At 41.4% G+C, this 69,900-nt stretch overlaps 4 protein-coding genes and 1 pseudogene across 6 annotated transcripts; all 5 read left to right on the forward strand.

Moving 5' to 3' along the window:
• The first annotated feature begins 672 nt into the window (after positions 1-672).
• LOC115113708 (brain-derived neurotrophic factor) lies at positions 673-16,174 on the forward strand. 2 transcript variants are annotated; one of them, XM_029641650.2, is made up of 2 exons: positions 673-1,015; positions 14,620-16,174. In XM_029641650.2, the coding sequence occupies exon 2, from the start codon at positions 14,641-14,643 to the stop codon at positions 15,448-15,450; it is 810 nt and encodes a 269-aa protein (XP_029497510.1). In that variant the 5' UTR covers positions 673-1,015; positions 14,620-14,640; the 3' UTR covers positions 15,451-16,174. The 2 variants fall into 2 exon arrangements, with proteins under 2 accessions (XP_029497510.1, XP_029497509.1); XM_029641649.2 differs by lacking the exon at positions 673-1,015 and adding an exon at positions 8,299-8,669.
• A 1,462-nt stretch (positions 16,175-17,636) lies between these two features.
• Positions 17,637-27,433, forward strand: LOC115113709 (protein lin-7 homolog C-like). Its single transcript, XM_029641651.2, has 5 exons — positions 17,637-17,770; positions 18,992-19,110; positions 19,605-19,676; positions 19,754-19,963; positions 24,612-27,433. Exons 1-5 carry the CDS (start codon positions 17,734-17,736, stop codon positions 24,777-24,779), a joined length of 606 nt encoding a protein of 201 aa, XP_029497511.1. The 5' UTR covers positions 17,637-17,733; the 3' UTR covers positions 24,780-27,433.
• A 6,931-nt stretch (positions 27,434-34,364) lies between these two features.
• LOC115113710 (large ribosomal subunit protein P2-like) lies at positions 34,365-36,549 on the forward strand. Of its 2 annotated transcripts, none has more exons than XM_029641652.2 (5): positions 34,365-34,473; positions 35,254-35,377; positions 35,528-35,576; positions 35,790-35,885; positions 36,434-36,549. In XM_029641652.2, the coding sequence occupies exons 2-5, from the start codon at positions 35,255-35,257 to the stop codon at positions 36,508-36,510; spliced, it is 345 nt and encodes a 114-aa protein (XP_029497512.1). In that variant the 5' UTR covers positions 34,365-34,473; position 35,254; the 3' UTR covers positions 36,511-36,549. The 2 variants fall into 2 exon arrangements, with proteins under 2 accessions (XP_029497512.1, XP_029497513.1); XM_029641653.2 differs by having other exon boundaries at positions 34,443-34,543.
• A 17,338-nt stretch (positions 36,550-53,887) lies between these two features.
• On the forward strand, positions 53,888-58,216 carry LOC115113712 (ferritin, heavy subunit). Its single transcript, XM_029641654.2, has 5 exons — positions 53,888-54,071; positions 55,555-55,657; positions 56,769-56,915; positions 57,313-57,438; positions 57,833-58,216. The coding sequence occupies exons 2-5, from the start codon at positions 55,559-55,561 to the stop codon at positions 57,989-57,991; spliced, it is 531 nt and encodes a 176-aa protein (XP_029497514.1). The 5' UTR covers positions 53,888-54,071; positions 55,555-55,558; the 3' UTR covers positions 57,992-58,216.
• Positions 58,217-62,920: 4,704 nt separating this feature from the next.
• Positions 62,921-64,174, forward strand: LOC135565607 (serum amyloid A-5 protein-like; annotated as a pseudogene).
• Positions 64,175-69,900: the final 5,726 nt, after the last annotated feature.

Here is a 69,900-nt window from a genome sequence, read left to right on the forward strand (position 1 = left end):
TAGCAATGCTTGCGATTTAATCCGGGAATTAATATAGGCTAGCTGGATGATGGGATGGACTCTGTGGGCTACTTAAGAAACTCTCAACAGAGACCCATGTGTATGTTAAGAATGATGATGTTGGCAAAGCTTGCGTACAAATATTGGAAGACATTTCTAAGCTCAAGAAATGCAGGTAAACTATGTATTGGGATATATTGTATCATCTGTGCGCGCAATGAGCGAGTGTGCTGTATTGTCTTTGAGGACTTTAAGGTTGTGTATATTGCCAACCAGGGTTTTACGGTATGTATTGAATATTTTTTTTCCAGTGTGGTGCCAATGAAAAGCAACATGTGTGTACCTGTCGTCCTGCCCTGTACATGGCTTGAAGAGTGCGACAAAAACCCAGCAGGATCAGCATTGTTAGGTGTACAGCTATTTGGAGATGCTATTTGATTGAGCCTTTGTGGTGACTAGAGGCTTTTGGTATAGATGCTGCTTTTCTTAAGGTCCGGCCAACATGTGATCAAATATTAACAGGACGGGCTTGGGGAGAAAAACGTTCACGTGACGAGGCGTTGAGAAGCAGTAGAGTAAAGCAGTATCAAATGGCACTTAACAAAACTATAGATTTTTTTTGCCCCCTTAGTTACCCTCGCTGTGTTATGCTTTCAGCACGTTGGACAGAGGCACCGGAGTCGTTGCATGGACTAAAACACCAAGTGGACATCAACTCTCTTTTGCTGTTCCCTTACCAAAGCTGGGGAATTTTTTTCAACTTTTGGTAAGAGTATGCTGAGGGAGCCCTGTGATCTAAAACGGAAAATAGGAGAAATGCGCGTATCAATGAAGGGCTTGCGCTTTGAGATTGGTCTCGCCACTTAGAGCATGTGAAAGTTGAAATCTTAGAGCCGCTGTATAGGGCGTGCGTTCTTTTCAAGCTCCAGTCGTGGTATACAGCTTTAACTTTGGGAAATGCAAGTCTTGGTCTTGGAGATCTAACCACTGATAGTGGTTGTCAGCCCTTAAAAAGGTAAGAGTTCACACCATTGTGATTCATTGTTATTCATTCGCAATCCTTGTCATTATCGTCTATATTGTTTTATGGTTTCAAATTGAACTTGGATCCTATCAAATGCATGATATTGTGCATTGATTTGCGTGAAATTATATCCAGCTAATTATTTTCCAATTTGAATTACTATTTTGATTTGATTTGATTGATAACAGTCAGCGTTTATGGATTTATGCAGAGTGCTATTTAACCTCATCAAAGTTTCGTTTGAAGGATGTATATTTGTATACAGATTACAATATTTATCATTACTATGAGTACATGATGGAGCCTTAAATTAAACACGCAAAGCACTCGTTTAGGTTTATGTTGTAGTCATTTAGCAAACGCTCTTGTTCAGAGTGACTTACCAAGGCTATGCATGAAGGGAAGCTTAATAAAACTCGTAAACAAAACCTTTAGAATCACTCAAATATATTTTTTAAACATTTACTGCAACACAATCTAGGCTACGGGATCCTGTCTCCCAATCGAAATGGAACTTTGGAATGCGCAATTCATGAATCATTCTACCCGACACTAAGCAGAATAATGGTGCATGTCCTAAATAAAATATTAGCCTCAGCCCAGGCTACCTTCTCACTGACTCGCTTCATATTAGGGCATATCTATATCTATCTATCTATCTATCTATCTATCCAGGCATATATGTATTTTTCATATCAAACTATTTTATTCCTCTCTCGACCCTAAGCGGCAAAAAATAGCCTACTCTTATCTGCTTAACATCTTACCATCCTCCGTCATCCCGATCAAATCACTTGTGTCTTTACTACAGCCGCTCCTCGGTTTCATTCATACTGCGCTTTCACTCTAGCACTAGCATCACCTGCTACCCCTCTTTGTCCGCGCGCAAGTCTGTGTAGCCCACATTCGACCTGTCGAAGACAACTTCCACCTTTACAATAAATAGCAAAACCACAAATTACACAATGATTTAATGAAATATGAATAACACAAACATTACCGAGAAATCCTCGCATAGAAATCAGATGAATTTCAAAGATGCAATCAGAGATCTGAAATTACAAGAAAGATAGGCGTGGTCAAACTGTCTATTGACAGATGTTAGGCTATGGCTGGCTAAAGGTGGTGCGAGATAAGATGATAAGAAATAGTCTGAAAGCAGTGTGTTTTTAAGACGGTAGAAAATCAGACATGCAAGATTGCGACGATCTTCAAATTGATTTGAACAATGTTTTTGCTGATTTAACACCCAACGGACTTTAGAAATTCGTCTTGCGTGCCAGCGAAGAAACTGCAGGATATTGTCTGTATTCAATCTATCTCTTTGTACGGCTTCAGTTCAAATATTCTGATTTCAGGACGATGCTATTGAATGGCAAACAGCTGCGCGAGAAACCCTGAGATATCAACGCCCACAAGCGCTCGCAGCCCTGTTTTAATCAAGAGGCTTCCAGTGGGGTTACATTTCAATGCATTATTGATGCATTATCCTCATTTATAGGCTACGGCTGAATTATTACAGCTTCATTGTGTTTTTAAATGACATGTTTAAGTTCAATTCTAGCCTGCTTTAGATAACCAAATAAGGCTCTTTAAAACATAGTCCATGCGTGACTCATTATTTAATTAAATAATGTACTTAATAATTTAACGAAATTAGTATACTTATTAGGCTATTGCCTATAGGAAAGCAGGAGACCCGTTAGTTAGGATGACGCTGTGTGTTGTAACATATATCACAGCTGTAATAATAAGAACAAGAGGAATCATGTTAATATTATTAATCAAATGTTTTATATAATAAGATGATAATTACTAGGGCTATGCTCAACGAATCGATCGCCTAAAACGTTTTCGTTTTATTTGTTGCGGTGGGTTTATGAATGAGTAGACCAGCGGCAACATGACAAATTGGCTGCATACAAAGCAGCGTGTATATTGTTATTTATTAGATTTTCAGATTATCTGTTATATTTCTTACTTTGGTCAGCTTTTTCTTTTAATAATTTTCTCAGGAATAACGTATTTTCTTCAGGAAAGTCGTAGCGAGAGGAGAAGTGGGTTTATGTGTAGGCGTGCGGAGGGAGGGAAGAGCGGAGGCGGGGTAGGGGGGGTCTGTGGGGTGGCACGACACACTTTGTATGTATGAAGTTTTTTTTTAGAACTTTCTGCAATGTACGTCATCGGATCAGTCCATAAATGGGGATGTGTTATCTTACTGAGAATCTCCCTCAACCCGCCCCCATCTCCGCACTCTTAGCGCTGCAGAGTTGGGGTGGGCGTCAATAACAAATCTGAGGATGGTAGGTTTCATTCCAAATAACATTAAATGCTATTGTGGCATCATATTTGACAGAATATGCGTGTTTCATTCTTTATAGATGACTCACAGGGGCGATGAGAGATATTTCTGTTTGCGTTCCTATAAAGGTGTTTAGTTTTCCGAGTCAACCTTTCATGAACTTTAAATGGCGAGGGCTATGAATATGTATAGCTGTAGCTATAGCCTATAGCTCTCGGAAGTATTTTATTATTTTACATGGTAGGATCTGAAGTAGGCTAACAGTTGATAACACTCCAGTTGGAACTCCGACTCTCAACACAATGTTTTTACAAAACAAAAATCAGTTTCCATCCTTATCGTGCGTAATTGGATAGGGGATAGTTTAACATTTCCACAACAGTAAAAAACAAAACCAACAAAAGGCTAATGATTATCATAATATTAATTGGCTAATGATAATAATATTGTAATAATCGGATTATAATCGGCGGCGGTGTGGTCATCATTTTCATCATCAGCACCTCCATCCATCTAGTTATCATGTCATCATAATGAGTTATGGCGGGTTGAAACGTTTGAATCCAGCTATTTATCTATTCAACGATGCCGAGACACATCTTGGTTATTTTAAATCATGGGAATACACGATTACAATAGCTGATCCAACACAATATGTCGAGGTTGTTGTTTCCAAAACCAATACCTTGCTGTGCTGCTTGTCCAGTAATTGTAACCAACGAGACAAGAGTCTGACTGGCTGCTGGCATGACGCCACTGCAGGACAATTCGGTGTGTGTATGTGGGTGTCTTTGTGTGTGTGGAACAATGAGGTCCGATGAATTGCGTCTGTTCAGAAAATTATATTTACAATCAACTCAATTCCGTTCTTACATGTAATTGATTAAAGAGAATGCATTGTACTGAATGTGCTCAGAAAAATATATGTAATTGTAAAAGCATTTGTTGTGCATGCATATTATGCATATGTGTCTGTACAGTAGCCTAATTAATATTTGTATTCAGCATAACTTTGAGATGTCTTATGTGGTAGAGTTGGACTCCTGCCATGAGTGTTTGAATATGGAATGGGGTACTCAGCTCTACCACTGGTTGGCTTTTCACACTCTTTTGATATTGACATCAAGTTGGATGCCTCTGTTATGGACAGGGAGGGGCGAGCGACTCATTTACCTTACCTATTGAAATACTTGGGTGTCGTGCTCAAATAAGAGCTCAGCTTAGATCCTCCAGACATTCTGGCAAACATTTATGTGTCTGTACATTTCATTTGTGTGAGTTGGTGCTGCAGTCAATTTGATGAAACAAAGTGTGTGTTTTTGTTGTTTTGTGGTTTGTGTGTGTGAGTGAGTGAGTGAGTGAGTGAGTGAGTGAGTGAGTGAGTGAGAGAAAGATATATGAGACTTCTTGCATATTCCCCCGAACTGAGCTTGTTATGCCTTATGCATTTTCTCATCCAGGTGTTCCCACAGGGTTTGGGCAGTATATACATAGACAGACTAGAGTTCAAACTTACCATTGGTTCTTAATAACACTATAGCCGGATATTCATTATGTTTCATGGGAAGCAGAGAAAGGGTTAATTGTACCCTGAAGTGTGAATTTTGATATAGAGTAGCTCATTCTCAGCAGATATGCTTATGATGCCCAATTTGATGCTGCCACAGGGCCGTGTTATTCTATTGTCTGATTACTTCCAAGAGGTATCTTCTGAAGGTGTCTTAATTGAATGTTCATGTCACAGTGTGGGTCTTGGCATCGCTGACTTGTCAGAATTATGTCACATTTGGCAAGAGAAGATGTGAAAAGATGTATGCCTGTGTGTAGTGTCATCAGTGTTGTTTTGGGCATCTGGTCAGTGAAGAGCAGGTATAGGGTGCCACAGTGTGTGCTTCTTGTGTTCGCTAAGTGAAGACTATCATGTTGTCTTTAACTTCAAAACGTTATTCAATATTTCTAAATGATTTGTTTATGGACTTCAGAACCATCTGTTTAAAATTGTATGTCTGTTTTAGTTTTTACAAGTTTAGTTCACCCAAAATACAAAATTAAGTTCAATATTCGCTCACATTGAAAATGGTGTAAAAGCTGGAGAGAGTGTATATTCCATGCTTCAGATTTCTGGTTACTGCCACTAAGATAACCTATGGGAGTGAACAGGGCTCCATCACCATGCTCTAAATTGCATGATCAAACCACCTCATAGTACCCTTCAAGTAGCCTAACTTTACGTGTTTATATTTTAAAAAATCTAATTCATCATGCTGCCCATTTCTGAGTAGAAAATAGTTCAGTGGGTAATAGAAAGCATGAGTATGCCACTTCTGTCCAAGGATTGTAATGTTATGAAAGACGTGAAACAAGGAAATGTTGGCTTGCCACACCATTCATGGTAAAGTACCCATCACTCTTGAGAACTCCTTTTGCATAGCAATGACACTTTTTGACAAAGATAACCCTAGTGGGAGATGTCCCACACTTAACCTCAAGAATTATGTCTATTTTCTGAAAAATGATTGGTGATTGTCTGAAATCTTTTATTCTGAAAGTGGCATGCTGAAAGCCAGTTTGGTTCACTGCTCAACATAACATAAGGGTCTTATGTTAGCATGAGTGAGTGTGTCTGAGTTTTAGTTTAGGGGCAGCAAGTTCTGATCAGGCACCCAATGTAACCTTCATCAGACACATAGTGTACTGTAGGTGCAAGGGCTGATCATTAGCACTGACACGTATAGTATAGCATAGCATAGCATTGTATAGCATAGCACAGCATGGTACTCGGTATTGGCTAGCTCTTTCTGACTTTGCTTAAGCGTGCATTTTAAATTCTGTTGCGATGCACTTTATTTCAGACACGCTAAACTTCATTTTGAAGTTCTACACAAAATGCAAAATAATCTCCTCAAACCAACTCTCTTAGGTAACAAGTCTCCTGAATTTACCACTACTTAGAACGCCACCTTGCATTGTGCTGTATTTGCAGATATGAGAGAGACCATGTTGTTGTTCTTCTAATGAGATGCCAAGTGATTTATATATGAATTACCTTGTTGGAACAGCCCCCGTGCAAGCTTCTTTTTTTTGGAGTCATGTCGCTCAGCGATTGCTGATGCAACTCTTTGTCATCCAGAGTTTGCCCTCGCCTACTGTGATCCTTCGGGGAGGGCTATATTCATCTTGGCATGTCCCCAGGTGTGTTGGAGGTGGAGTGAATCACAAAACAGGTGTGAGCATTCAATCCCATACTGCTATATGCCAAGTAAGAACCATCCACCTCATTAACTTGTACAGAGAAGAATCACGATGGCCATATAGCAAACACATCACAATAAATCTTTCATTGGAGGAGGTCCAAGCCACAAGGACAATGAGCTGTTTCCTTCATTTGACTGAGGTTGAGCCCACAACCTTTTCTCTTCATCACTTGACTTCTCTAAACACCCACTGGATGCTAAAGTTTAAAGCTTTATTAATTTAAGTGAGACATTTTTTTTCCTTTTCCAAGTTTATTGATTCAAGCCTTATTGAACACTGCTGGGATCTTCAGAATAACGTGTACATTTTATTGAGTATATATCTTTAATATTGAGAAGCCTTGTATTTAATGATAAGACTTTTGCTTTCATATGATTAAGTTATGTGTTATGAGAAGTTTACAATTTTATGTTAGGGGAAAAGGGAATGGAGACAATTGGTATCATGGCAAAAAGTGTCTACCAGTAGGCTTTCCGCCTGCATAGATCCCAACAACTAGGGCATGGAATATTCTCATTATATAGGTTGCCTGGAAGCGGCGCTGTTCAGTAACTCTAGTTTGCAATCAGCGATCAGTCATTCACTTCGCGCAAATCGTGGTGCTGTCTGCGGTTCTGAATGTTTAGTATGCGGCGCGTTGATAGAGGCGCTGTCCGTGGTGCTGAATGTTTAGTTCGTGGGCGCGCTGACCACAACACTGACAATGGTGTTGTTGTTTTCTCGAGCTGATCGCGGCGCTGTCCATGTTGCTGAATATTTGTGCACTGGTATAATGGCACAACGAGGTATTCCCACAGATAAGTTAAATGTGCACGCATGATTATATGTCAAGTTGGATAAAGGCGTCTGGTAAAATGGCTATTTTGTATTGAATCTGCGGATTCTTCAATTTAAGTTACAACAATTTCGAGAGCTAGCCTATTCAAATGCTTCTTTGTCTTAACTTTGGACATTCCCTGAGATGGTTATATCTACTTGTAACCCATAGTTTTGTTGGTATAACATACATGGCATAGCCTACCTATGGGATCTGACGATAAACCATTTCAAAGGCTTCGGAAAACGAGGTCTAGCTAGGCAGGCTTACCTTGTGCATTTATAACACTTCTTCTGGTCTATACAGGAGCATTTCAATGTATCCACTGCTAGTCGTAAGTGTTCTGTAGACTTAATCAATCCCGTACAGAATATACACTTAGTTATAACACGTTAATGAATTCTGTGATTCTGTCCAATTTCACAACTAAAGTAACAGTGCTCTCTAAATAAATGCCATATTTCTGGTAAAATGCATGGAATAAGAATCTCTATTTTTGGGTAGGGTATTGGTTTTCTTATTTTCATTATTTATTTGGGATTTTTTTTTAAGACCAACACACACACACACACACACACACACACACACACACACACACACACACACATATATATATACAGGCTATACGCCTCGGACATCTTATCAGATCTATTCACCACTTATCATGACACGCAATGTAGCCACATGGCACAGAATCAAATGCGTTATTATTTTTTTTATGAACAGTACAGCTACAAAAATATCACATCTGATGTCAGTGAAACACGGAAGAAAGATCCATGGCCAATCCCTTCTTTATCCCACTCCCATCTGTCGACCAAAGGCGTATAAAAAGCATGATGAGAGCTAGGCCTGCTTTAGGACTCTGGTAACCGTGTTTGGTGGCAAGCAACCAGTCAGCCAGCGGAGAGTCACATGCTGCAACGTCATTATGTAGTAAGTTACTGTAATTGCAAGGGATACAGGCGTCATTTCAAGCTCAAGAGGTCTCTCATCGCGTAGTGCCGTCGCGGTGCGGCGTATAGCATGCAACCCCTTCGGTTTTAAGCGATCTCCAAAGGAGTCGCGCAGCCATGGGAGTCCATTACCTCAACCATGCAATTTCCACCATCAATAATTTAATCTATTTGCTCCAAAGCTGAAGAGATATCCTGAAGCTGTCGGACAGTACAGGGAAAATATAGCTTAAGTAATTACACAGGGGGTTGTCCAAAACATCCCAGATGACACTGTCCTGTTGAATGGTCTCCTTTACGACTGGGCGGTAAAAGGTATGTTTTTCTAAACTTTTTTGATCATATTCGATCTGCTGTGTCGATGCTCGCTCGTTTTGTAAGTGGGGAGATGTTTTAAAAGTATTGTAATCAAGTTGGGGATCATGCAGGCGCACCGACTCGGTCGCAGTTTGAGAGAGGATACGTGTAACTCTATCCTCTTGTTCATTAATAACAAAACGGCGTTATTATGCTGATTGAATTTCTAATAGGGACCACGAAAGAGGTCAGTGGAGGTAATCATTTAGTTTTCTGATGTATTTAGCTGGTTAATTAATGCGAAGGGTTGTACATTTAGCCATGTTGGCGATTGCCACTGTAAGAAATAGGCGAGTAGGCTACATTGCCTACCAACATGGGCTGTAGGCCTATTGTAGATTATTCCTTTAAACCCATAATCCATAAATGCAATGCATTTAAATGTTATGTTAAATAATATAGCATCGTAATTCAGATAACATATATTTTTAACAATCTGTAAATTGACTATATTTTCTAAAAATAAAAAAAGACAGGTTTGTAAGCAAATTATGAAAACAAAAGTTTGATGTAGTCATTAAGACTTTATAGGAAACTTGAGACCTATGCTCAGCTATACCCTGCAGTGTTGGTCTAGCACTCTCTTAATCCGGATAACCTCACAAGGAAAGGCGAGGATGAATATACGGATTTTAAAACGAATCCCTACATGGAGCAGTCGCGCAATTATCAAGGAGTACGCGGAAAATCCACAATTATTACATTTTATACGCTCTAGGTCGAGAACAACCCAACAGCGCCGCGATACTGCTGTTTACCAAGTAAACCTGGTTAATGTTTGGTGTAGAGATTTTTGTTTGCTTTCTGTCTGAGATTGTTGCTGTTTTGTCGTGTAGGCTAGTTTGTCTCGGGACATTGCATCAAATAGCTCTGAAAGTAGGCTCCAAATTTGGCACAGACTTGGAAAACTAACTAAATATGAATTAATGCCATTCGGTTAACACGATTTTCTTCTTGTTTAGTAACCTTTTACTTTTTCAGTCTACAAGTGTTCATGTTTTCCTTTTTGACTTTGTTATCGCCTTAAAGTAAGTAAGTGTGTGTGTGTGTGTGTGTGTGTGTGTGTGTGTGTGTGTGTGTGTGTGTGTGTGTGCGTGTGTGTGAGAGAGAGAGAGAGAGAGAGAGAGAGAGAGAGAGAGGATGTGTCTTAAGAACATTTCGTGGTCTAATACGCCACCTAGCGCAAATATATGGAAACATCTTGACACCCGTTTTAAAGTAGGACTAGGTCTAGGTCTAATGTGCTGCTGTTGCCCCTTTATCTTATTATTGTTCGTATACACCACTTGCAATCAAATTCCAATCAACATCGTTTTAAGATACTCATGATTTATTTAAATATGAATATGTGCAGTAGGCTAATAAGCTAAATTGAGCACTGTTGATGAAAGTCATTATCTTCAAGACATGTCTTTCATCACGTTGCTAAATGTAATTATCCTAAGGGTCTATAAGGGCTATTTAATGGTTGTAAAAATCCCAAAGAGAGCACAGAGTACTGGGCTTGTTGACCTATGTGGGGACACTGTCTGACAGTGTCAATAAATTAATTCACATGTAATGTAGACCTTATGTTTGTTAATGAATTAAGATGGCCTACACTGGTATTACAGGCTAGCAATTGGCAACTTGTAATTTTGACAGCCAATGTACACATAATAAAATATTGTTAGGCTGTGGTTTTGAAGCAGTTATCATTTTACCTGTGTGACCTGGTTGGCAGTCACTTTGACAAGCTAGCATGTTGCACCACTAATTAGTAAGTGCAACTTATGGATAGACATGCCTGGAAATGTTGCACTTATTGGAGTACTAAGTTTATCAGGAGGTGGCTTAAGTATGAAGTGGGTAACCTTTGAATATTATGATATTGTTATATATAGGCTATTGGACCTGTCTTTTATAAACTGCCACATTAATGACACTCACTGGTTCTTTCCAGATGAAGTGGTGGAGGACAACGCCCACATTGTCTGTCAATGGAAAAGATGCCACTTGGGCCTTCATGATCTACTGGAACATATTCCAACAGTCTTAACATGTCTTGTTTTAAGTGGTCATTACATTTATTTTATGATTCTTATCCATTTCAAGATGCTATTTGCAAGTGTCAGATAGGGAGCAGATCTCTCAAAACAGGCTTCCACGTTGTTTCTTGGTTGCATCTGTTACTGCATCTGCAGCTATTACTGGGGGGAAAAAGGATAATGGCGTTACATTTGTATATTGTGACTGAGTCCTCTAGTATGTTTCCAAAATATATAGTTCATATAAATGAAGCATTATCTTTTTGGTAGGTTTATTTGGAGCACATCCAAAGGTCATATCTTAATGGACTGGATAGGAAAACATGTTGATTGGTGTAGCTACAGCACAAGCTGATGTACAGGGATCTTGGATCATCTGGAGACTGGGTATTGTCCCCCTCGTAGTGACTTACTTGACAATGTGTTTTCAAAGTGAAAACATAAAAAAAGAGAGTTGTGTTAAGACAAGAATCGTGAGAAAATTACTCATTGAAAAAGAAAGTTAATATGTATTGCCACAGAAATTTTGCCCACATTCATGACTGTGTAAGTTAAGTGTAAGTGAAACATGAAGTCATATGTTGTCATGTGCTGAGTTTTGTACATGGTTGAAACACCATTGTGTTTGTGAATCCACTCCAGCATCTGTCAAAGGGAGATTTTTCATTATAATCCCCACCTGACACGAAGAGCAAACACTGCAAGGCACCATGCTTTCTCTAAACCCAACCGTATAGCTGTGCCTGCCTCTCTCACAACAATTGAACAGGTGCTCTGAATGTGTCATCGCAAAGCCCTGCCACTATGTGGAAATCCGTCAACTTTTATCTATGAACGTTCTGAATGCATCAAATGCAACTGTAAAGGATTGATTTTATTTATGGAATATTGATATTACGGAATACATGTTATGGCTGGATAGAGTGTGGAAGTTTGCTTGTTCTCTTCCACACCCATACTGTACGTATTCAGTACATGATCATTAAATAACACTGCACTGATTACCTGGAGATAAAAACATCTTGACTGTAAAATCCAATTCAGAGCTGAAGATATTCTCAAATCTAATATATTAAATGAAAACATACCAGCCATGGTGAGAATCACTTTTACTTTGGTTTGAATTAGATTGGTTTGTCTCAGAGAGTACTGTTATTCTGAGCCAGTCCCACAGCAATGAAGTGATTCATCGCCTAGATTGCATTTTAACAGGATGTTGATTGAGAGCATAAGCCATATTGATTTTCCTGATGGAAACAGGAAATAGCCGAGTTAGAAATAAAATTATTTGTTGTTCCCGGTGTGAGGAGGCCCAGAGGACTGGCAGGAAATTGCACACTGATGAGTGGCACTGCCCCCAAAACACCTCCCCTCCATCCTGTCCCCTATGGAGACCTGGGAGAGACGTCATCTGTGGTTGTTATGCTGCAAAATGACGCCTGCACTGACTCCCCACCCCCTGTTACTGCAATTTAGCCCCAGTGATCCATCAGGGAAGAAGGACTACTGCATCTGCTGCAGCATCTTCTACATAAAGATGGACCCCCAATCAGTTCATGTATCAGTAAGCAGTGTGATGGGATTTCAGTCCATGTATTTGTTTTCCTAGATCATTGGGGCAGCCTAATGATTGGATTTGACAGGTCACAGGAACACTTTATAGGATGATAAAGGATTACCTCATATGAATGATTATTTTCAAATGACAATATTGAGAAAATGTTGGAATGATTTCCTGCTCATCTATGTTTGGCTGCGTTTTGTCTCCAAGGTTGTTTTGTCGGTAAGAGGAAAGATGCCCCCATCCCCCTGCAAACACGTACAAACCAAGTCCTCCCATCCTCTCCTCCTCCATCCCATCCCTTCCCTCTAACACACACTCACACTCTGGAGAAACACGTCACTGAGCTTGGGGACTCAGCGGCTCATTAAGGAGAAGGATGTGATATTCTCAATCGAGACTGTGAGACTCCCAGCACGCCTATTTATAGATGCAATATCTCTATGGCAGTCACCGTGGCGTTGGCTAATCGCAGCCGTGGCCCCAGGCACCAATTAAGAATGAAACAAATGCTTTTTAGGTGGGGTCTGCCCCTCCCTTCTGCTAAGGTCCTTCCGTCCGCCACACTGCCTGGTGGGGGAGCGGATCTGCTTGGAGCATATTCCTGCATCAGGTCGGGACACAAGGAGGGCGGCATGCAGAGTGCAGTCAAAGCCCTGCCATGGCTATTTTTAAATGCACCCCTCTGGAGAGCAAGAGCTAGGTTTCTTATATTGTGGTTGTTTCCATATGTTTGACTCTGGGTCTGGGATGTCCGTGGATATGTTGAATTGCTTTGACTCATAGGGCATAAAGGTAAGAGATGCTATTGTGAGCTAGGGGTAAAGGATGAGGATGAGGGTGTGTTTGTATATTCATATATTTTGGCTCTGTTGGGCCCTTTTGGAATTCTTTCCCTTGTAATGTCTGTGTACCAAATTTATGTGAGCAGCTGTACAGAGTATTCATCTGATAGAAGGGGTACGTGAGTGTGTCAGGATGCAAGCACATCCTCTCTTCACTTTTCTAACCAGTACTTTACTGACTCTCTCTCAGTCTCTGCTAGCGCTACTGCTCACTCTCAGCATTCCTTTATTTAAACATCTCTATGTCCCTTAATAAATCCTGCCCCCAATTTGACCCTATCAAGTTTAGTATATTAATGGTAATATTACAACAAATATTGGTTGCCTTTTACAAAATTACACAAAATAAACAGTCACTTATCTGAACCTAGTCAGAAACATTAATCTATTTAACCAATCAATCGATCAATAACTCCAAATGTGGTGTGAAGTCAGGCTAACACATGAAACGTGTTAGGCTACAATACATGACATTGGATTGGAAACATGATATAACGTGCCTGTTCAATAGCTAAACTGAAAAAAAGTATTCAGGCCACATAGCGTTTATGATACAGTACATGCCATCCAGGGATTACAACATCAAAATATGAGAAAAATAATTATGATGATTATGGTGATGATGATGATTATGATGAAGACATACTGTAGTTTCCTTATCCGTTTAATGTAATTGTTTTAAAAAATTGTTGTTATTTGTTGTTGTTGAAGAAGAGAAAATAATGATATATTGGGTTGCACTTCCTAGTAGGATGGCCCATTAGGAGATAATTAGCTAATGCTCTGGCATTTAAATCATGATGCCTAGCCACTCCACTCCCAGTCTGAAAGAACTTGGCCTGAGTTGAAAACGTTGGTGTCAGCAGCCCTTAATGTTGCTTCTGGGGCCTTTGTGGGAAATATTGTATGGGAAATATTGTATGGGAAATATTGTATGGGTAATGAGGAAACAGAAAAAATCACAAGAACAGCACAATCGCTTACATGCGCAATTAATTCAACTAGGTCTAGGTTGTTATTTTTAAAGAGGTCCAATCCAGAAAAAAATATCCAATCATGTATGGTAATTACTTATACCTTTATTTTCAAGTTGGCCAAATAGTAGTGGGCACTCACGGTGGTGTCAGACTGCTGGCTTTCTTTGCAGCTGGAGGAGAGATGTGATACTCTGGTAGTAATGGGGGAGATGGTAGGCGTGCATCACCTAATGGTGCTTAGTAATAGCTGAAAGGAACACAATTAGATTGTGATCCAACCTTGAGATATTATGGAATACTGTAATAATGAGTGTATTATGTACAGTATTTTGTATAAGCACACAACTCTGATAACTCAATGGAAGAAAAGTGTTGATATATTATATAATACATAATATAGCTACATATGATTATATACATATAAGTTGCACTAACATTTCATCCTCTCTCCCCTCTCACCCCTCTCTCTCCACTCTCTCTTTCTCTCTCTCTCTCTAGTTCCACCAGGTTAGAAGAGTGATGACCATCCTGTTCCTTACTATGGTTATTTCATACTTCAGTTGCATGAGAGCTGCTCCCATGAGAGACGCCCCGGGTATGCGGGGCCACCGAACGGAAGGCTACTTGGGTGCTGCAGTGACAGCCGGCCGGGGCCACGGGACTCCACAGAGCGGGGGTGGGCCGGGCCAGCATGGGGGACTGCCCTCGCTCACAGACACGTTTGAGCAGGTGATTGAGGAGCTCTTGGAGGTGGATGGAGAAGCAGCTCAGCTGGGGCCTGGGGCTGACAAGGGCCAGGGAGGAGGGGGTCCTTCCTCTGTGGTCACCACGGAGACCAAGGATGTCGACCTGTATGCATCGCGGGTGATGATCAGCAACCAAGTGCCTTTAGAGCCACCGCTGCTTTTTCTCCTGGAGGAATACAAAAACTACCTGGACGCCGCTAACATGTCCATGAGGGTACGGCGGCATTCTGACCCGTCGCGGCGTGGCGAGCTGAGTGTGTGTGATAGTATTAGCCAGTGGGTGACAGCTGTGGACAAAAAGACAGCCATAGACATGTCTGGGCAGACCGTTACCGTCCTGGAAAAGGTCCCTGTCCCCAATGGCCAACTGAAGCAATACTTTTATGAGACCAAATGTAACCCTATGGGGTACACAAAGGAGGGCTGCCGTGGAATAGACAAGAGGCATTATAACTCCCAATGCAGGACAACCCAGTCCTACGTGCGAGCGCTCACCATGGATAGCAAAAAGAAGATTGGCTGGCGGTTTATAAGGATAGACACATCATGTGTATGCACATTGACCATTAAAAGAGGAAGATAGTGTATATAATGTATAGATTTTATTGAGAGTTTAAAAAAGAGAGTAAAGAGAAAATATCTATTTGTATATATACATAACAGGGTAAATTATTCCGTCAAATGAAAATTTTATGGACTGCATGTAAAAAAAGATGAAGTTTATACAGTAAAAGTGATACTACAGTCTATTTATTGAACATATTCATGACCTTGTAAACAATTAAAAAAAGATCTGATCAGTCATTTGCGCCCAGTTTAAATTACTATATCACATTCCTCAAGACATTGTGGTTTGTTTACGTTGCCAAGAATGTGAGAAAGAAGGAAAAGAGCGATGAGGACGAGGGACAGGGTGAGGACGAGTTCCATTAAAAAAAACTTGCATGCTGCTTCAATTGTGAATTGAGAATTTGTCCACCTAAGAAAAAAGGATATGATACCGACCAAAACATTCCGTTTACATACTCAACAGTAAGGGTTTTCCTCCTCAGTACTTTATCTGTTTACTGTTCTAAACTTCTCAAGGTAATGTTGGAATTACATACTATGTCAAGGTGCTGTTGTCAAAGCTTTGCTGTTTATTTTTTTATCCCCACCAGAGGACAAAATATAAGAATATATATATATATATATATATATATAAAATTTATTCATTGACATATGTTTCTGGATTAATATAATTCATTTTGTATGTTGTGAAGTTGTTTGCAATATTAAATTGAAATATTTGAAGAAATAAAAATGACTATAGGCAACTGAAAAACAAAACCAATGTCAATAAAGTTTGAACCCTACATTTCTAGTTACACTGCATAAAGATTATGAACATCCATGAAAACATGGACAGATGGACGGCCAGACAGATACATAAATACCTACCTTCCTACATGCATACCTACCTACGTACCTGCCTGTCTGCCTGCATGCATGCAGACCAGAGGAGGCTGGTGGGAAGAGCTAGAGGAGGACAGGTTCATTGTAATGGCTGGAATGGAATAAATGGAATGATATCAAAACATATGGAAACCGCATGTTTGACTATGTTCCATTTATACCATTATGGGTCCAAAATGGGTCAATAGTCTATGTCCTCAGTTTTGCCGTTATGATAAGGTAACACAGTTTAATACATTGTAATGAGTACTAGGCCTATTACAATGAGCCCATCCTCCTATAGCAGACAGACAGACAAACAAACAGACAAACAAATAGACCAAACAGATTTTAATTTCACCAGCTTTAGCTTGGTTATAAAAGCCTCAATATATACTCAACCAACAACACAAAGAATCAGAACATATAACATAGAACATTAGGGCCATAAGTCCACGTTGTATATCCTAGGCTACAAGCTGATCCTTGATGACCTCTGAGAGCTTGATGAGGAGTACATTCAAAAGTTTTCAACCCTGAAGACAGGATCCTTGACTGGTGAATTCCTTGGATGGGCCATCTCAACCCTGTCCCATCGACACAGGTAGGTGTCCCATGCCTAGAAATGGATGGACAACATTCTCTCACAAAGGATACCAAAACATGCCTAATTGTGATAATAAGAGATAACAATAAAAGTGCATTCAAGGTATATTCCGCAGGATTTGCACACACAAATAGCACTTAAATTATTGCATATATATCTATAGTACTCAGAAAATGGCAAAAATCACTTTTCTAAACATCATTTGAGGTATCCTTCCAAAGTACAGGCCTACATAATGTGTTTACAAGTCTCCTATCACAACAAAAACATTTAAAAAATGGGTCAATAGTCTATGTCCTCAGTTTCGCCGTTATGATAAGGTAACACAGTTTAATACATAGTAATGAGCCTATGTAGTGTTTCAGCTCTCAGAAGGCAAATTCCTTATTGCTGTGAGAAGTGGAAATTAATCAATAGAAATGCATACATTATGCAAGCACTGACAGAGATCAAAATTATGGCTTAAACATATTGAATCGACATTGTAGGTTTACAAAGACATTTACAAACAATTCATTTTGGGTTATGAATAATGATCAGATAAGACATTTGAATAACTATACGTTAAAATCTATCATTTAGATAACCATTGAAAAACTGTAAATATTGCAGGTTATACATTTAGGATACCACATTTTCAAAAATAGATATGACTTCTCAGTTTCTCCCCCATCGTGGATTGGGCACATTAACCGTATATTGCGCCGATTGCGTGTCCTTGACGCAACAACAATCCCCGTCAATACAGCTCAAATCTGTTTATCGCCGAGTGGATATTTTGCTAGCCTGATAATTTCTCCCAAACAGTGCCGGATTTGGGCTATTATGGCGTCTTTGGGGGAACCTGTTCGACTGGAAAGAGGTAAAACGTCAAACAACACAGATCGCTTGATCAATAATAATGGTTAAAATTATGAAAATACACACGAGCCAAACAGATGGCTAGCTAGATAACTGTAGCTAATCTGGAATTTAATTTAGTTAGCCATTTCATTTTGAAATAACTAGCCCAAAGTACAATCAACTCTCAAAAGTCGAAAGAAAAATAGATTATTCCAATATAATCGCTTTAGTTTGAAGAAAGACAGATGGGCTGAGTTGTTAATGTTGTAGCCAGCTAACGTTAGCTGATTTTAGATAGCTATCCTCTAAGGCTGGTAGTTGGCAGTGGTGTAAAGTACTTATGAACAAATACTTTAAGGTACTACTTAAATCGTTTTGGGGGGTATCTGTACTTTACTATTTATATTTTTGCCAACTTTTTGCCAAATAATGTACTTTTTACTCCATACATTTTCCCTGACACCCAAAAGTACTGGTTACATTTTGACAGGAAAATGGTTCAATTCACACACTTATCAAGAGAACATACCCTGGTCATCCCTACTGCCTCTAATCTGGCACACTCACTAAACACAAATGCTTTGTTTGTAAATTAATGTCTGAGTGTTGTATTGTGCTCCTGGCTATCCATACATTTAAAAAATGGTGCTGTATGGTTTGCATAATGTAAGGAATTTGAAATTATTAATACGTTTACTTTTGATACTTAAGTATATTTAAAACCAAATACCAAAACCAATAGACTTTTACTCAAGTAGTATTTTACTGGGTGACTTTTACTTGAGTTGTTTTCTATTAAGGTATCTTTACTTTTACTCAAGTGTGACAAATGGGTACTTTGTAGCTTCCTAGTAATGTTAGCAGTTGCACCCAAACAAAAGTTCAGAGTCCAGTATGTAGCTAGCTAAGTTAGTTTGAAAATGTTGCACCCGAAAGCCCGGACTATGTTACTTGCAGTCCTGATGATAAGTCCCTGTCCATTGAATTCTACCATGTGTTTACAAGCATTGTGATGAAGATTTGGTAATGATCAGCTATGCCTGCATCATAATACCCTGTGCATGGACAGATTTACTTCATCAATCTACAAAATCAAAAACCAACAGACTCCATTACTCTTGTGCTGAAGTGTTAGATTATCTGCCTCAAGCAATTATTTCCCAAACCAAAGTCTTTAAATCGATGTCAATTATTGGTAAGATCTCTGACGGTGGGTGGTCTCCATGTTTTCTCCCCACAGACATTTCTCGGGCCATTGAATTGCTTGACAAGCTCCAGAGGACGGGGGAAGTGCCACCCCAGAAACTGCAGGCACTGCAAAGGGTCTTGCAGAGTGAGTTCTGTAATGCTGTGCGAGAGGTGAGCTGTGACAATGCCATTAAATGCCCATCACACCCTTCAAAGTTCAACTCAAATTATGTAGACAAATCTGGACCTCAAGGCCAGAAGTACTGCTGATTTTCATTCTCCCCCTCCAATAAGTGTGACTGATTCAGATCTGGGGCACCAGGTGAGTGGAAAAAAAATAATCAGCAGTGCTCTAGACCTCCAGACTCGGATTTGTGTACTTATGTGAGATGGGGCTGATTATAGACAGGCCTATAAAACATGAATTGTTTGATTGCTGCCTATAGACTAGTTATTTGATTTCATTCCTTCAATGTCAGTGTATAGTGTTGTGATTACGAAATAAGCTATCCAGTTTGAGGATTAATTAATAGCTTGGAACCCTGGACAGCAAGAACTACCAGGATCTCCATTTTTAACATGTCAGACCTTTTGACGGAAGTAATTCAGCTTTGCAGTTTGCATTTGACTAACCTTCTTTCTGCCTTTTCTAAACAACTCTGTAGGTGTATGAACATGTGTATGAGACAGTGGACATTAACAGTAGCCCAGAAGTCAGGGCAAATGCCACAGCCAAGGTATGTCAAAACAACAACAACCAATATTAAACAACTCTGTAGGCAACTCTGGGTTAACAACCTCTCTTGTCTTGTAGGCCACTGTTGCAGCGTTTGCGGCCAGTGAGGGGCACTCACACCCTCGCGTGGTGGAGCTGCCTAAGACTGAGGAAGGACTTGGCTTCAATATAATGGGAGGGAAGGAACAGAACTCTCCTATTTACATCTCACGCATCATTCCTGGGGGAATCGCCGACCGCCACGGGGGCCTCAAGAGAGGCGACCAGCTTCTTTCTGTCAAGGGGGTGGTACGTGTTGTTTATGCAGTCTCTGGTTGTGTCCGAATACCCATACTTGCGTTCTAAATAGTAGGCATTTTGGGAAGGCCAAAAAGAAAGTTTTGTAGAATGTGCAATTTCGAAAATTGAGTATGCTTTAAAAATTCCAGGATGTCATACTCATTTTGGCTTTTTGTTTAGTAGTATTTGCTGCACTTGAGGAAGTGAATTGTATTTCGAGGCCCACGTGTGTCTAACAACAGCTGAGGGGACAAGCTGTACCAAAATAAATTAATGTAGGGAATCGACACAATTGCCCATTGTAGGATGAGCCTAGTATGCTGTTATATTTTGCTTACTGCATTCGTTTTTACTAAACACAACGTTCTAAATAGTACAGTTGAAGTCGGAACTTTACATACACTTAGGTTGGAGGAATTCACTTGTTTTTCAACCACTCCACAAATTTCTTGTTAACAAACTATAATTTTGGCAAGTCAGTTAGGACATTATTTGTACACCCCCTCAATTCTCATAGCATATGCTCTCATTATGATAAAACACTGGTTTAGTGCAGCTATTCCCTCCGCAAGGCTATCAAACAAGCTAAGCGTCAGTACAGAGACAAAGTAGAATCTCAATTCAACGGCTCAGACACAAGAGGCATGTGGCAGGGTCTACAGTCAATCACGGACAACAAGAAGAAACCCAGCCCAGTCACGGACCAGGATGTCTTGCTCCCAGGCAGACTAAATAACTTTTTTGCCCGCTTTGAGGACAATACAGTGCCACTGACACGGCCTGCAACGAAAACATGCGGTCTCTCCTTCACTGCAGCCGAGGTGAGTAAGACATTTAAACGTGTTAACCCTCGCAAGGCTGCAGGCCCAGACGGCATCCCCAGCCGCGCCCTCAGAGCATGTGCAGACCAGCTGGCCGGTGTGTTTACGGACATATTCAATCAATCCCTATACCAGTCTGCTGTTCCCACATGCTTCAAGAGGGCCACCATTGTTCCTGTTCCCAAGAAAGCTAAGGTAACTGAGCTAAACGACTACCGCCCGTAGCACTCACTTCCGTCATCATGAAGTGCTTTGAGAGACTAGTCAAGGACCATATCACCTCCACCCTACCTGACACCCTAGACCCACTCCAATTTGCTTACCGCCCAAATAGGTCCACAGACGATGCAATCTCAACCACACTGCACACTGCCCTAACCCATCTGGACAAGAGGAATACCTATGTGAGAATGCTGTTCATCGACTACAGCTCGGCATTCAACACCATAGTACCCTCCAAGCTCGTCATCAAGCTCGAGACCCTGGGTCTCGACCCCGCCCTGTGCAACTGGGTACTGGACTTCCTGACGGGCCGCCCCAGGTGGTGAGGGTAGGCAACAACATCTCCTCCCCGCTGATCCTCAACACGGGGCCCCACAAGGGTGCGTTCTGAGCCCTCTCCTGTACTCCCTGTTCACCCACGACTGCGTGGCCACGCACGCCTCCAACTCAATCATCAAGTTTGCGGACGACACAACAGTGGTAGGCTTGATTACCAACAACGACGAGACGGCCTACAGGGAGGAGGTGAGGGCCCTCGGAGTGTGGTGTCAGGAAAATAACCTCACACTCAACGTCAACAAAACTAAGGAGATGATTGTGGACTTCAGGAAACAGCAGAGGGAACACCCCCCTATCCACATTGATGGAACAGTAGTGGAGAGGGTAGCAAGTTTTAAGTTCCTCGGCATACACATCACAGACAAACTGAATTGGTCCACTCACACAGACAGCGTCGTGAAGAAGGCGCAGCAGCGCCTCTTCAACCTCAGGAGGCTGAAGAAATTCGGCTTGTCACCAAAAGCACTCACAAACTTCTACAGATGCACAATCGAGAGCATCCTGGCGGGCTGTATCACCGCCTGGTACGGCAACTGCTCCGCCCACAACCGTAAGGCTCTCCAGAGGGTAGTGAGGTCTGCACAACGCATCACCGGGGGCAAACTACCTGCCCTCCAGGACACCTACACCACCCGATGTTACAGGAAGGCCATAAAGATCATCAAGGACATCAACCACCCGAGCCACTGCCTGTTCACCCCGCTATCATCCAGAAGGCGAGGTCAGTACAGGTGCATCAAAGCTGGGACCGAGAGACTGAAAAACAGCTTCTATCTCAAGGCCATCAGACTGTTAAACAGCCACCACTAACATTGAGTGGCTGCTGCCAACACACTGACATTGTCACTGACCCAACTCCAGCCACTTTAATAATGGGAATTGATGGGAAATGATGTAAATATATCACTAGCCACTTTAAACAATGCTACCTTATATAATGTTACTTACCCTACATTATTCATCTCATATGTATACGTATATACTGTACTCTATATCATCGACTGCATCCTTATGTAATACATGTATCACTAGCCACTTTAACTATGCCACTTTGTTTACTTTGTCTACATACTCATCTCATATGTATATACTGTACTCGATACCATCTACTGTATGCTGCCCTGTACCATCACTCATTCATATATCCTTATGTACATATTCTTTATTCCCTTACACTGTGTATAAGACAGTAGTTTTGGAATTGTTAGTTAGATTACTTGTTGGTTATTACTGCATTGTCGGAACTAGAAGCACAAGCATTTCGCTACACTCGCATTAACATCTGCTAACCATGTGTATGTGACAAATAAGATTTGATTTGATTTGATTAGTTAAACAGACAACAACAAAAAAGTGTCCCTTGTTTAGTGGTTTTACGCATCATCATGATGATGTGGCAACAACTTGCTTTTTGAAAAGTTCTATATCTTGAAAACTTGATTGCTGACATGCAACACATTTTGGGACTCAATCAACCAGTGGACTAATGAAAAAAATATATAATTTTGAGTGGATTATTCCTTTAAGCAATGGTTCCAGGACCAGGATACAGTTGAAGTCAGAAGTTTACATACACTTAGGTTGGAGTCATTAAAACTCGTTTTTTCAACCACTCCACAATTTTTTTGTTAACAAACTATAGTTTTGAGTCTGTTAGGACATCTACTTTGTGCATGACACAAGTAATTTTTCCAACAATTGTTTACAGACAGATTATTTAACTTATAATTCACTGTATCACAATTCCAGTGGGTCAGAAGTTTACATACAGTAAGGTGACTGTGCCTTTAAACAGCTTGGACAGTTCCAGAAAATTATGTCATGGCTTTAGAAGCTTCTGATAGGCTAATTGACATCATTTGAGTCAATTGGAGGTTTACATGTGGATGTATTTCAAGGCCTACCTTCATACTCATTGCCTCTTTGCTTAACCTCATGGGAAAATCAAATCAGCCAAGACCTCAGAAAAAAATGGTAGACCTCCACAAGTCTGGTTCATCCTTGGGAGCAATTTCCAAATGCCTGAACGCACCACGTTCATCTGTACAAACAATAGTACGCAAGTATAAACACCATGGGAACACGCAGCCATCATACCGCTCAGGAAGGAGACGCGTTCTGCCTCCTAGAGATGAACGTACTTTGGTGCGAAAAGTGCAAATCAATCCCAGAACAACAGCAAAGGACCTTGTGGAGATGCTGTACAAAATTATCTATATCCACAGTAAAACGAGTCCTAAAACCTGAAAGGCCGCTCAGCAAGGAAGAAGCCACTGCTCCTAAACTGCCATAAAAAAGCCAGACTACGGTTTGCAACTGCACATGGGGACAAATATCATACTTTTTGGAGAAATGTCCTCTGGTCTGATGAAACAAAAATAGAACTGTTTGGCCATAATGACAATCGTTATGTTTGGAGGAAAAAGGGGGAGGCTTGCAAGCCGAAGAGCCCCATCCCAACCATGAAGCACAGTGGTGGCTGCAGGAGTGACTGGTGTGCTTCACAAAATAGATGGCATTATGAGGAGGGAAAATGATGTGGATATATTGAAGCAACATCTCAAGACATCAGTCAGAAAGTTAAAGCAAATGGGTCTTCCAAATGGACAATGTACCCAAGCATCCTTCCAAAGTTGTGGCAAAATGGCTTAAGGACAACAAAGTCAAGGTATTGTCCATCACAAAGCCCTGACCTCAATCCTACAGAAAATGTGTGGGCAGAACTGAAAAAGTGTGTGTGAGCAAGGAGGCCTACAAACCTGACTCAGTTACCAGCTCTGTTAAGATGGAATGGGGCAAAATTCACCCAATTTATTGTGGGAAGCTTGTAGAAGGCTACCCAAAACATTTGACCCAAGTTAAACAATTGAAAGGCAACACTACCAAATACTAATTGAGTTTATGTTAACTTCTGAGCCCTGGGGATGTGATGAAAGAAATAAAAGCTGAAATAAATCCTTCTATCTGCTATTATTCTGACATTTCACGTTCTTAAAATAAAGTGGTGATCCTAAGTGACCTAAGACAGGGAATTGTTTCTAGGATTAAATGTCAGGAATTGTGAAAAACCTGAGTTTAAATGTATTTGGCTAAGGTGTATGTAAACTTTGGACTTCAACTGTATATATTATGATTAGTACACTGTATGCAGTTTAATTCAATAGCAGGCAAGCCAGATTTCGGACACGGCTACTATCAATATACATTTATCATATTCAGTCACCTAATTTTGTTTGTTATTTAAATTAATCCTCCTTTTATCTCTTTCTTTCCAGAGTGTGGAGGGGGAGCACCATGAGAAAGCTGTGGAGCTTCTCAAAGCTGCCCAGGGCACTGTGAAGCTGGTGGTCAGGTACACTCCTAAAGTCCTTGAGGAAATGGAGTCCCGCTTTGAGAAGATGAGGTCTGCAAAGCGCCGGCAACAGAACAGCTATCCCCAATAGTGTTTTTTCATCACTGGCACGCAATTCCCTCATCTTTCACCCTCTTCCAGCCATCTGTCCCAGTCACAATTTTAACCTTCTTCTAAAACTTAGCACACTAAGTTTTTAGTTTGGATCCACATACAGTGGGGCAAAAAAGTATTTAGTCAGCCACCAATTGTGCAAGTTCTCCCACTTAAAAAGATGAGAGAGGCCTGTAATTTTCATCATAGGTACACTTCAACTAAAAATCCTGAAAATCACATTGTAGGATTTTTAATGAATTTATTTGCAAATTATGGTGGAAAATAAGTATTTGGTCAATAACAAAAGTTTATCTCAATACTTTGTTATATAGCCTTTGTTGGCAATGACAGAGGTCAAACGTTTTCTGTAAGTCTTCACAAGGTTTTCACACACTGTTGCTGGTATTTTGGCCCATTCCTCCACGCAGATCTCCTCTAGTGCAGTGATGTTTTGGGGCTATTGCTGGGCAACACAGACTTTGAACTCCCTCCAAAGATTTTCTATGGGGTTGAAATCTGGAGACTGGCTAGGCCACTCCAGGACCTTGAAATGCTTCTTACGAAGCCACTCCTTCGTTGCCCGGGCGGTGTGTTTGGGATCATTGTCATGCTGAAAGACCCAGCCACGTTTCATCTTCAATGCCCTTGCTGATGGAAGGAGGTTTTCACTCAAAATCTCACGATACATGGCCCCATTCATTCTTTCCTTTACACGCATCAGTCGTCCTGGTCCCTTTGCAGAAAAACAGCCCCAAAGCATGATGTTTCCACCCCCATGCTTCACAGTAGGTATGGTGTTCTTTGGATGAAACTCAGCATTCTTTGTCCTCCAAACACGACGAGTTGAGTTTTTACCAAAAAGTTATATTTTGGTTTCATCTGACCATATGACATTGTTCCAATCTTCTTCTGGATCATCCAAATGCTCTCTAGCAAACTTCAGACGGGCCTGGACATGTACTGGCTTAAGCAGGGGGACACGTCTGGCACTGCAGGATTTGAGTCCCTGGCGGCGTATTGTGTTGCTGATGGTAGGCTTTGTTAATTTGGTCCCAGCTCTCTGCAGGTCATTCACCGTGTGGTTCTGGGATTTTTGCTCACCGTTCTTGTGATCATTTTGACCTCACGGGGTGAGATCTTGCATGGAGCCCCAGATCGAAGGAGATTATCAGTGGTCTTGTATGTCTTCCATTCCCTAATAATTGCTCCCACAGTTGATTTCTTCAAACCAAGCTGCTTACCTATTGCAGATTCAGTCTTCCCAGCCTGGTGCAGGTCTACAATTTTGTTTCTGGTGTCCTTTGACAGCTCTTTGGTCCTGGCCATAGTGGAGTTTGGAGTGTGACTGTTTGAGGTTGTGGACAGGTGTATTTTATACTGATAACAAGTTCAAACAGGTGCCATTAATACAGGTAACGAGTGGAGGACAGAGGAGCCTCTTAAAGAAGAAGTTACAGGTCTGTGAGAGCCAGAAATCTTGCTTGTTTGTAGGTGACCAAATACTTATTTTCCACCATAATTTGCAAATAAATTCATTAAAAATCCTACAATGTGATTTTCTGGATATTTTTTTTTCTCATTTTTTCTGTCATAGTTGAAGTGTACTTATGATGAAAATTACAGGCCTCTCATCTTTTTAAGTGGGAGGACTTGCACAATTGGTGGCTGACTAAATACTTTTTTGCCCCACTATATATTATATTTCTACCTTTTCTACACCCTACCCCTGCGACTTCTGACACCACGACTCAAGGCAAACACTAGATTTATCATATTTCTACAAGTAAAAATCAAAATCAAAAAATCGAATTTATTTATATAGCCCTTCGTACATCAGCTGATATCTCAAAGTGCTGTACAGAAACCCAGCCTAAAACCCCAAACAGCAAGCAATGCAGGTGTAGAAGCATGGTGGCTAGGAAAAACTCCCTAGAAAGGCCAAAACCTAGGAAGAAACCTAGAGAGGAACCAGGCTATGTGGGGTGGCCAGTCCTCTTCTGGCTGTGCCGGGTGGAGATTATAACAGAACATGGCCAAGATGTTCAAATGTTCATAAATGACCAGCATGGTCGAATAATAATAAGGCAGAACAGTTGAAACTGGAGCAGCAGCACAGTCAGGTGGACTGGGGACAGCAAGGAGTCATCATGTCAGGTAGTCCTGGGGCACGGTCCTAGGGCTCAGGTCCTCCGAGAGAGAGAAAGAAAGAGAGAATTAGAGAGAGCATATGTGGGGTGGCCAGTCCTCTTCTGGCTGTGCCGGGTGGAGATTATAACAGAACATGGCCAAGATGTTCAAATGTTCATAAATGACCAGCATGGTCGAATAATAGTAAGGCAGAACAGTTGAAACTGGAGCAGCAGCATGGCCAGGTGGACTGGGGACAGCAAGGAGTCATCATGTCAGGTAGTCCTGGGGCATGGTCCTAGGGCTCAGGTCAGTTGAAACTGGAGCAGCAGCATGGCCAGGTGGACTGGGGACAGCAAGGAGTCATCATGTCAGGTAGTCCTGGGGCATGGTCCTAGGGCTCAGGTCCTCCGAGAGAGAGAAAGAAAGAGAGATGGAGAGAATTAGAGAACGCACACTTAGATTCACACAGGACACCGAATAGGACAGGAGAAGTACTCCAGATATAACAAACTGACCCTAGCCCCCGACACATAAACTACTGCAGCATAAATACTGGAGGCTGAGACAGGAGGGGTCAGGAGACACTGTGGCCCCATCCGAGGACACCCCGGACAGGGCCAAACAGGAAGGATATAACCCCACCCACTTTGCCAAAGCACAGCCCCCACACCACTAGAGGGATATCTTCAACCACCAACTTACCATCCTGAGACAAGGCTGAGTATAGCCCACAAAGATCTCCGCCACGGCACAACCCAAGGGGGGCGCCAACCCAGACAGGATGACCACAACAGTGAATCAACCCACTCAGGTGACGCACCCCCTCCAGGGACGGCATGAGAGAGCCCCAGTAAGCCAGTGACTCAGCCCCTGTAATAGGGTTAGAGGCAGAGAGTCCCAGTGGAAAGAGGGGAACCGGCCAGGCAGAGACAGCAAGGGCGGTTCGTTGCTCCAGAGCCTTTCCGTTCACCTTCCCACTCCTGGGCCAGACTACACTCAATCATATGACCCACTGAAGAGATGAGTCTTCAGTAAAGACTTAAAGGTTGAGACCGAGTTTGCGTCTCTGACATGGGTAGGCAGACCGTTCCATAAAAATGGAGCTCTATAGGAGAAAGCCCTGCCTCCAGCTGTTTGCTTAGAAATTCTAGGGACAATTAGGAGGCCTGCGTCTTGTGACCGTAGCGTACGTGTAGGTATGTACGGCAGGACCAATTCAGAGAGATAGGTAGGAGCAAGCCCATGTAATGCTTTGTAGGTTAGCAGTAAAACCTTGAAATCAGCCCTTGCTTTGACAGGAAGCCAGTGTAGAGAGGCTAGCACTGGAGTAATATGATGACATTTTTTGGTTCTAGTCAGGATTCTAGCAGCCGTATTTAGCACTAACTGAAGTTTATTTAGTGCTTTATCCGGGTAGCCGGAAAGTAGAGCATTGCAGTAGTCTAACCTAGAAGTGACAAAAGCATGGATTAATTTTTCTGCATCATTTCTGGACAGAAAGTTTCTGATTTTTGCAATGTTACGTAGATGGAAAAAAGCTGTCCTCGAAATGGTCTTGATATGTTCTTCAAAAGAGAGATTAGGGTCCAGAGTAACGCCGAGGTCCTTCACAGTTTTATTTGAGACGACTGTACAACCATTAAGATTAATTGTCAGATTCAACAGAAGATCTCTTTGTTTCTTGGGACCTAGAACAAGCATCTCTGTTTTGTCCGAGTTTAATAGTAGAAAGTTTGCAGCCATCCACTTCCTTATGTCTGAAACACATGCTTCTAGCGAGGGCAATTTTGTGGCTTCACCATGTTTCATTGAAATGTACAGCTGTGTGTCATTCGCATAGCAGTGAAAGTTAACATTATGTTTTCGAATAACATCCCCAAGAGGTAAAATATATAGTGAAAACAATAGTGGTCCTAAAACGGAACCTTGAGGAACACCGAAATTTACAGTTGAGAGGACAAACCATTCACAGAGACAAACTGATATCTTTCCGACAGATAAGATCTAAACCAGGCCAGAACATGTCCGTGTAGACCAATTTGGGTTTCCAATCTCTCCAAAAGAATGTGGTGATCGATGGTATCAAAAGGAGCACTAAGGTCTAGGAGCACGAGGACAGATGCAGAGCCTCGGTCCGATGCCATTAAAATGTCATTTACCACCTTCACAAGTGCCGTCTCAGTGCTATGATGGGGTCTAAAATCAGACTGAAGCATTTCGTATACATTGTTTGTCTTCAGGAAGGCAGTGAGTTGCTGCGCAACAGCCTTCTCTAAAAATGTTGAGAGGAATGGAAGATTCGATATAGGCCGATAGTTTTTTATATTTTCTGGGTCAAGGTTTGGCTTTTTCAAGAGAGGCTTTATTACTGCCACTTTTAGTGAGTTTGGTACACAAAAGCACAGTTTGGTATACAAGTAGTTGGTCATTCACGCTTTACATGTGCATTACATTTTGGGCTGACATATTGGATGCCTTTTGAGGACCTATGAGACCCACAACAGAGGTTCATTGATTGAAGAGATGGTATTTATTTATTTTAGTACAGCCTTTATAATGTGTCTCAGGGCAATACAAAAGTATTTAGACTTGTACTGTCATACTGTCATTCAAATTACCCTCATTTTCATTTGGGTATAAAATTAGGCTCAGATGATTTAACACTTCAATGCCAGTTTACTAAGCATTTGCAGGAATGCAAACTTCACACCTGCTATTTTTGAGAGTGAAAAGAACTGGTAGTAATAGAATACATTTGGGATATAAGAGGTATAGAATATATATATTCTCGAAGGAATTGTGTGTAAATTTATATAGAGATTTTGTGTTTACCAGTATATGAAGGCTAAATGGAGACGTTATGTTTCACCATGGTCTCTTTTTTGTTTTTTTTCCCTCCTGAAAATAACACGTGTGAACGTTTTGGTAGATCTGTGTTTAGTATTCTAATCTTAAATTGTTAAGGAATTAAATAATACATTCTCTGAATTTATTTTTAACCTTGTGCTGATGTTTTTACTGTCTTACAAGCTTTAAAAAAAGATTTTGCTGTCTCGTAAAATATTCAGCAACTTCTAGCTTTTGCGTCCCATGAATCATTTAGAGCCTTCACATGTGTAGGTTTTTAGTGGGCTGGGAGAAGGCTTACTAAGCACAGCATCTGTCTATTCAAATTCAGATAACCGTTTTCCCTTATGACAGTAAGGGGGGACAGTATACCATTTTGAGACCTGAGGCAAACCTGACATTTTAAATATTTAAAAAGAGCAATAAGTCAGAACCTTTCGAAACCACAGGGGTATTTCATGAACAGGGTCAGTGGATTTTGAGATTCCCCAAGAAAGCTGCATTCCCATAGCCATTTTTCTCTCTCATTTCTTTGAGTTATTTTGCTCTATTTACACATCAACTGTGTGGCCAACTCATTCAAAGTGGGTTTACAGTAGGTCAGCCAACTTGTCTCAGCGACGACACAAATGCCATTGTTGTCCAACACAAACTGACTTTTCCAAAAAGCATAAACGAGAAAAAGACAATTGCACTACCACCAGCATGGTTGTTTGAAATAGGGTGCTACCTGCTATCTTTCAATGCGGGTAAACCCTTTATTGAATGGCATTCATCAAAAATGCATGTTATCTACTGGTATGTGAAACCCACCTTCACTAATACAGTTCAAAATAAAGACCAATAATGTTGCTATGCTGTTGCTAAGCTGTGGTTGAGTTAACAAAGCCATATTTTTGGTTGCTGATTTACAGGTTTGAATGATTACTTGTTGACCTATAAAATTAGGTACATGTCCCATTTGGGTGAACTATCCCTTTAAGATGTTAACTTAATTTGGCATCACTGATTTCAATTCCAGATATTATGTTAATTTTCACCTGAATAGTATAGTTTGTATTTTAATTTTATGGTCACTCGTGAATGTACTGAATAATTCCAGTTATATTGATCAAATAGATTTAACGTTTTTGCTGAATTGAATAAAATGTATTCATCTAAATCATGAAACATGTTGTATTTCATTCACAAGTTTTCTTCACTTCATAAAGAAAATATTCTATGTTCTATTCATACTTTTAAACAGATGTGTAAAATAAACAAAGGCTTAACAGATTTGGCACACCATAGCAAGTTGGTTACATGTCGGCTTGCCCCTCAGTATGATTACTGAAATGTTGTCCTTGTGACTGACATTAATGGTTTCAACAGAATGTTCAGGACAGTTACCTTGCCAATTCCTAGAGCTTTGTGAAACACCCCTCAGGTTTCTACCCTCTTATATTTTGGAAGGGTCAATAAAATATTTTTCTAAGTGTTTTCTTTTGATATTTTTATTTTTTACAAGGGATTTTCATGAGAGAGAAAAATCCTGAAATGATTTGTATTCCTTTTCTGACTGTTATATTCTTGTTTTGAGTACCAAGACCAAACTTGAAACTTTTATGAGAACTATTTGATATCATGTTTAATATTTGCTTGTTTTGGACTGTTAGGTCTACTTACAAAATGTGCTGCTCTCAGTTTATTCTGTCCATTTGTATTGTGTTACGTTGATGTGGATGTATAGAATTATTTAGATCAAAATGATTTAGATCCAAAAAACTGCACAAAATAAACGATACCATGAAAAATGTTTTCATTAGCTTATTTTTATTCTCAATTTACTATTACCATCACTTTTATTGTGTATTTCCTTTAACAATTGTAGTTTTAACATCCTTTTTGTTTAGGAGGCCCACGTTTTTTGTTTGATACCAAATTTTGATGATGCCATATTATGTCATATTGCCAGAGGCAAGAATGGTACAATAGTAAGGGCTCTGTGCCGTTTCATAGAGTATGGCACTATGTTGGTACTAATGTAGTCCAAAGCAACGATTAAAACATTCCCTAACCAGAAACCGTGGATTGATGGCAGCATTCGCATGAAACTGAAAGCGCGAACCACTGCTTTTAATCAGGGCAAGGTGACTGGTAACATGACTGAATACAAACAGTGCAGTTATTCCCTCCGCAAGGCTATCAAACAAGCTAAGCGTCAGTATAGAGACAAAGTAGAATCTCAATTCAATGGCTCAGACACAAGAGGTATGTGGCAGGGTCTACAGTCAATTACGGACTACAAGAAGAAAACCAGCCCAGTCACGGACCAGGATGTCTTGCTCCCAGGCAGACTAAATAACTTTTTTGCCCGCTTTGAGGACAATACAGTGCCACTGACACGGCCTGCAATGGAAACATGCAGCCTCTCCTTCACTGCAGCCGAGGTGAGTAAAACATTTAAACCTGTCAACCCTCACAAGGCTGCAGGCCCAGACGGCATCCCCAGCCGCGCCCTCAGAGCATGCGCAGACCAGCTGGCTGGTGTGTTTACGGACATATTCAATCAATCCCTATACCAGTCTGCTGTTCCCACATGCTTCAAGAGGGCCACCATTGTTCCTGTTCCCAAGAAAGCTAAGGTAACTGAGCTAAACGACTACCGCCCCGTAGCACTCACTTCCGTCATCATGAAGTGCTTTGAGAGACTAGTCAAGGACCATATCACCTCCACCCTACCTGACACCCTAGACCCACTCCAATTTGCTTACCGCCCAAATAGGTCCACAGACGATGCAATCTCAACCACACTGCACACTGCCCTAACCCATCTGGACAAGAGGAATACCTATGTGAGAATGCTGTTCATCGACTACAGCTCGGCATTTAACACCATAGTACCCTCCAAGCTCGTCATCAAGCTCGAGACCCTGGGTCTCGACCCCGCCCTGTGCAACTGGGTACTGGACTTCCTGACGGGCCGCCCCCAGGTGGTGAGGGTAGGCAACAACATCTCCACCCCGCTGATCCTCAACACTGGGGCCCCACAAGGATGCGTTCTGAGCCCTCTCCTGTACTCCCTGTTCACCCACGACTGCGTGGCCACGCACGCCTCCAACTCAATCATCAAGTTTGCGGACGACACAACAGTGGTAGGCTTGATTACCAACAACGACGAGAGGGCATACAGGGAGGAGGTGAGGGCCCTCGGAGTGTGGTGTCAGGAAAATAACCTCACACTCAACGTCAACAAAACTAAGGAGATGATTGTGGACTTCAGGAAACAGCAGAGGGAACACCCCCCTATCCACATTGATGGAACAGTAGTGGAGAGGGTAGCAAGTTTTAAGTTCCTCGGCATACACATCACAGACAAACTGAATTGGTCCACTCACACAGACAGCATCGTGAAGAAGGCGCAGCAGCGCCTCTTCAACCTCAGGAGGCTGAAGAAATTTGGCTTGTCACCAAAAGCACTCACAAACTTCTACAGATGCACAATCGAGAGCATCCTGGCGGGCTGTATCACCGCCTGGTACGGCAACTGCTCCGCCCACAACCGTAAGGCTCTCCAGAGGGTAGTGAGGTCTGCACAACGCATCACCGGGGGCAAACTACCTGCCCTCCAGGACACCTACACCACCCGATGTTACAGGAAGGCCATAAAGATCATCAAGGACAACAACCAACCGAGCCACTGAATGTTCACCCCGCTATCATCCAGAAGGCGAGGTCAGTACAGGTGCATCAAGGCTGGGACCGAGAGACTGAAAAACAGCTTCTATCTCAAGGCCATCAGACTGTTAAACAGCAACCACTAACACTGAGTGGCCGCTGCCAACACACTGACTCAACTCCAGCCACTTTAATAATGGGAATTGATGGGAAATGATGTAAAATATATCCCTAGCCACTTTAAACAATGCTACCTAATATAATGTTTACATACCCTACATTATTCATCTCATATGTATACGTATATACTGTACTCTATATCATCTACTGCATCCTTATGTAATACATGTATCACTAGCCACTTTAACTATGCCACTTTGTTTACATACTCATCTCATATGTATATCCTGTACTCGATACCATCTACTGTATCTTGCCTATGCTGCTCTGTACCATCACTCATTCATATATCTTTATGTACATATTCTTATCCCCTTACACTGTGCATAAGACAGTAGTTTTGGAATTGTTAGTTAGATTACTTGTTGGTTATTACTGCATTGTCGGAACTAGAAGCACAAGCATTTCGCTACACTCGCATTAACATTTGCTAACCATGTGTATGTGACAAATACATTTGATTTGATTTGTTTTGATTTGATTTTGAATTAGGTGTCTGTTCTAAGGTCACAGCACAGTCCCAGCTCCATCTGTCCCGTTATTGACCACTGAGAGTCAATGGCACTTTGCTGGACTGAACAGTGGCCCAATCACTTACATGCGGCGTATCATTATCACCATATAGTGATTCCAGTTTCCCTAAATGTTTTTTTTTTCTGACAATTTTCATTGGGTTGACGCCGCTCGGCCTCCGGACCATCTCCTCACTTCGCCTTGCAAATCAAGTCCACCCTTGTTGGAATTTTCTCCTCCAATCAAAATTCATTCGATTTCCCCGCCCATCACGCGTTTTTCCGTTTTCCCCTGCCTTGGAACTTCCTTTCCGCCTGTGCAAATCTCGTCGTGAACACGCATCTCTGTCTTTTCCGTGTCAAGTGAGTGTCTTTTAAAGGCAATTTAGGATATACACACCCAGTGAAAATAAGTCCAACACGGAACCATAACGTAGGCATTCCTTTCAAATATTTGTCTTACACCTAACCTAAAATTGGACAGCAAATAATGTATTGGAGAGGAGCATGCTAGCCAGTTAGCTTGCTACCTAACAGCCATGACATGTCACCATGTGTACTCGCTCTCACTATTGCCTCAAAGAAACAAGGCCCAAAACTGTAGCTAGCTAAGTGATTGGTAACATTATTCACTAGGGAGTTTTTCAATGCCACATCTTCATATTCTGATTGAATAAATAAGTTATCAGTGACAACCTCACTAACTGGAACTTTGTGGACAGTGCGCTAGCAAGCTCAACTAGATAGCTAATTTGCTAACCTCTGTTATCTAGCCAACGTTACCTAGTTAGCTAATCTATCAGATGTTTTGAGTAAGGCAATGAGTCCTAGTGTTTGGTTAAGATGCCCAACCAACGTGTTTTTTTCTCACTTGAATTCTGGAGAAGGTGTATAAATGTCACTCTTGAAACAAATGCAAAGTAGGCATGTATAGGCCTAGCTACTTGATGATCTGTGGGTATGACATGGACAATTGTTATAATTGTTTCTGCAGGTTATAGGATTATACTGCGACGTTCCCTTTGAGATGCATGTTTAGTATTTGTCTAAAGTAATTTAACTGTATTGGAATTTATTTTTTTTTATGCCTAGTTTTTTGTTGTTGTCAAATGATGTATAACTGCATCATGACCTGTATTGCAGAATGCGTTACGTTGCTGCATACCTGCTCTCTGCCCTTGGTGGTAATGCCAGCCCACAGGCTGCGGACATCAAGAAGATCCTGGAAAGTGTTGGCATTGAGGCTGACAAAACACGCATGGAGAAGGTATGCTTAATATCACATGTTTTTACCTTATCTCAGTGTTGAGTAAAATAAACGCACAACATGTGTGTTCTGAAAGTTGAGCTCAAACAGAAAACATGCTTGCAATTTCTATGGACCACTAATTTATGACCCCTTTTTTTCCCCCTTCAGGTCGTCACTGAACTCGGTGGCAAAAATGTGGAAGAGGTGATTGCTCAAGGTGAGTTGCAGAACTGTCAATGCATAATCTAAAGTCACTGAAGAGAACACATCTTAGTCCATTCTGGACTAAGCACACTGGTGGTTTAATCTGCTAGACATTTGTTTTGAAACTCCAGCAAGGCTTATCTGCCACTGTATTAGTGTTATTAGTTATTGGTATATACAGCAATATAGTTGTAATTAAATCAGTTAACTGTAATTTCTCTCACAGGCTATGGTAAACTGGCCAGTATGCCAGCAGGTGGTGCTGTGGCAGTGGCCAGCTCAGGTGGAGCTGCTGCTGCTGGGGCAGCTGCCCCCACTGCAGGTGAGCATACATCAGAGCCCACATGAGTGTTCGAGATCCTTGTCAAGTTGACCTTTTGGTTGTCTATAATTTTTCATACCAAACTGGGCTCAATGCCTTCTAATGGGGTGTTAAGTTATAGATATTGATGTGTGGGTCAGCTCAATATCTATTGGGCACTTGGTCAGGCAAGCTAAAGCTTATTTGCCTTTACTAAATACATTGGAAATGTTATAGTAATGACCAGAACTGTCTCAATACAAACAGCATTAAAACAGTTTCATTGCTAAATACATGGATTTTCTAATTGGCGGGGATCATTATTTTTATACATCAAGCCTGGTAGAATGGGACCGTTTTAAAAACAGCAGGTCAGTTTCAGATTTAATAAATGGCTGATCAGCGCATTACTAGTTCATAAAGGGTCGTTTATTTTGTTTATGAACATGTATTTTGGTAAACTGTTTATTATATTACATTCACTATAACTAGCTTTGAATATCTCTGTTTTCAGACAATGTATTTGGTGAAGATGGTATTGTTAATTGATTACTGTGATCTCTTTACAGCTGAGGAGAAGAAGGAAGAGAAGGAGGAGTCTGAAGAGGGATCTGATGACGACATGGGATTCGGCCTGTTCGACTAAACTTGTTAAAAATCTGAAATAAACTTTGTAATTAAGGAACAGGCTAAATGTTCCTTGTATTTTCTGCATTGGGTATTTTGCTTAATGAAAGTTAACTCTTTTTTTTTTTTTTTCGTCTGGACACAGTCAGTCGCTGAAGCATTTGGGTGCTGCATAGCCCTTGATCATGACTGTTCCATTACATTACACAAGTCATTGGATGACTGCGTCTTCTGTACTGGGGAATTTTGTTAAGAGCCCTGGATGCTCAGTTTGAACATTACCACACATCATTTGCGGCAGTGTTTTGGAAGCAAAAGGACCTTATCTTTCATATCAGATAGAAATATAATAAAAAAGGATGTGTTCCCACACAAAAATCTCCATGTTACAGTGTTTACAGAAAACAGATTGAAGTTAGTCTACTTACAACCTGTGCTAATTGGCCATCTGCATCTCCTAACGTGTGTAAATGGTCCCTACAAAAGGGTTGTCACTGGAAAAATACTATTGGCTGCAACCTAACTGTACAGTAAGTGAATTTAGCATTTGTGAAATTATTTTGGGATATGAAAGTAGGGATTTATGTTTATAGAATTTTACTGCAATTGAGAATCGATTCAGGTTTAGATGGAGTATTTGGCTGTTTAGGCTTCCAGAGCCACATCTTTAAACAACATGTAAGGTCCTTGGACTATAAGGGGTACCGTAATGTACCTTTAATCAATTTTGGGGCTTGTTGCTGCAGTGCAGCCATGTGGAGGTGCAAAGTAGTAATTTGCTTGCTATTGTACATTTTGAATCAAATTCTATTTGGGGAATTATAGTCAAGGTATGTGACTGGTATTGATTGTCGACTAATTTCACTGCTACTACACAATGATTTCGGTAGTTGCTAGTGTGGTAAAAGGTTAAATTCATGGGTAAAATAGCAGATGGCGCTATTTACCCTTCTGCTACTGGCCCTGTCCAGAAACAACCCGTCTCCCTAGGCACTTGTCTTGAATGGGTAGTATAACAAATGTTGGGCTCATGAGTCTGCAGCCACTCTTCCTAAGGTACACATAAAACATCACAATAATCATACATTAATTAATAGACAAGGACAGACCTACATACACACATTTGAGATTGTATTTGTCACATGTGCTGTATACAACAGGTATTACCGTGAAATGCTTACTTATAAGCCCTTAACCAACAATGCAGTTTTAAGAAAATACCAACAAAAAAAAGAGATAATAATAACAAATAATTAAAGAGCAGCAGTAAATAACAATAGCGGGGCTATATACAGGGGGTACCGGTGTTGAGGTATTTGCGGTAATATGTGCATGTAGGTAGAGTTATTAAAGTGACTATGCATAGATAATAACAGAGTAGCAGCAGCATGGAGGGGGGCAATGCAAATAGTCTGGGTAGCCATTTGATTAGCTGTTCAGGAGTTTTATGGCTTGGGGGTAGAAGCTGTTTAGAAGCCTCTTGGGCCTAGACATGGCGCTCTGGTAGCACTTGCCGTGCGGTAGCAGAGAGAACAGTCTATGACTAGGGTGGCTGGAGTCTTTGACAATATTTAGGCCCTTCCTCTGTCACCGCCTGGTATAGAGGTCCTGGATGGCAGGAAGCTTAGCCCCGGTGATGTTCGCACTATCCTCTGTAGTGCCTTGCGGTCGGAGGCCGCAAGTAGTTGCCATACCAGGCACTGATGCAACCCATCAGGATGCTCTCGATGGTGCAGCTGTAAAATGTTTTGAGGATCTGAGGACCCATGACAAATCTGTTCAGTCTCCTGAGGGAGAATAGGTTTTGTCGTGCCCTCTTCACGACTCTTGGTGTGCTTGGGCCATGTTAGTTTGTTGGTGATGTGGATGCCAAGGAACTTGAAGCTCTCAACCTGCTCCACCGCAGCCCAGTCGATGAGAATGGTGCGTGCTCGGTCCTCCTTTTCCTGTAGTCCACAATCATCTCCTTTGTCTTGATCACGTTGAGGGAGAGGTTGTTGTCCTTGCACCACACAGTCAGGTCTATGACCTCCTCCCTATAGGCTGTCTCAATGTTGTCGGTGATCAAGCCTACCACTGTTGTGTCATCAGCAAACTTAATGATGGTGTTGGAGTCATGCCTGGCCGTGCAGTCATGAGTGAACAGGGAGTACAGGAGGGGACTGAGCATGCACTTCTGAGGGGCCCCCGTGTTGAGGATCAGCGTGGCGGATGTGTTGTTACCTACCCTTACCACCTGGGGGCAGCCCGTCAGGAAGTCCAGGATCCAGTTGCAGAGGGAGGTGTTTAATCCCTAGGTCCTTAGCTTAGTGATGAGCTTTGAGGGCACTATGGTGTTGAACGCTGTAGTCAATTAATAGTATTCTCACATAGGTGTTCCTTTTGTCCATTTAATATAAGTTGTCCATTTAATATAAGTATACACATTTATGCCTTCATAACCATGTGATTCATAGACTACTGAATGCAAGTGAAACATACAAAATCGAAGATGTGTTGCAAATAGGCTGCTGACACTGCTAAATTCCCCTGATGTAAATAATGCTACCATGTTCCTATAGTTACCACCCTTAATGGGTATCCTGGGTATAGACTTTTACAATTTACCACCCTCAATGAGTTTCCTGAGGTAAGATGTAATGCAGCCGTTATCTCAATATCAAATCATTTCTGGCTAACAATTAAGTACCTTACTGTGATTGTTTTCAATTGAAATGGTCCGAAATAATCATATTTTAAGAGCAAAGAGCAATTTCTCAAGAAAACAGAAAACTAGCTGTTATTGGCAGAGAGGTTTGGAATGCTTTCTTATTGGTCTATTAACTAATTTGTCAACAGGCAAGCCAAAACTCCATCCCACCAAACAGGCAGAAATGTCAGCCGTATTTCAAACAACTCTTACACTAAAAGGGCATTATCATAATTTTCTACAATTTCACAGTATTATTCCAACCTCATAGTGTGGAAATATATAAAACACAGGAATTTTTTTACAGCACTGGGCCTTTAAATTTGTACAACTTTTGTTACAGCTACCACCCACAATGGGTTTCATTAGGTAAAATACAACTTTGGCACCTCCTCACCACTGATGAAAGGCGTCTGCATGCTTCCCAGCCAAAATAGTTTTGTGACATTTTGGTTCTTTTTGGACTTCGGTATGTTTTTTTTCGGTTGTTCAGGCACACAACATTTTTTCTTGAGGCAAGCCAAAGTCGGTGTTGGTAGCCGAAGTCGGTAGCCAAAAGCCAAAGTCGGTAGCCGACTCGTCGACAATTGGTCAACAGTAAGGATTCTTCAATTAAGTGCCTGTTGTCATTCAAAGGGAGACGACTCCTTCTCATGCACATTTTTTCACTTGAGAAATACTGCACCAAACATCCTAGTCAGATGCAAAATTATGTGACGAAGATCTCCTCTGCAAAAAAATGTCAAAATTAATTACAGATTTCTTAAATGATCTTTTTGACTATTTTGAGGAAGTGTATACTGGCTACAGAGTCTGAAAATTGACAAACAGTATTATTGTCGCTTTTTTCTCATTTTTCAAGCGAAAGCATTTTGTAAGGTAGAATGCAAGCACACTCGTTAGGTTCGGCTAGGCGCCAGGCAAATTGAAGCATGCTGATGCCTTAACACAGGTGTCTCAGCCCTCTGCTGTACTCCCTGTTCTCGCACAACACCAACTCCATTATCAAGTTTGCTGACAACACCACAGTTGTAGGCCTGGAAAACAACAACAACGAGTCAGCCTATAGGAAGGAAAGTGAACTGGCATTGGAATGCCAGGACACCAACCTCAACATCAGCAAAAGAAAGGGTTTAATTGTTGACTTCAGGAAACAGGAGGGAAAGTGCCACAATCCACATCAATGGGAGTCAGTAGTTTTAAACTCCTCAACGTCCACAGCACAGAGGACTTGACATCGACCAACAACACCAAAACTCTTGTCAAGAGGATGCAACAGCGTCTCTACTTCCTAAGGCAGCTAAAGAAATTCGGCATGCCACCCCAGGTCTGTCAGGACCCGGTTACGAACCCGGGTCTCCAGAGTGAGAAACAGTCACTTAACCAACTGAGCCACGAATAGTTGGCAGAACCCAGAAGATGAGGCAGACACAGCAGTACTTGAGACGATGTATTTAATGAAGTAAAAAATAAAGTTCAGGAAAACATGAAACTCCACAACCTCAAAAGGAATTCCACAAGAACAAAGGTAATCCTCCAAGACAAAAAGGTAAATCCACAAGGTGGAAGGTATAGCACAAAAAAAACTCAAAAAATACTCAAAAACAAACAAACAAGAACAAAAAACAGAATTCCACAAGAGAGTCCACCGGGATCAACAAGAGTTCACAGAGTACTAGGGCTGGGTGCTAACATACAAACACAGAGCAAAGGACTGAGGAAAACAAAGGGTTTAAATACAATCAGGGGAAACGAGGCACAGGTGCAAATAATAATGGGGATCAAGGGAAAACAAAAAGGTCAAAAGGCACAATGGGGGCATCTAGTGACCAAAAACCGGAACAACCCTGGCCAAATCCTGACAAGGTCCTCTTCAAATACTACCGCTGACTGGTTGCATCACAGCCTGGTGCGGGAATTGCTCCATCCATGACCACAAGACCCTCTAGCAGGTGGTGAGGACAGCCCAGCACAGGACATCTACTTGAAACGGTGCCTGAGGAAGGCCCGCAGCATCATCACGGACCCCACACATATCAGCTAAGAGCTGTTCACTCCATTACCATCGGGCAGACAGAATTGGAGCATGAAGTCTGATACCAACAGGCTCAGAGACCGTTTCTATCTACAAGTCATCAGACTGCTGAACACTTGAACTTGACTGACCACCTGCTCTGATTCTCCACACCTTAGCACACATGCACTCACGCACACACTAACACACACAGTCGTGTTTAATTAACTAACCTTGTGGGGACACACAATTAATAACCGTTCAAAATCCTATTTTCCCAAACCCCTAAACCAAACCCAGTACATCACTGGGGCCAAGCTTCCAGCCATCCCGGACCTCTATACCAGGTGGTGTCAGAGGAAGGCCCTAAAAATGGTCAAAGACTCCAGCCACCCTAGTCATAGGCTATTCTCTCTGCTACTACATGGCAAGCGGTACCGGAGCGCCATGTCTAGGTCCAAAAGGCTTCTCAACAGCTTCTACCCCCAAGCCATAAGACTCCTGTAAAGCTAATCAAATGGCTATCCAGACTATTTATATTGCCCCCCCCCCTTCTTTTACGCTGCTGCTATTCTCTGTTTATTATCTATACATAGTCACTTTAAAAACCTCTTAAGGATCCGCCCCTTTTTTCCCAATTTTCTCCTAAAATGACATACCCAAAACGAACTGCCTGTAGCTCAGGACCTGAATCAAGGATATGCATATTCTTGATAACATTTGAAAGGAAACACTTTGAAGTTTATGGAATTGTTAAATTAATGTAGGAGAATATAACACATTAGATCTGAAATGCCAGAGAAAGGACACAATGTATTATTCCAGCCCAGGTGCAATTTAGATATTGGCCACTAGATGGCAGCAGTGTATGTGCACAGTTTTATACTGATCCAATGAACCATTGCATTTCTGTTCAACATTTTGTATCAAGACTGCCCAAATGTGCCTAATTGGTTTATTAATACATTTTCAAGTTCATAACTGTGCACTCTCCTCAAACAATAGCATGGTATTCTTTCACTGTATTAGCTACTGTAAATTGGACAGTGCAGTTAGATTAACACGAATTTAAGCTTTCTGACAATATCAGATATGTCTATATCCTGGGAAATGTTCTTGTTACGTACAACCTCATGCTAATCACATTAGCCTACGTTAGCTCAACTGTCCCAGCGGGGGGACCCACCGATCCTGTAGAGGTTTTAACTCTACCTACATGTACATATTACCTCAATTACCTCGACTAACTGGTGCCCTGGCACACTGACTCTGTACCGGTACCCCTTGTACATAGCCTCGCTATTGTTATTTTACTGCTGCTTTTTTATTATTTGTTCATTTATTTGACACTTTTTTTTGGGGGTTTTGGTTATGGGCTTGTAAGTAAGCATTTCACTGTAAGGTCTGTTCTATTCGGCACATGTGACAAATAACATTTGATTTGATTTGAAACCCGAACCCTTACCCTAAACCAACCCTAACCTTAACCCCAATGCGATTTTCTGGATCTTTGTTTTAGATTCTGTCTCTCACAGTTGAAGTGTACCTATGATAAAAATTACAGCCCTCTACATGCTTTGTAAGTAGGAAAACCTGCAAAATCGGCAGTGTATCAAATACTTGTTCTTCCCACTGTATATATTCATGCTACACACACATCACAACTGCAGCTACCAGACTAGTATTGCTAAATTGTTATATACTGCACAATTTAAACACTTGCCCCCCAAACCCCCGTCCTCAAAACACATGTAAATATTAGACTATAAATTGTGTCTTCCTGTAATTATACTTGTTTAAAATGTTTATTCTATTCTACTTAGCCATATACTTTATGTTCATAATCTTATCTTTTAGTATATATTATTGCTAGTAAGAATTTATTTGGAAGGTGTATACCATGTGTATCCTGTACATACGACTAATAAAACTTGAAACATTCATGAACATGAAATAACCAGGCCTTGATTCTTGAGCCTTGTTACAGTCTATCGCCCTTAACAACGGGTTAGCTGAGATATAGTGTGCTATGGGTTTCATTGGGTAAAATGCAACATTCATGAACATGAAATAACCAGGCCTTGAATCTTGAGCCTTGTTACAGTCTATCGCCCTTAATAACGGGTTAGCTGAGATATAGTGTGCTATGGGTTTCATTGGGTAAAATGCAACATTCATGAACATGAAATAACCAGGCCTTGATCTTGAGCCTTGGTATAGTCCATCACCCTTAACGGGTTAGCTGAGATACAGTGTCATGTGTTACATTCTACCACCCATGAAGGGTTAGCTGAGGTATTGTGCTGGACTTTGGACCTGCTCATAAAATGAACAAGGTCCCTGTGAATCAGTTGTTGTTACGCTCCTGCTCATATAAAATTAACCAGAATCAGATGGAAGTTTCACCTAAGGTCCTTGGTTCCTTGGTTCCGCTGAGGCTTTCACCTCAGCCACCGTGATCAGAGTTAACGGACGTGAAAGCAGCAACCTTGAATCATGTGGAGTTTCCTCCCTCTAAAGTTTCAACTTAATGATTCCCACATTAATTTCCCTATACCACATTCACACCCAGCAGCATCCACCAGTCACACACATACACACATATCAGTACACACTTCGGTATCATGGACAGAACAATATTTTTTTTAAGAATGCTCACTTTATACACGTATGCCTAACATTCCATACATCAATAATACTTTGCTCTACTGAGGCAGGCCCTGATATCCTAATGTCACCGCACCAATGTTCTTTAAATAACTTGAGAGATTCTCACATCAGTCACCCACTGGGCACAGACGTCAATTCAATGTCTATTCAACATTGGTTCAACATAATTTCATCGAAATGACATGGAAACAATGTTTATTCAACCAGTGTGTGCCCAGTGAGTAGTCAGAGAGCTGAACAGAGTATCATAACATACAGAGCATGACTGAAGTCCTTACTCTACTGCTTTGTCTAAGCAGGCCCTGATATTGGGCATTCTATGTTACATGTCTAGTTTGTCTATTTCTATGTTTGGCCTGATATGGTTCTCAATCAGAGGCAGGTGTTAGTCATTGTCTCTGATTGGGAACCATATTTAGGTAGCCTGGTTTGTGTTGGGTTTTGTGGGTGGTTGTCTCCTGTTTCAGTGTTTGTACCACACGGGACTGTTTCGGGTTTTCACGTTTCTTGTTTTTGTAGTTTATTCATGTATGGTTTCATTATTAAAGAACCATGAATTATAACCACGCTGCATTTTGGTCCGCCTCTCCTTCACCAGAAGAAAACCGTTACAGAACCACCCACCACATCAGGACCAAGCGGCATGGTGACAGGCAGCGGAAGCAGGAGCAGCGCAAAGAGGAATGGACATGGGATGATGTATTGGACGGCAAGGGTTGCTACACATGGGAGATCCTGGCGGGAAAGGATCGCCTTCCATGGGAACAGGTGGAGGCTGCTAGGAGAGCAGAGGCAGCCAGAGAGAAGAGCCGGCGATATGAGGGAACACGGCTGGCAAGGAAGCCAGAGAGGCAGCCCCAAAAATGTATTGGGGGCAGGCACACAGGAAGTATGGCGAAGCCAGGTAGGAGACCTGCGCCAACTTCCTGTGCTTACCGGAGGGCGAGAGAGACCGGGCAGGCACCTTGTTATGCGGTGGAGCGCACAGTGTCCCCAGTGCGGGTGCATAGCCCGGTGCAGTACATACCAGCTCTGCGTATCGGCCAGGCTAGAGTGAGCATCGAGCCAAGTGCCATGAAGCCTGCTCTACGCATCTGGTCTCCAGTGCGTCTCCTTGGGCCGGCTTACATGGCACCAGCCTTGCGCATGGTGTCCCCGGTTCACCTGCATAGCCCAGTGCGGGCTATTCCACCTCGCCGCACTGGCAGGGCGACCGGGAGCATTCAACCAGGTAAGGTTGGGCAGGCTCGGTGCTCAAGAGCTCCAGTGCGCCTGCACGGTCCGGTCTATCCGGTACCACCTCCACGCATCAGCCCTCCGGTGGCAGCTCCCCGCACTCGCCCTGAAGTGCGTGTCCTCGGCCCAGTATCACCAGTGCCGGCACCACGCACCAGGCCTACAGTGTGCCTCGTCTGTCCAGCGCTGCCAGAGCCTTCCTCCTCTCCAGCGCTGCCGGAGCCTTCCTCCTCTCCAGCGCTGCCGGAGCCTTCCTCCTCTCCAGCGCTGCCGGAGCCTCCCGCCTGTCCAGCGCTGCCGGAGTCTCCCGCCTGTCCAGCGCTGCCGGAGTCTCCCGCCTGTCCAGCGCTGCCGGAGTCTCCCGCCTGTCCAGCGCTGCCGGAGTCTCCCGCCTGTCCAGCGCTGCCAGAGTCTCCCGTCTGCCCAGCGCCGCCTGAGCTGCCAGTCTGCCCAGCGCCTTCAGAGCCGCCAGTCTGCAAGGAGCCGCCAGTGCCGCCAGTCTGCAAGGAGCCGCCAGTGCCGCCAGTCTGCAAGGAGACGCCAGTGCCGCAAGTCTGCAAGGAGCCGCCAGTGCCGCCGGGGGGGGGGGGGGGGGTGTGTATGGTATGATGGCCTGATATGGTTCTCATTCAGAGGCAGGTGTTAGTCATTGTCTCTGATTGGGAACCATATTTAGGTAGCCTGGTTTGTGTTGGGTTTTGTGGGTGGTTGTCTCCTGTGTCAGTGTTTGTACCACACGGGACTGTTTCGGGTTTTCACGTTTCTTGTTTTTGTAGTTTATTCATGTATGGTTTCATTATTAAAGAACCATGAATTATAACCACGCTGCATTTTGGTCCACCTCTCCTTCACCAGAAGAAAACCGTTACAGATATACCTTTAACCCAAACACCAGACGTGCTCGAGATGAAGATGCTACAAGCTATTTAGGTCAGAGGCATTGTGATGTGCTGTTTTATTCATTTTTTTGCCAAAATGTTGCTCTCTGATGGTCCAATTACCTTTTGTGTTGAATGAGTGAGAGTTTCAGATAAGTGATTACTGGGTTAATGTCAACTTGTGTAAAGTTGTGAGAGTTGGTAAACATAATAAGGATGCAGCTGTCAGCATTGGTGTGCTTTGTCAGCAGCTACTGGCTGTTGGGCAGGTGGTAAATTGGCTGTGCCAAATAATCATTGACGTTTTGTGCCTCCACTAGCCCCAGTAAACACAATTTTCTGAGTCCGAACAATGCAATGTTTCTATCTAGGACACAGGAGGGAATTAAACATAAGCTGCCCTCCCAAGCAAAAAGGCAGTAACTGCTCATAGAGTGGAACTGAGAAAAATGGCTTCAAAGTTTTTTAATTGTCCAGCCAAATGAATTCTAGGGAGATCATTGGAGATGTAATGATCTGTTGCCTTACTATGAGTAATTTTTTTATTCATGTTGACCCTGACCTCTGACATGACCTTTGACCCTTAAACGGCAGTTACTGCCTTCTTCCTTGGCGTGATATGTTATAAATTGCAGGGTAATACCAAAGCAAAGAGAAGTATCTGCCATTTTCATTTGTTAGTTTACTATACTTCTCATTTATGCTATTAATACAAGAGCAGTCTAATTACTAACAGTGTAACAGTGTTGAAACTGCATCTTTTGTGTGTCTTCCACTAAGATACCAGTTGCATTTACATAGAGATGTAGATTCTGCGCCAGTCACATTACCTACTGTGTTTGACAAGTAGGCTATGTCTTGTTATACGAATAAATGTGAAAAGCAGCACTGAAATTGTTTGAATTACATGAAATGATTACCTGTCTTTTAATATATAATGATGGAACATGATAGTATGACAGGGTAATACAAATTATAAAAAATTACCATGAGATTGCTAATAAAAACATTTTATTTGTATTTTTTCAAATGACACTTTTGAATGAATAAATAAATAACAGCTTTAAGAATACATTTTAAACATATTTACATGTTCATATACCCAAATAACATTTAGCTACAATTGATAAAATGCTGAACAGTTACATTGAATTTTTAAGTAAAACTTCTTCAGTGCTCTTCCATATCACTCCTTATCCTCAGCAATGCTGTTCACAGCCAAGGCATTCCAGAACTGCCTTCGATTTGCAGGCATCAGAGGACATAGCTTGGTGATTATGTCCAGCTTCTTGGACTCTTCTATCCCGCTATCCTGTGTACGTAGTGTCGAGGGTGTCTCTAGAGTGACTCTTCATGATAAAGTCAAGCTCTGTGAAGTCCTTTTCTTCATTGGAGACTTTGTAGAAGATACACTGCATGCTTGACATCTCTCTCATTCTCCAGTGATGTTACATAGATGAAGTAATCTCCTCTGCCTTCTGACCAGCTGTTCCTTCATGCCATACCACTGAGATTGTTTTCTTCTTCTTTTGAGACTTCTTTCCAATGGTGATGAATGTCTCGTGATAGGCAACGATTCTTCTTGTGAACAATGCTGTTTTCACACCTGGCATGTGAGGGAGCATGATGACTTTTTGCATATCAACGCTCCTCACAGACCAGTCCTCAGGCCAATCTTTCTGTGCATCAGCCTGGTAATGGCTTCTGCTCTGCCCTGCAGACTTCTTATGTTCCTCATATTTCCTACATTGCATGCAGTCGTGGTTGGTGATGGTGAATTCAGGTGCTGCATGTCTGTTGTCTTGGCATGCTTGGGTTTCCATGGCCTCATTCTCCCTGTGCTCCGTCTTCAGATGATGACCCTGCACCAAACAGAGCTCGCACTCCTCCTCTCCAAGCTTCACAAAGCTGATGTTCCTTCCCTTTACCGCCTTGCGATAGGTTTCATAACCGCAGCTGGCCTTTTTGTTCTTCTCCTTGTAGTCATTATGCATGAACCGAATATTGCCGTCACTAGGTAGGTAGAGGCGATGTGGGGCATGCTCTCGTCTGTAGTGGCTGATTTGGGGATGGAAGGACTCAATGTGTTGCAGCCGATTGGATTCATGTTCAATTTGCTCGCTGAAGCTATCTTTCCCCTCTGATCCTTTGGTGGAATCAGTTTGGTGGTGATTGACTTGCCCATCATCGTGACAATCAGCCTGTCATTTTTGGGATGGTAGCCAAATGTTGTCAGAAAAAACACTTTGCACACCTGTTGTGCAGAACCGCTCTGGTTTGGAAGATTGTACAGAAACGACCTGCTGCATCGACTGTCAGCACCAACAGTGATATTTTTCTTAGATTGCTGTGCCACCATGTGGAAGATCCATGTCCTCTTCTCCTTATACTTTATCTCCCAATACTTTTATATTTAATATTTCCTTTTGCCTACCCTGTGAAATATTCTGAGTACATTGTCTCTTGCATTTGGGACCACATGGCTTACCCATTGGTGGAATCTTGGATTTCTTGTTTGATAGGTTGTCTGGATGAACTTTACAACCAATTACATTTTATAACCTATGTTTCAGTACCCTCATTAACTGTCAGTTCATGACATCAATATACACTGAGTGTACAAAAAATATGTGTGTGTTGACACATTGTCATGAGTGTGTGCTGCAATACCACTGGTGACATTGTGGCCTCATTGAAAGAGTGTGTGCGTTAGTGGTTCACGTCTCAGCTGTTGGTTCACCCACCCACAATTGCTAATACCCCCCGACTGTATGTAATAAAGTATATATGTGATAACGGCCCGCACCCAACCCCTTATGCTTGATCCAAAAATGTGGTCATAGGTATTCTTCGTATGGAGGGTGTGACGCAATTGCGGAGCCGCAGGAAGGCATGCAGAGGCCAAATCAAAATCCATACCGCATTGTCGTGCGTCTCTCAAATTGTGTAACAATGCGGGGGGCTCCGTATAGCTCCGCATTGACATTATTGGTTGACTGTAGGTGGAGGCGGGAGGTCCAGTATAAACACAAACTCACTTCCTTGACAACTTCCTTCACAATAGCTCTGCTCCGCTAAGCGCAAGAAGAATGAAAGTCCTGACGTCTGCGGCTGCTGCATCACAGTAAATGCTTTACGGCCACTTCAGATGGCGGATTGACCACGCAGAGCCTATAACCCGCAAATATACACTGAGTGTACAAAACAACACCTGCTCTTTCCATGACATAGACTGACCAGGTGAATCCAGGTGAAATCTATGATACGTTATTGATGTCACCTTTAAATGTAAAATCCCTGGTTCTGGTACTGGTTCTGACCGACATTTTCGCAAATAAATAGTTCTGTGGACACCATAGATCAAAATGGCTTGCATTGAGTGATAGCCCTGGTTCCAACGGACATTGTGTGATATTTATTGAGCCTGTATGACACAGGATGTGAAATCTGAAAACACTTGAAACTCTTCTGACAGTCCAGCAACTCCTTCACTCATGCCGCCAAACATACCCTCATAAAACTGACTATCCTACCGATCATCGACTTCGGCGATGTAATTTACAAAATAGCCTCCAACACTATACTCAGCAAACTGGATGCAGTCTATCACAGTGCCATCCGTTTTGCCCCCAAAGCCCCATATACCACCCACCACTGCGACCTGTATGCTCTCATCGGCTGGCCCTCGCTACATATTCGTCGCCAGACCCACTGGCTCCAGGTCATCTATAAGTCTTTGCTAGGTAAAGCTCCGCCTTATCTCAACTCACTGGTCTCGATAACAACACCCACCCGTAGCACGCGCTCCAGCAGGTATATCTCACTGGTCATCCCCAAAGCCAACACCTCCTTTGGCCACCTTTCCTTCCAGTTTTCTGCTGCCAATGACTGGAACGAATTGCAAAAATTGCTGAAGTTGGAGACTTATATCTCACCCACTAACTTTAAACATCAGCTATCTGAGCAGCTAACCGATTGCTGCAGCTGTACACAGCCCATATGTAAATAGCCCATCCAATCTACCTACCTCATCCTCATATTGTTTTTATTTACTTTGTTGCTCTTTTGCACAGCAGTACTTCTACTTGCACATCATCATCTGCACATCTATCACTCCAGTGTTAATTTTCTTAATTCTAATTACTTTGCCACTATGGCCTATTTATTGCCTTACCTCCTCACGCCACTTGCACACACTGTATATAGACTTTTAAAAATGGTATTATTGACTGTACGTTTGTTTATTCCATGTGAAACTCTGTGTTGTTGTTTGTGTTGCACTGCTTTGCTTTATCTTGGCCAAGTCGCAGTTGTAAATGAGAACTTGTTCGCAAATGGCCTACCTGGTTAAATAAAGGTGAAATAAAACAAATAAAAAACTCCTGGCTGAACCCTACCTCAGCCACTGACAAAACACATGCCTGATTCTTAAAAGACTCTACATGGTCAATCCAATGTCTGCAGTGGCCGTACAGCATTTATACTTCTTGCCTTTGCTGAGCAGATCAGAGCTGTTGTCAAGGAAGTTGTTTACAGGACCTCGCATCCTCACCTTCCGTCAACCAATGTCAATGCGGAGCTATACAGAGCCCTTCGCATTGTTATAACATTTGGAGAGACACATGGCAATGCACATTTTGGCCTCTGCATGCCTCCACAGGTCGCTGCAATTGCTTCACGCCATCCATTCCACGTCCCTGACCACATTATTTGAACAAGCATACATTGGCTTTGAGCCTACATTGTAGAGTAGCATGAGAGAGTGGTTAAATCACTGTAGCACATTCAGAGATCGATTTATAGCCATTCATCTAAAATAATTCATAGATTTTAAACAAAAAACACTTTCTGTTTGTCATAAATGGATAAGATTTAATGAGTTTAGGAAGCCAAGCTAGATGGGGGCAGATGTTTTGATCAAGAGAGACCTTTAGAAAATATGCACATTTTCTCGAACACTAAACATACAAATATGTATTTTACGGTTATAAAGAAGGTGACATCTTATAGTTAGTCATTGTATTTGATTATGTAAAGCATATAAGTCAAGTCTTATTCTTACAGTTTTGTTGAATAGGAAATACATCATAAAATATTTTATATTTTTATCATATTTGTACTATTTACTTGAGCTTGTGTCCTCACAAGTGACCACACCTCAGCAATTTATAATTATTTTGTATTATTATTATTATTTAGAAAGTTGAGATTTGAACCTTGGGGTATGCAGCATTACTAGTTATTGTTTATGACCCTCTCATGATAAACAATTACTTTTGGGGATTACGTAGATTACATTTTGTTACATTTAACTGGTTAAATCCACTTCAATCAGTGTAGGTGAAGGGAAGGAGACAGATTAAAGGATTTTAAAGTCTTGAGACAATTGAGACATGGATTGTGTATGTATGCCATTCAGAGGGTGAATGGGCAAGACAAAAATTTACTCACAGGCATTATTTGAACGGTTTTCGAAACTTCAGAGTGTTTTCTATCCAATGCTACCAATTACAGTGGGGGAAAAAAGTATTTAGTCAGCCACCAATTGTGCAAGTTCTCCCACTTAAAAAAAGATGAGAGAGGCCTGTCATTTTCATCATAGGTACACTTCAACTATGACTATGACAGAGAAAAAAAATCCAGAAAATCACATTGTAGGATTTTTAATGAATTTATTTGCAAATTATGGTGGAAAATTTGCTGCAGGAGGGACTGGTGCATTTCACAAAATAGATGGCTTCATGAGGCAGGAAAATTATGTGAATACATTGAAGCAACATCTCAAAACATCAGTCAGAAAGTTAAAGCTTGGTCGCAAATGGGTCTTCCAAATGGACAATGACCTCAAGCATCCTTCCAAAGTTGTGGCAAAATGGCTTAAGGACAACAAAGTCAAGGTATTGGAGTGGCCATCACAAAGCCCTGACTTCAATCCTACAGAAAATGTGTGGGCAGAACTGAAAAACCATGTGCGAGCAAGGAGGCCTACAAACCTGACTCAGTTACACCAGCTCTGTCAGGAGGAATGGGCCAAAATTCACCCAACTTATTGTGGGAAGCTTATGGAAGGCTAACTGAAACGTTTGACCCAAGTTAAACTATTTAAAGGCAATGCTACCAAATACTAATTGAGTGTATGTAAACTTCTGACCCACTGGAAATGTAATGAAAGAAATAAAAGCTGAAATTAATCATTCTCTCTACTATTATTCTGACATTTCACATTCTTAAAATAAAGTGGTGATCCTAACTGACCTAAAACAGGACATTTTTCCTAGATTAAACGTCAGGAATTGTGAAAAACTGAGTTTAAATATATTTGGCTAAGGTGTATGTAAACTTCTGACTTCCACTGTATAGCACATTATATGCTTCCTAGCATTGGGAGGAAGTATATGATGAATGACATTAATTGAAAAGTGCAAATGAGAGATTGTGAGACCTAGTGGCAAAGGAAACGAGACAGTCTTATTCATGGGTTGGATTTTCAACCAATGTTTATGGCATTATGTTGCAGCATTTTCTGGTGTGATTATATGATACACTGTATGACAATGACCCGGCAGACCTCTGCTCTTGCTGGCTGACTGTCTGGTACACACAGTGGTTATTAACTGTGTGTAGCATACCAGACAGACAGAGAGAACTGTGGTGATGATAGTACTGTTTATCTGCTACAGCTGTTCAGTGTCATGTAGTGTCAGTATTTAGTCACATGGTGATGGTTCTTCCCATTATTTAAAATCAAGTCTAGCCTGAAACTTGTAGCCACACAACTGTAATAGAAGAATTTATCGTGGTTTTGTATACTTATCTGAATTTGCTCTATTTTTCCACCATGATAATGCCAATCAACTAAGTAGGACTACACCATAAATAAGTCATTTCACTGCTGGTATCTCATTCATGTGGCCACAGTTAGACTCTCATAACCTATTTTAATGTGATTTTAATGTGTGGCATCCATTGTGTTTGGGATTCTGAGATATTTTGTGTCGATCAGACTATGACATCTGTTCTGCTGTTGTCACTTCTGGGAAATTCAAATACCCTCTTCAAAATACCTGTTACCTAATATCATGAATTGTCTGCATCTCTGCTAAGAAAATGTGGTCTACGTGACTGTTTAGTTCCTTATTTGATTAATCCTGTTAATTGTGTAAGGCCAGCCGTTTTTAAAGTGTGACCTGACCTGGGAAAAACTCTGGGTCGATCCTTGGGAGCCTTAGCCTAGTATTTTTTGGGTTTTGTCTGGTGGTCTGGAAAAACTCTAGGCCAAGGATCATCAACTAGATTCAGCCGCGGGCCGATTTCTTCTTGAGTGGTGCTGGAACATAGACTGCAAATTGACTACAAGAAGATATAATATTTGGCTAAAACATAATTATTTCAAACCTTGCTTACATATGATCTCTCTATTATGGTTGAAAATGAATTTGAGGTATTCAGCAGACACTCTTATCAAGAGCAATTAGGCTTAAGTGCCTTTTTCAAGGGCAAACATATCATTTTCACCTAGTTGGCTCGGGAATTCGAACCAGCAATCTTTCAGTTACTGGCCCAGCGCTCTTAACCGCCAGGCTACCTGTCACCCAGATTGCTCAAATAAAAATCACTTGAAGCGGGCCGCCAGTTGGGGAACCCTGCTCAAAGCTCTACTCATGTGATACCATTTTCATCCGTTTGCTATGGCTCACTGAGTAAGAAAGGATTTCAAACAAGTGCCTTGCTTTACCATATAGTTTACAAAAGTTTGACCGAATAGAGTAATATTTTATATGAAAAAATGATGTGCTTTGACAGTCCCTCATTGCGCCAATCTCCTCCCCTTACTGCTTTTGACGACGTCATTCCCTATTTAAGCACTGCGCAACGCTCTAGTCTAGATTATCAGTTTGCAGACGAGTAAAGGTTACCTGCTTCAACAGTGCTTGAACGGCAACCTTCTACTCTTACGAAGCAATTTTTTTAAAAAATGAAATTCATCCCTTTTAAGAACCAAATTAGATCAAGCTACCCATAACATTTCGGAACATCGTTAATACCAACAATTCCAATCACTCACACCACCACTTCGGACCAGAAAAAACAAGGTAAGACAAATAACATATCTAGCTAAGAATAAATAAGTTACTAAACTAACGTTAGCTGGTTGGCATAATAGTTGGAAGGATTATGTAATTTAACGTAGTTTGCTAGCCACTGCCGTACTAGTGAGGGTGGCTAGCTAACTACGTTAGGTAACAAACTACGCTACCTACTGTAGCCAGCTAGTTAACGTTAACAAGCTTGTGACGATAACGTAATAACGCGGAGTGATCTTACGTTTAAATAAATACTAGTAGTTAGCTAAGTTGTCTTATGGCGGTGTTTTTCGATATCACGGTGTTTTACTTCATGTCCTTGTTTTGCCAAATTCTGGCGTCCAGTATTGGGAACTATTTTTTTCAGTGGTCGTCTCCTTGATTTGCCGTTGCGTCGTCACAGCACCAATTTAACTCGCTGCGATCCCAGACGTAGCGTTTTCGCCATCTCCTACGCACACCGCGCCCTTTGTTCTTCTCTGCCTGTTTCAGCGAGCTCTCCTCGTTTGCGGTAGAATTAAGTGGGGAAAGTCGCCAAATGTTATCAACTAAACATTGTCTGTCTGAACTCGCTCTCGTTAACAACTTAAACATTTTATATTCTCTCAAATAAACTTCATTTATCAAAATAGAATTTCAGTTTTTTTGAACTTATTTAATTGGGTTAGTCAGTTAAGGCCAAACCTGAGGCACTGCGATGCAATGCCTTTGACTGCTGTGTGACATCAATATCCCATGTGACACCAATAAAATACCGAACATTTATTTTACTGTCAAAATTGACTACAGTATAATTGGGGTAATTTATAGATGTTCCGAAGTAGCCTTATCGAAAGACCAACCCAAATCATAATTAGGACTCTTCCCACCTATCAAACCACACCCTGGAACCAATTCGTTTGAGATCAGTCATAGCTGGTAGCATTTCTTAATGAACCAAATCAAAAACAAGGCAATATCAGGAAGTGCAGTCGCCCTTATAGCAGACCATCTGCTTAATCTGTATGTATTTTGGGTGGCGTCGACCCTCTTACTTCCCCTCTGGGTGCAATATGCATAGATACGGTCTAAGTATCTAGCTAAATAGAGGAATATATTTGTTTCACTATTTAGTGGCAGCTGGATTTGCAATGACAACGACCTGCCCATGTTGAAATGCATCAGTAGTTTTGATGATAGTTACACACGGACACGCGTGTGTGGAGAGGTGCAAGCTTCATAGAGTCCAAATACTTGCGAGACTCGCGCTCTTAGCCAACTAAAGGGCTACAGTGACACCTCTCATAACCAAACAAACCATTTATCTATTGCATGGACTATGACCTGATGGCACCAACTTTCTGTAACGTTAGACTGAATTATTGAGGAGTGACAGTCTTCACTTTGGCATCCGTGCCCTCCATGCTGTTTTAAGTGCCGGAATTCATTGAACCAAAGTGTCCGAAACATGCTTTCCTTTCCTCTTTTGACAGTTAATGTATTTCAATTTCAGAAACATGCCTTCTGTGAGACAGAACTTCCATCAGGACTGTGAGGCTGCCATCAACCGGCAGATCAACCTGGAGCTGTACGCTTCTTATGTCTACCTGTCCATGGTAAGAGCAAGAGACTGGAATGGAGATGTAGTAGGGAAGAAGGGTTTGCTAAGCGTTGTCAAGGACACTAGTATGACAAATTGAATGACTGATGATTAGATTACAGGTCCACGGAGTCATGCGGTGTAAAGTTTACACCCCATGATGGTGCAGATGGGTGCGTTCAACACCCTGGGTTCAGGCACTCATTTTAATACTAGGGCTGGGCGGCATGGCCTAAATCATTGTTTTCGACCTTGTGAGTAATTATTTTATTTAGTTATCACACGCTCTGAATAAGCTTTGTTGAAAAATTCACTTTCAGAAGTCGGCAATAATCATGAATTCAGGCTTGTGAAATTATATCTAGGCTAAATATAAGCCTTCCACAACCGTAAGGCTCACTAATATATTAATCAAAGTATTTTAAAGTGCTTTCTTGCCGTAATCACTGATAACGGGAGGCAAGCATGTTTATGCCCCTAACTTTCTCACTTATTATTCACGATTCAGTCAGCACTATTTGTAATGATGTTTAGTGTAGATGTGTTTAACATTCTATTTAGTGACTCCTAAATTATGCTTTATTTACCGTTCATTTCTATTGGATGCAAAATAATCTGAAACAAACAGCAAATGCATCCAACCAATTTTGTGTAGACAAGCTTGACGTCGTCATTGTGCGCTAGGAATATGGGACCAAATACGTACATTTTAATACACTTGTTAATTTGTCTCAGTCCAACTCTTTTAGGGGACCAAAAGTATTATGTTTAAAAAGTGCTGTACTTTCTAAACGGTTTACCTGATATGGGTGAAAATACCCTTAAATTAAAGTGGACAGTCTGCACTTGAACCCCAGTCATTGTATCATTTCAAGTGCTGGAGTACAGATCCATGTCACTGTACCAATACTTGTGGATCTCATTTTATCTGCTTACTGATGGCACAGTGATCACTAAACACACATTGATTCCACTGATAGCCAGCCACTACTTATGTCAAGATGAATATTTTGATATTGGGCTTTTGATTTGACAAAGTTAAGGTCTTGTGATCAGCTTTTCATGATAGAAGTGGAACCAGCCAGGTAGCTTTGAACTAAAGGTCTTTACTTTTCTCTCCGTCTCAGGCGTATTACTTTGATCGTGATGACCAGGCCCTACACAACTTTGCCAAGTTTTTCAAGGACCAGTCCCACGAAGAGCGTGAGCACGCTGAGAAGCTGATGAAAGTTCAGAACCAGAGGGGAGGGAGAATTTTCCTGCAGGACATAAAGGTGCTTGTGTGTACGTCCATGTTTTGCCTGTTAGGAAATGCGTGCTTTCAACAGGAGTTTAGTGTGGGGATATGGTAGTGCCCATCTAGGGAGGGCCAATGGGAGATTGAGGGTGTGGACCACTTATCTCTCACAGACATTTAAACTGCCGCCAGTGATCAAAACTGTCAGGGAAAAATGTATGGTTGCAATGAGAACATTAAACAGCAGCCATATTGGATCCTAGAGAAAGACCGACTTTGCTTACAGAGTAATGCAATGAGGGGTTAAGAAAACAGACATTTTAAACTTGACTGATTGGCTGCTTAATGTGTACTCCAGTTTCTGACATAAGCTGGTGGGGGGTGGTGTGGAAGCACTACTGCTGCTCTAACAGCATATGTATGGCTTGTTCCAGAAACCAGAGAAGGATGAGTGGGCTAGCGGTGTGGATGCCCTTGAGAGTGCCCTGCAGCTGGAGAAGAGTGTAAACCAGTCCCTGCTGGACCTGCACAAGGTCTGCTCTGAACACAACGACCCACACGTGAGTATTTGGAGACAAGAACTATAGAAAGGCAAAATACCATGTTATTTTAACTGCAAGATGTTAAAAATGTCTGAATAGTTTAAATCTGAATCTAATCCACCCACATTTCACATAATTCAGGATATCATAAACCGTGCCCAAATATGAAAAGCCTGACCTACGTCAGGTTTTTCCGTGTACACTTTCATCAGTACAAGTCCAGTGGGGCACATGAAGGTTTTACTACTCTGGGTTGTAAAAAAAATAATAATAATAAAAAATAAAAAAACTTTTACTCTTGGGTCTAGAAGAACACTAGATTATTCATCCCTGTTCTGTTTGAGGCATCACTCCACTAAGTTTTGCTTAACTGTTTTTCCTTGTGCTCTTGTTGTCCTTTTCTTTTTCTCAGATGTGTGACTTCATTGAGACACACTACCTGGACGAGCAGGTGAAGTCTATAAAGGAGCTGGGTGACTGGGTGACCAACCTCCGCCGCATGGGTGCCCCGCAGAACGGCATGGCCGAGTACCTGTTTGACAAACACACTTTGGGGAAGGAGCGCGAATAGATAGATATTTTCTTGCTGTAGTTCTGTCTTGCTTGATAGATCTGACGAGTCTATTTTTCTGTCAGGGACTGGCATCAATAAAGTTTATCCTTGAATCCTTAGTTTGCACTAAGCTTAACCTCCAGTTCCTATAAGCCAGTAGCTCTTTGCCTCTCCAAATTGACTGTATCCCCTGCTTTTGTTTTGATGGCGGTTGTTGTGAAATAAAAACTCTCTGGATTCTGATTTCTGCTTATGTGTGTCTAAAGATTAGTCTAAATGGTCAGCATTCAGACAGTTAAACAAACACTGATAAAAACTGGTCTGACACAAAATGGATGGAATAAGGCCCATTCAAGAAGTTTGAAGCACTAGTGGAACCTTGAATTGAGTGACTATATTGATTAGAATGGCACTGATATTTCTAAGAAATTATTTAAGCAAATTCAGCTGATCCCATTGCAATAATGTGTGTGCAGGGCCCCAGTGATTCAATGCTCTTGTTAAGAAACCTCAACACCCAGGTGGCTCTGAAAGGATTTAATAGATATACTGTCAGAGTACACCAAACATTAGGAACGCCTTCGTAATCTTGCGTTACTGTATCTTCCAATAAGTTTCATTCCAATGCTTTATCCATCAATTTCATTCAAGTGCTTATGGATACATTAAAGTAAAAAATTACTGTCCTCAGGTTTCCATCCAACCTTATGTACATGTTGGAATAAAGATTTTTGTTGTGGCCACCACAATTTAAGTTGCTCATCCCTGTTGTAGGCTGTATCTATGAGCTGTTGGCTTGAGTGACTGTGTCAATCAATACCAGAGTGAGCTCCTTTGCTATATTAACTCAATATTTTATGTAAAATCATCAGTTTAAAATGTGGTGGAAACCAATAACATTTAGTCTCTGACTTGTGGTCAGACTCGCTCGTGCGGAAACACCTATGCTTGCGCCTTTTTTAAATGCTCATTTGAATGTCATTGAACACAAGTGTCCATTTTTTTTTTTCTCAAACATCCTTTCTGAATTTAAAAGTGAACTTCATAGTAATCTAGTTTGTCAAAAGTGTCTAATCTGATTACAATAATTTAGCTGCTAATGAAATGGATTACATTTACCGTTTTTTGTAATGCTTTACATGTAACGGATTATGTAATCTGTTACTCCCCAACCCCGCTCTTTGTGTACAGGGGCGTCTATGACATCCTATCTAGGGTTCTACATCTATGATCAATGTGTCATTTGTACTGTTAAATATGTAGCCATATGGATATATGTCACATTTGACTATGAAACATTGCAGTGGTACTGTTCTCTCTGAGGTGGATTTATGACATTTTGCAACAGAATATGATAGTCTCTTTGAAATGAAACCATCTAATGATAGATTTCAAACAAATAACACTGTCAAAAACAGGATGTGATGTTGAGGAAATTCCGAAGTTTCATTTCCAGTCAGAACTGTTAGTCAGGAAAGGAGAACTGGCATCTCAGCTGGCTTTCACTGCCAACAAAACATTACTGTGCTGCAAGTTTATATTGTTCAACTAAAACTGAAACTAAAACAAATATTAATCATGAAAAAAACGAATACTCATACACATGACATGCACATAAATTTATACTGACTACACACACTCATGAAACACTGCTGCTACTCTATTCATCATATATCCTGATGCCCAGTCACCTTACCCTTATACATATCTACCTCAATCGATCCAGTATCCCTGCACATTGTAAATATGGTACTGGAACTGACCCTGTACATAGCATGCTTACTTTATCATCTTTTTATTTCCATATTTCGTGGGTTTTTGTTCTCCCTCGATTAAAGCATTGTTAGGGTTAGAGCTCAAATTCTTATTTACAATGACAGCCTACCCCAGCCAAACCCAGATAACGCTGGGCCTATGGTGCACCGCCCTATGGGACTCCCAATCACAGCCGGATGTGATGCAGCCTGGATTCTAACCAGGGACTGCAGTGATGCCTCTAGCACTGAGATGCAGTGCCCAAACTGTACTTATGCATGTGACATTAAAACTTGAAACTGAAACTTGAAATAAAGTCATTAACAGACCTATTTGAAAAACTAAAAGTATTCTGAAACGTGGAATGACTCCAATGTAAAATTGGAGTCATGAGAAGGGCTAACCTTTGACCTGACCCATCACCTTATATATTACTGCCCCCCAGTTATGACATCCCAAAAAACACACAAAAACTCTACAACCCATATTTCTTCTAGCCTCCCACAAATGCTTAATGCTCTTAACACTAAAACTGAAACAAAATAATATAAAAATTAAATATAAATATTTTTTATACAACTTAAACTAAATAAAGTTATGTAAAAACTAACAGAAATAAAAACAAATATAAAAACACATAACCTTGCTGTTCTGTCTCCACACTGACATGTCATTATGCTACCAACATGACGTCATCATGGCCATAAAAGTTTAAAACTAGTTTACATTTTTTCTTTTTTTTGTTACCTTTTAAAATTGTAATATTTGGTGACACTTTACATTAAGGTACTATTTTAAGTGTGTTTTAAGTACATGTAACTGCCAAAATAAAGGAAACACTTGAATAAATGATGGATACAAAGTATATTGAAAGCAGGTTCTTCCACACAGGTGTGGTTCCTGAGTTAATTAAGCAATTAACATCCCATCATGCTTAGGGTCATGTATAAGAATGCTGGGCAGGCCATTATTTTTGCTATCATGGCTATGCCCCGTTGGATGACATTGCCCCCATCCACAGTGGTCACTGATCTGGTTGGCTGAGCCATATACCATGGCTGTTTAAGTGACCAGATCTCAACCCAAATGAACACTTATGGGAGATTCTGGAGCAGCGCCTGAGACAGTGTTTTCCACCAAAAACAATGATTACCAATTGAGGACTAAAACTAAATAGGACAGTACAGTAAAGCATTAAATACTGTATATTTTTTTCTGATGTGTTGTTGCTGACTAGAAGAGGCATTGTTAGTTAGCCATTCTCAAGAGGCCAGACAGGGGTTATATCCAGAAACTGGTAGGCCTCACTAGATGCTAAGAGGGCTATGTACTTTAAACTATCCATATACATTTTTGTTGTTGCAGTATGCCCCATAAAAGCTCCCTGGTCTTTGTTATTGAATCTTTGTTTGAAATTCACTGCTTGACTAAGAGACGTTACAGATAATTGTATGTGTATGGTACAGAGATTAAGTAGTCATTCAAAAATCATGTTAAACACTACTGTTGCACACAGAATAAGTCGATGGAACTTATTATGTGACTTGTTAATAAGCACATTTTTACTCCTGAACACATTTAGGCTTGCCATAACAAAGGAATTGAATACTTAGTGACTCAAGACAATTCAGATTTTCATTTTGAATTAATTTGTAGACGTTTCTAAAACCCAAATTCCATGTTGACATTATGGGGTATTGTGTGTAGGCCAGTGACATAACATCTTAATTGAAACATTTTACATTCAGGCTGTAACACAAAAAAATTTGGAAAAAGTAAATGGATGTGAATACTTTCTGAAGGTACTGCACATGTCGACAGCAGAGGGAGCACGTCCCATCCACATCGACGGGGCCGCAGTGGAGAAGGTGAAAAGCTTCAAGTTCCCCTGCTCAACAGCACTTCTTCAATCTTAGGAGGCTTAAGAAATCCAGCTAGGCCCCTAAGATCCTCACAAACTTTTACAGATGCACCATTGAGAGCATCCTGTCACTGCCTGGTTCGGCAACTGCACCACCCGCAACCGCAGGGCTCTCCAGAGGGTGGTGCGGTCTGCCCAACACATCACCGGGGGCACAAGGCCTGCCCTACAGGACACCTATAGCACCCGATGTCAAAAGAAGGCCAAAAAGATCATCAAAGACAACAACCACCCAAGTCACAGCCTGTTCACCTTGTTATCATTCAGAAGGCGAGGTCAGTACAGGTGCATCAAAGCTGGGACCGAGAGTCTGAAAAACAGCTTCTGTCTCAAGGCCATCAGACTGTTAAATAGCCATCCTTTGCCGGCCTCCACCCAGTACCCTACCCTGAACTTCGTCACTAGCTACCACCTGGTTACTCAACCCTACACCTTAGAGGCTGCTAACCTATGTACATAGACATGGAACCACTGGTCACTTTAAATAACGTTTACATACATATATATATATTTATACTTGGACTCCGACATTGCTTGTCGTAATATTGATATGTTTCTTAATTCCATTCTTTTACATTTAGATCTGTGTATATTGCTGTAAATTGTTAGATATTACTGCACTGCTGGAGCTAAGAACACAAGTATTTTGCTACACCCGCAATAGCATCTGCTAAATATGTGTATGCGACCAATAAAATGCGATTTGATTTGTAAACAAGTGTAATTGTGACCAGTAGTAGGATAAAAAAGATAGATACTAATGGTAATGGAAATCAATAATCAATGAACAGCAACATAGGTGTGAGGGGGAGCAGTGATTGTGTAACCTGTAAGATACAGGTGCAATCTGTACGATGTGGACATGTAAAGTGCTTTTCATGTCTATGTCTGTTAAATATCTGTATTCTACCCTACTATAGTAGTCTATAATGACTCATACCATAAGGAATCATTCTCTCATATTAGGTGAGAGGCAAATGTTTGGAACCTCATCCATCATGACAATTACGACATTAAAAGCAGAAAAACAAACTTCATTGCCCCCATTAGTCTTATTAATGTTGACACATCCCATTTTGATGTCTTGGTTTTTAAAGCAGTAGGCCGAGTTACACAATTGAGGAGTATCCTCCTTATTGCCCAAGACTTCAGAGCAGGTAATCTAATTTTGTAATGACCTGGAAATTCCTCATCTTGTGTTTCGGACAGACACTTCTGAGTGTAAAACTTGGGAGGACTAAGTTAGGGAATTCCAGCTTTTGCAAAACTAAACTCCTCCTTGGTCTGAGTGGAATATAAGAACAAGCTGCGGACCATAAACCAACACAAAACACAAGGGAGATCAAACTGCCTGACTGACTAACTAACTAAGGAGCTGAAAGGTAAGAGATAACTCTGTTATATGAGGCGGTCACAGTTTAAATGTAATAAAATATCTGTAAATATGTTAGCAATTCATATAGTAGCCTACGTTCTCTCTGTCCATGTTCCTTTCAGTCTGTCACATCTGCAAGTATGAAGCTGCTTCTAGCTGGACTTGTTCTGACCCTTATTGTGGGGGCTCAAGCTCAGTGGTACCGCTTCCCTGGTGAAGCTGCTCAAGGTCCGTTTATACACTTTAATCATTATTTCTTCATTGTTGACAGAAATAGATAAATCACAAATCAAGAGTAACAAATCATTCAAGAGTAACAAATCATTCAAGAGTAACAATGTACAATGTATTATTCGAGGACTCCTTTAAAGTCATTGTTGTTTCTTGAGGCTAGTGGTTTGAAATGTTGTAAAGTTCCTTGTAAGTGTCAAACTCAACATCCGTGTCCTCCTGACCCTGCAGGTGCTAGAGACATGTGGCGTGCATACGGCGACATGAAGGACGCCAACTGGAAAAACTCAGACAAGTACTTCCACGCTCGGGGCAACTATGATGCTGCCAGGAGAGGACCAGGGGCAGGTGGGCAGCAACAGTCATCAGGTGGGTGATTCTCAAATATCTGAGAGACGCTTATAATGTGGTTCAGTTGCTCATCAAATTATCTGATCAAAACTTTCTCCATTTAGTTCTTTATGCCACATTTTGTAAAAATAAAAATAAATGTCTGGTCAGAAAGTCAATTTTACCATTATTGGTTCACTGTGGTTGATGTGTGACTTATGTAATATTTCTCCTCTCTCAGTGATGGCCGGGAGATGGTTCAGGGTTCCAGTGGTCGAGGACATGAGGACTCAGCAGCTGACCAGGAGGCTAACCGCTGGGGACGTAATGGAGGGGACCCCAACCGATTCAGACCCCAAGGACTCCCCAAGAACTACTGAACCTAAAAAAAGGTGGTTACTAGCCAAACTGAAAGGACCACAATCCAAACAACTATACTGCACTTAATTACTGCTTTTGGTAAAAAAATGTCATATTCTCAAAATGATTTTGCCCAAATGTTCTGATAATAGACAGGAACATGGTACTGAAACTTAGTATACAATGTATTTCAAAAGTGTTGCAAAAATAAAGTGATTACGTAACTAGAGACTGAATCTCTTTCTGTAATCAGTATGATACGACTGGGAAGGTTGGAAAGAAATGTTCAAATCCTGAAATGTATACTCAAATGATCTGGGGTTGACATTTTCTCAGCTTTCAACTGGCAACGGGTCAGCCCTTTACAACTAGTAACTGGGACATTTGGACAGTGGGTCAGCCGTACATAGTACATGTTTTTCATAGGATAGACATAGAAGAAACTGAGAAAAACATAGGATAAGGGCCAAAGGGGAGAGGATGGATGCCCCTAATGTTAATGGAACATGACAGTTTGAATGAGGATTCGATTCAACATACTATGCAACTCTATTGAGACCGGAGGTTAGATGAGTAGGCTATGTATAATTTAACGTAGATAGATAATATGCATAAAATTAGTATACAGTTAGGCTTTTGAACATAACCACTCATTATTACAGAATGCAGAATTACAGGCATACTGTAAAATATGCACAGACATACAAATGTAACACAGAGGAATTGTAACACAGAGGAATTGTAACACAGAGGAATTGTAACCCAGGTATATGGCTTTCCTAGGTTTTCAGTTTTTGTCACTCTTAATTTGAAAATATGAACTTTAGGGCTCAAAGTGATGTCAATAGCAATAGATATTGCAATATCAATATCATAGATTCCGCTATATCATGATAAACTTCACCTGAAATGTGTAATGGTTAGCAACAGGGTTCAGCTTCACCAAGTAGAAATAAGTAGCCTCAGCAGTTGCACTCAGCATCTATGTGATGAGCCCTGAAATGCAGCTAGGAAAACATAAGCATCATGTCTTGATCCCCTACATTTATGTGGAAGGTTCACCGGGTGAGCAATGATGTGTAGTTAATGGGTGAACAATGTTAAGTCAGGTTTACCTGACAATCATAACACTCAAATCTGAATGTGCAAGGCAGATAGGTGGTAGAATGGGTATAGTGTTATGTGGATGTATCTATTCATGATGTATTGACAAACTAGATGTGGTAAGTCTCTCCATTACCACATGTAATCTATTCCTGGCAATGAAAAATACATGAGCTCGTACTGTACATATAAATGAAAGCAGACATTGAGTAGACAGACCACTCCCGTGGCTTCTCTTAGGTACTATTCTATGACCAAGGTTTTTGCACAGAAGATCATTTTATAAAGACAACAACGTGAAATATTTGGTCAAAGGTATGTTGTTACAAACCTGCAAAGAGAGAAGGAGTGCTGTGAGCTGACAGACTAGACCTCAAACAGATATACACCCATATTTCTAATCACAGTATTGGATGTCCCATCTCCCTCTCTCTTTCTCTGCTTTCTCTTGCTCCTTTCAAATACAATGCACATACACGAATCAGGAGAGATATGGGAGGAGTAGGAAGGAGTAGAGGAAATAGAAAGAGTGGGGGTTAGAATTAGCATTGAGGGAGGGGTGGAGGGGAAGGATTGATGTGATTGGTCCAGAAGGAGGGTGGCTATACAATCAGCTTCTTCTGAAAGCATGGCTCAATGAATGAACACTCTTCATTTCAGGTAGCCAGGCAACACAACAATGAGGTAAATACTATTATGCCCAGGGATAAGCCAAGTACTTTCCATGCACAGATGTTTCTCAAAGCTTTAACTGAGTGTCAGACTACTGTTCTGATATGGATTTCTACTCTGTTCTTTTCCAGTTCTCCTCCATAGCTGGCCAATTACTTGACTGACTGACTAACTGACTGAAACTGACGGTTGAACATTGGCTGGTTGACTGAGGTATTCTCCATCTATCTTCCACTAATCCATTGTTTTCCTTAAACACGGAGGTGCAGATCACGTTTACAGATACACAGACAGAGAAACTGCCAGAGTAACTGTATCTCAGATAGATGGCTAACAAGCAGATCAGGTAAGTGCGGATAAGGATATGGATGGAAACAGGATTTTGAGAGGATTTTATCAAATGTTTTAAATGATGTTCTAGGCTGAATCTTGCACTAATTCCTCCACCATTATCCCTCTCTCTCATTCTTGTTTTTCTCTTTTGTTATTGATTGGTCAATGTCACCTTTTGATACCTTCTCACCCTTCTCTCTTTCAATTAAATTAAATTAAATTAAATTCAATTCAATTCAATTAGCTTTATTGGCATGGGAAACATATGTTAACATTGCCAAAGCAAGTGAAGTAGATAACATACAAAAGTGAAATAAACAATAAAAATTAACAGTAAACATTACACTCACAGAAGTTTCAAAATAATTAAGACATTACAAATGTCATATTATGTATATATACGGTGTTGTAACGATATGCAAATGGTTAAGGTCTGCCTATGGTGGCCTTCTCAATAGCAAGGCTATGCTCACTGAGTCTGTACATAGTCAAAGCTTTCCTTAAGTTTGTGTCAGTCACAGTGGTCAGGGTTTCTGCCACTGTGTACTCTCTGTTTAGGGTCAAATAGCATTCTAGTTTGCTCTGTTTTTTGTTAATTCATTCCAATGTGTCAAGTAATAATCTTGTTATTTTCTCATGATTTGGTTGGGTCTAATTGTGTTGCGTTCCGTGGGCTCTGTGGGGTCTGTTTGTGTTTGTGAACAGAGCCCCAGGACCAGCTTGCTTAGGGGACTCTTTACCAGGTTCATCTCTCTGGAGGTGATGGATTTGTTATGAAAGGTTTGGAAATCGCTTCTTTTTAGGTGGTTGTAGAATTTAACGGCTCTTTTCTGGATTTTGATCATTAGTGGGTATCAGCTTAATTCTGCTCTGCATGCATTATTTGGTGTTCTACGTTGTACACAGGATATTTTTGCAGAATTCTGCATGCAGAGTCTCAATTTGGTGTTTGTCCCATTTTGTGAATTCTTGGTTGGTGAGTGGACCCCAGACCTCACAACCATAAAGGGCAATGGGTTCTATAACTGATTCAAGTATTTTTTGCCAGATGCTAATTGGTATGTCCTTTTATGTTCCTTTTGATGGCATAAAATGCCCTTCTTGCCTTGTCTCTCAGATCGTTCACAGCTTTGTGGAAGTTACCTGTGGCGCTGATGTTTAGGCCAAGGTATGTATCGTTTTTTTTGTGTGCTCTAGGGCAACGGTGTCTAGCTTCAATTTGTATTTGTGGTCCTGGTGACTGGACCTTTTTTGGAACACCATTATTTTGGTCTTACTGAGATTTACTGTCAGGGCCCAGGTCTGGCCGAATCTGTGCAGAAGATCTAGGTGCTGCTGTAGGCCCTCCTTGGTTGGTGACAAGCACCAGATCATCAGCAAACAGTAGACATTTGACTTCAGATTCTAGTAGTGTGAGGCCGGGTGCAGCAGACTGTTCTAGTGCCCTCGCCAATTCGTTGATATATATGTTTAAGAGGGTGTGGCTGCATACCTGTCTCACCCCATGGCCCTGTGGGAAGAAATGTGTGTGTTTTTTGCCTATTTTAACCGCACACTTGTTGTTTGTGTACATGGATTTTATAATGTCGTATGTTTTCCCCCAACACCACTTTCCATCAATTTGTATAGCAGACTCTCATACCAAATTGAGTAAAAGGCTTTTTTTGAAATCAACAAAGCATGAGAAGTTTTGTTTTGTTTGTTTGTTTGTCAATTAGGGTGTGCAGGGTGAATACGTGGTCTGTCGTACAATGATTTGGTAAAAAGCCAATTTGACATTTGCTCAGTACATTATTTTCACTGAGGAAATGTACGTGTCTGCTGTTAATGATAATGCAGAAGATTTTCCCAAGGTTGCTGTTGACGCATATCCCACGGCGGCTATTGGCGTCAAATTTGTCTCCACTTTTGTGGATTGGGGTGATCAGTCCTTGGTTCCAAATATTGGGGAAGATGTCAGAGCTAAGGTTGATGTTAAAGAGTTTTAGTATAATCAATTGGAATTTGTTGTCTGTATATTTTATCATTTCATTGAGGATACCATCAACACCACAGGCCTTTTTGGGTTGGAGAGTTTTTATTTTCATTCAAGGCAAATGGAAAATCCAGTGGGTTCTCAGATTTGTATTTGATCATGCATATATTTTTGCTGTTTGTTCTTTGTTATAGAGCCAAAAAGATTGGAGAAGTGGTTTACCCAAACATCTCCATTTTGGATAGATAATTCTTTGTGTTGTTTTTTGTTTAGTGTTTTCCAATTTTCCCAGAAGGGGTTAGAGTCTATGGATTCTTCAATAACATTGAGCTGATTTCTGATGTGCTGTTCCTTCTTTTTCCATAGAGTATTTCTGTATTGTTTTAGTGATTCACCATAGTGAAGGCATAGACTCAGGTTTTCTGGGTCTCTATGTTTTTGGATGGACAGGTTTCTCAATTTCTTTCTTAGGTTTTTGCATTCTTCATCAAACCATTTGTCTTTGTTGTTCATTGTCTTCAGTTTTCTATTTGAGATTTTTAGCTGAGAGGTCAAATATACTCTTAAGATTTTCTACTGCCAAGTTTATACCTTCACTATTACAGTGGAACGTTTTGTCCAGGAAGTTGTCTAAAAGGGATTTAATTTGTGGTTGTCTAATTGTTTTTAGGTAGGTTTCCACACTACATTCCTTCCATCGATAGCATTTCTTAATATTACTCAGTACCTTTGGCTTTGATGCCTCATGATTGAGTACTGCTCTGTTGAAGTAGACTGTGATTTTTCTCTGACAGTGGGCTGTCTGATCTGAGAGGTCCTAAATGGGGTGTGTGCATGTTGACTTGGGGGGGTGTTGATTGGTTGGGGTGGGGGTGTGGATGTGGCTGGTGGTGTTGTGGTCTGGATGTGGGTCCTCTATGTGTAGGTCTTGGGGAAGGGGTTCCGCAGGTCTGGTAGAGTGTCTCGCTGGTGTGGGCGGGGTGTCTATTGATCTGTTGCGCCTGTGTGAAGTGTTGGGGCTGCGTTTGAGAGCGATGTCCTTTACGGTCCGGGTGAAGGTGGGCACTGCCGCCTTGTCTAGGTGGACCTGGTCATAAAGGCAGTCCAAGTTCAGGGTGGGCCAGGTAAACATTTGGTTTTGAGTAACAGTCACGGGAAAAACTTGCTTTTATCTGCTGTATGGTAGCAGGGTGGAAGTCCTTTTGTGGTAGCAGAGTGGATATAACCACTTGTGAATTAGGGAAAGTAGAAGGTTTTTCAATCACTCCCTTGAGTACTGTGGCCACCCTTTCCTGCTGTGCTCTCAGGTCGTTTGTGCCTGTGTGTATTATTATGTGGCTAGGTGAACCTAGTTGGTCCTCAGACAGAATCTCTAGGGCGCGTTGGGTGTTTGGATACCAGGGTTTAGGATCACTGTGTTTGGGAAAAAGTTTTTTTCTTGTATATATTTCCCGTTTGAGTCCATAAGGAGGACAATCTATGTCTTGTGTATGTCCTCAGTGGGTGTGGGGGAGTTGTCAGGAGGGCTATCAGGGTGGCTGACAGTGGGGGTGCTCAGAGGGGGTAAGATCCCCTAGGCTTGGGGTTCTTCATTTGTCTGTTCCGCTGTGATGTCGACGTGGTCAGGGTCTGGGGTGGACTGTTCTGCTGTGGTGTCAAGACTTTTGTTGGGAGCTGAGGTTGGTTGTTCTGCCTGCTTCCCTGCGGGGGTGGCCACATCTCTAGTGGGTTGTTCTCTGTCACACGACATCCCCCTCACCCTCTCCTCCAGTAGTCTGATCCTCCCCTCTAGTGCTCTGTTCTTCTCCTGCTCCTTCTTTTTCTCCTGTTGATGTTGTCTCAGAGTGCAGATATATCTCTCTCTACCTCCA

The sequence above is a fragment of the Oncorhynchus nerka genome, linkage group LG28, assembly GCF_034236695.1.
Source record: "Oncorhynchus nerka isolate Pitt River linkage group LG28, Oner_Uvic_2.0, whole genome shotgun sequence".
NCBI classification, from domain to species: Eukaryota; Metazoa; Chordata; class Actinopteri; order Salmoniformes; family Salmonidae; genus Oncorhynchus; species Oncorhynchus nerka.

Excerpts from the sequence above, each read along its gene's own strand:
- LOC115113708 (XM_029641650.2), top strand. The coding sequence starts at position 14,641 with ATGACCATCCTGTTCCTTACTATGGTTATTTCATACTTCAGTTGCATG.
- LOC115113709 (XM_029641651.2), top strand. The coding sequence starts at position 17,734 with ATGGCGTCTTTGGGGGAACCTGTTCGACTGGAAAGAG. Across the intron at positions 17,771-18,991 it reads ACCTGTTCGACTGGAAAGAG|ACATTTCTCGGGCCATTGAA; the intron begins GTAAAACGTCAA and ends TTCTCCCCACAG. Across the intron at positions 19,677-19,753 it reads GGGCAAATGCCACAGCCAAG|GCCACTGTTGCAGCGTTTGC; the intron begins GTATGTCAAAAC and ends CTTGTCTTGTAG.
- LOC115113710 (XM_029641652.2), top strand. The coding sequence starts at position 35,255 with ATGCGTTACGTTGCTGCATACCTGCTCTCTGCCCTTGGTGGTAATGCC. Across the intron at positions 35,577-35,789 it reads GGAAGAGGTGATTGCTCAAG|GCTATGGTAAACTGGCCAGT; the intron begins GTGAGTTGCAGA and ends TTTCTCTCACAG. Across the intron at positions 35,886-36,433 it reads GGCAGCTGCCCCCACTGCAG|CTGAGGAGAAGAAGGAAGAG; the intron begins GTGAGCATACAT and ends ATCTCTTTACAG.
- LOC115113712 (XM_029641654.2), top strand. The coding sequence starts at position 55,559 with ATGCCTTCTGTGAGACAGAACTTCCATCAGGACTGTGAGGCTGCCATC. Across the intron at positions 55,658-56,768 it reads CTTATGTCTACCTGTCCATG|GCGTATTACTTTGATCGTGA; the intron begins GTAAGAGCAAGA and ends TCTCCGTCTCAG. Across the intron at positions 56,916-57,312 it reads TTTTCCTGCAGGACATAAAG|AAACCAGAGAAGGATGAGTG; the intron begins GTGCTTGTGTGT and ends GGCTTGTTCCAG.